Source organism: Lactuca sativa, chromosome 4 (genome assembly GCF_002870075.4).
Source record: "Lactuca sativa cultivar Salinas chromosome 4, Lsat_Salinas_v11, whole genome shotgun sequence".
In the NCBI taxonomy this organism is placed as follows: Eukaryota; Viridiplantae; Streptophyta; class Magnoliopsida; order Asterales; family Asteraceae; genus Lactuca; species Lactuca sativa.
The window spans coordinates 42,197,409-42,269,497 of record NC_056626.2 but is presented as its reverse complement, the minus strand read 5'-3'; the positions used below and the strand labels follow the sequence as shown (position 1 = coordinate 42,269,497).

General features: G+C 34.3%; 1 protein-coding gene, 2 long non-coding RNA genes and 1 pseudogene across 5 annotated transcripts; 1 reads left to right on the top strand and 3 right to left on the bottom strand.

The window, feature by feature from the left end:
- Positions 1–15,034: 15,034 nt before the first annotated feature.
- LOC128133414 (cellulose synthase A catalytic subunit 7 [UDP-forming]-like) lies at positions 15,035–35,274 on the bottom strand (annotated as a pseudogene).
- A 3,354-nt stretch (positions 35,275–38,628) lies between these two features.
- On the bottom strand, positions 38,629–39,102 carry LOC111914554 (uncharacterized). Its single transcript, XM_023910268.1, has one exon. The coding sequence runs from the start codon at positions 39,100–39,102 to the stop codon at positions 38,629–38,631; it is 474 nt and encodes a 157-aa protein (XP_023766036.1).
- Positions 39,103–40,415: 1,313 nt separating this feature from the next.
- On the bottom strand, positions 40,416–40,665 carry LOC128133813 (uncharacterized). Its single transcript, XR_008232108.1, has 2 exons — positions 40,562–40,665; positions 40,416–40,493 (listed from the first exon to the last, which is right to left on the bottom strand). It is a non-coding gene; the product is annotated as an uncharacterized LOC128133813 (long non-coding RNA).
- A 939-nt stretch (positions 40,666–41,604) lies between these two features.
- On the top strand, positions 41,605–45,073 carry LOC111914628 (uncharacterized). Of its 3 annotated transcripts, none has more exons than XR_008231457.1 (4): positions 41,605–41,740; positions 42,831–42,949; positions 43,054–43,330; positions 44,269–45,073. It is a non-coding gene; the product is annotated as an uncharacterized LOC111914628 (long non-coding RNA). The 3 variants fall into 3 exon arrangements; XR_002857870.3 differs by lacking the exon at positions 41,605–41,740 and having other exon boundaries at positions 41,750–42,949; positions 44,269–44,413; positions 44,602–45,073; XR_002857868.3 differs by lacking the exon at positions 41,605–41,740 and having other exon boundaries at positions 41,750–42,949.
- Positions 45,074–72,089: the final 27,016 nt, after the last annotated feature.

The following is a 72,089-nucleotide window of genomic DNA, read 5'->3' as shown; positions in this document are numbered from 1 at the left end:
CAGCAAGCTACATCCGTCGACCCCCAATTGAGAATCTGAGATAAGTCAAGTATCCAACAACGAACCCATTCGTCCAAATCGATCAAACACAACTCCAATTCCGAGCTGAACGTTCGCAGGTAACATAATTTTTACTTTCCCATTGACCCGTAAGAACATCTGTTCAATTTCCGATGACAGATGAAAGTTGCGCTTCTGATATCTATACTTCTAATCCGATTACATCGTTCACAGAACAATACTTCCAATTTTGACCTTTTTAGTTTGACTCACAAGAACACCCTTACAAACGCGATTTCATTCCATTGATTTCCTGTCATGATTTCATTCGCTCGTATGACACAACCTGTGAGTTAAATTAACCATTCAGAACCCAACACATCATAAACACCAAATCCCACTTCTTCAAATCGATTTTAAGATGAAATACCTCATCAGTCGAGTTTATTACCACAATTATCTGTATTTTCAAAACTTTAAAACATCGAATCTTCATATCATCATTAATTTCATCAAATGACATAAACAAGAAACTAAATTGATGTTGAAATGAGAATGAGTAGATAGACTTTTTTAAACAAATAATCAATTGATAAAGTCAAAATTGATGTCGATAATGCCCTTACTCAAAAAGATCGATTCCAGAACAGATGAGCAAAAGATTTAACAATCATGGATAAAAATCGTCAATTGTTGTTCATTGGCTCTGGCTTCTGCCCCCGGCCCTGGATGCCATTTCCACCATTTCGATGGCAAGAGTCAGGTCAAGGACTTCATCCATACGCTTCTGTGTCATCCAAAAATCCCTAATTCGATTTCATATTAAGATACAATGAGATGGCTGACAACCTGACATTTTGGTGAATCTCACAAATTTGGCAACGAAAATGGGTGATGAATTGGGTGACCACTGTACCCTTAGGGCCCAAGCAAGGCAACTCATTAGTGAGTCGTTGATGTGTCATCTAAGTTGGGTGAGTTGACTCTGTAACTGAGTTAGGTGATGACTAGGCAAACAAACCGGTTAAATTGGGGCAAAATCCCTAATTAGCCGGTAAAAAGAGAATTCATGCCCTTATAAAGCCAAAAAATAACAATAAGGACCTTTTAAACCAAAATGTGAAAGTTCGTGGGGCTACGGTGACATTTTCCCCTATTATATATAGGGCTAGGTTCAAATGTTCTTGACATCTATTGTGTGCCCGTAAGCACAAATCTGGACCAACGGATGGAATAGAATCAATGATCTTGATCTGAGGGTCTATGATATTAAAATAGGGTAACATGTACCATATAATCACATAAATTTCAACATAAGGGTATTTTGGTCAATTAACCTATACTAAAAAGGGAAATTTCCAGATTTTAAGGGATAATTAATACCCTTATTTTTAACAATCTGAATTTTTTAAATTTAATTCAAACATAATTTTTAATAATATCCGATTTCATTATGTTAGAATGACATAAAAATCTACCATAAACTAGTAAATATATTTTTGATTTTATTCTTGCATAATATGATTATATTCAATATTTATATATATTAACATGCTTAAAGAATTAAAGAACATATTATCAACACTAACATTTTATAAAGAATACATGTCTTCTTGCACTAATAATATATCAAATAATTACATTGTATGATTGTGATACAAAGAACATTCTTGAATAATAACAAAATTCTGAAAGAATAACAAGTGTAATTCTTTAAAACATAACAAGATTCTTAAAATGTGAGTGTGATCAATCTTTGATTCATTCTTCAAGCATTTCCTATCATGTCTTCAAACCATTCTTCAATCAATTCCTATAAAAATGCAACAAAAACTAAGAATGATTAAAAAAATATCGTATTCTTTAAGAATGACATTACTAAACCTGTTCATTCTATGGAAAAATATCAAAACAAATCTATTACAAAAAAGGCAAACACAAATTCTAAAAGAATCATTAACTTTAAAGTGCAATTACCATTACTGCACTACCATTATCCTGACAGAATATATATATGCCATTTTAAATTTTGGTAGAATGCATACAATATTTTAAATTGGCAATGTGGGTTGTAATTCTGATAGAATATAGCAGACATTAAAAAATTGTAACTTATTCTAATAGAATGTAATTTTCAAAGTATAAATTTTGATAGAATGTAGTAAACATTAAAAAAAATGTAATTTACTCTAATAGAATGTAATCTTCAAATCAATATATTCTAACAACATGCTATTTTACTTATCCTATCTTGCAATGTTTTTTTTATTTTTCCTGTCTTGACAAATAAACTAATTGACATATAAATAATTAACCAAAAACATAATTGGAAGACATGAATAAAAAAAATACCTAGATTTCACCGGAGAAGAAGAATCAGCGACCACCACCACATCCTCTCCACCTCCCGACCTGCTTCGATTGGAGCAACAACCCCACCCCGTTGCTTCTCCATTTGTTCTTCGGTCTAGTCACTCATCGGAGGTCGATACCTCCTCCCCTCGCTTTCTTTCTCTTTTGTTCCCATCGATCAAGGCCTATGAAGATTCGACTTCATCGTTGATTTCTTTGCCCCATCGGAACCCCTCCTGCCCTCTGATCGAACCTCTAGCACATCTCCCCCTTCTATGGTAGCCCAAAACCTCCAAAACCCCGCTGAATAGCAGGGACCAATGCTGGGAAAACGAGAGGGAGGATAAATCGTTGCATACGTGATCAGCTATGGTTTTTTTTTCAACAGATTTTGACTACATCCCATATTTAAAGGAATAATAAAGAACATATTAATTATCTACCATATTTAAATATGCCAAGATTACTATAATACCCTGAAATAATTTATTTAATAATTAATTATTTCCTGAATTCTTATTGGTGCACACATGAACATAATAGTTGTCAACTATCTCTCTCTCTCTCTCTCTCTCTATATATATATATATATATATATATATATATCACATAACTTTGTCATTTTTAATTTCAAAGCAAATCAATTAACTTCAAGCAAATACAGATGAAGGAAAAGCCAAGTGTCCCTCAGAGATCCTCTGAATACTTCATTGGGATGCTTTATTAATGATTTCCTACTGAAGTGTTTTGGGGAACTCCAAGGGCTACTTGACACCAACAAACTAGAGTATCACACATTGCTTGTAACGCTTTCGTCATTTGATCTTTTATGTACATTAGTATATAATGTTGTAGTTGCTTAGCAATCTTTCTCAATGATTTATATTTCATCGTGTAGACTGTTATTAGCTTTAACAACACCAGCTATTTCTTATTGACGTGACTGGGTTTAGTTAAGGCCTAAACTATGCATATCTAGACTTTATTTTATTTTATCAAACCAGATATTAAATTTGTAGTTGAAAATTTGTTGTTTTCATTTGTGTTTTAGTTGTGAAGGCCTAAACTATGCATATCAAGACTTTATTTACTCCCTTTTTTATTTATATTACCTAGGCAATTTGTAGTCGTTGAGAAGTATGGAAGAAAGTGTGAAATATATTTACGGTGGGAACATGACGAGAAAGTCTTCACCAACATGAATATATATAGGGGCGAAATTACTGTAAACGAAATTGGAATGAACATAAAAATATTTGAGTGTTTCTTAATTCACATTGATATAAGACTTTGTATTGATATTTGCACATTTATGTTTTTATTTTTTTTAAAATAAAAACAAATAAAAATATTATAATTAAGTAGATTGTATAATATCTTGTGTTGGTATTTGTGCATCTTTTGTTGTTTAATATTATATTTTTTGGATTTAAATGTAATTTTAATATATATTCTTTTAGAACGGTCTAACTTGTCGTTGAAATAGTGACATAATTATTTCTAAGTTAGACATAAATTTTGTGTGACTATCAGTAATGGCAGTCTACTAGAATCCGTCACAACTCATTTATGTGGCATTCGAAAAAGCTAATAAAAAGCTAACAGAAAAGTCATAATAAAGATTCATTGGAATTCTGTCAATAATTCAAGGTAATCGAGATTGTGTCGCACTTGATCAATTCTGTGGGAAAACTCAAAAAAGGTCAAAACAATATTCGATAGCAATTATGTCGTTATATACGGATTTCTTATTTTGTCTGAATTGTGTCATAATTTTTGTCAGATATGTTTTACAAATACCAACCACACTTTTCCGATCATGGAATATGCTTTATCGGAATTTCATAGTTGTTTACCTCTTACGAATGGTATTCCCAATGATTTGGACATTGGAAAAAAAAAATCCAATTCTCTAGTAGTGCTACCGAATACAATCTATTTCCGATCACAATTATATGTCTTCTTTAGCAACCATTTTTTTTACTTGTTGTTGAGTTCAATTTTCATTATTACTTGTTTTTCCCTCCCGCCCAAAGAGAAAAAGTTGCTTGTCTTTCTTGATGATTTTGTGCTTATGTACGTTGAGCTACATAACAACAACATGGAGACATACTTCCATCTAAGCATTGAATTAGAAATATGGGTTATTAGATACAATCTTGTCTTGTTATAAAGTATAATTTATTTGTATGTTTTTTTTGAACAATAGCAATTTATTAGTATGTAGATTTTTTGTGTAGGTTATTTGAAATCAAAGAGGAGGTTTAGTGACTATAATTATAGAAAAGATAATGGTTAATAGAGCCGGATAACAACAAAATTGACGCAGACTTCAATCTAAGCCTTGTTTAGAAATATGAGTTATTAGATTCAATATTGTCTTGTTATAAAGAATAATTTATTAATATGTACATTTGTTGTGTAGGTTATTTGGAATCACAGAGGAGTTGTAGTGGCTATAATTATAGAACAGATAATGGTTACTAGAGCAACTGGATAGAAGTTGAAGGGTTGCACTCTAAATGTCTTGAAAATGTACCTAACAGAGTTTGTTGGAAAATTAAAATATTGCATCATACATTCCATCGGATAGTTTAGTTAGTAATGGGAGAAAATCGCTTAACAATCGATTAGCATTTGTTTATTAGGAGTTTGCTTTGACAAAAACAAGTGATGTATGACCGGTTAGGCTTGGTTTCCCCAAATTTTTACAAACACACCATGAGTTAATATTTTTTTTTTTTTATGGATTTTGTACGATTTCTTTTTTTTCAAATATGTATCAATTTCTTTTTGAAAATTTAATTTTACATTTAAAATTTTGATTTTCAAAAAAATTTTGTTTTAGGAATTGTTTATTCTTTACAAATTCGTTTTCTAATTTTTTTTATATATTTGTTTGTTTTTTTGCATAGTTTTTAATACTCTTCACAATAAATATATGCTTTTATTTTGTTTTCATCAAAACATAATCTGCAATTTCATATTTTTCTTTATGATCTTATTTTCTATCTCTCAAAGGGTAATAATCGGTATGTTCTTGCCCTAATTTACGTTTTACACCATTTTTCTTTAACTATTATAAAAAATTGTTATTGGTCACGAAACTATATCTCAAGCTGTTATTGTAAATTGGATTTACTATAATGCACAAACAAACACGACTTGTTGAATATGAACGATTTTATAAAACAAAAGCTAGCAAAGCGCACAAATGTTACACATAATAACAATAGTTAGATAAAATGCATAAGCAAGAGTTAAGCACTAACTTTTATAAGCTACCCTATGTTGAGGATATATTAGAACACATTCCAAAAATACAACAAAACACCCGATAGTGGCGGAGCCATAAATTTTGATATGTGGTACAAATGTTGTAAAGATTCACACTAAAAAATGCAAATAGTTATTTGATATTTAAAGTTGTAAATCGATATATATATATATATATATATATATATATATATATATATATATATATATATATATATATATATATAATTTAAGCAAAAGTTACTATTTAATCATCTTAGTCCTCATGTCTTGAAATCTATCAACGATATCGTCATCAACATCTAATAGAAACTCATCCTTTTCAATAAAAGTGACTAAACAATTGTCGAAAATTTGATCATCCATGTTATTCCACAACTAATTTTTTCTACATTGGTTTTACCAACCAGAAAAGATATGTTTTATGTCGTAATCCTATCATAGGCATTAAAAACAAGGTACAATCCCTCTAGTTAGGGATACCTTATCATTGAACATGTTTACGAATAGTTTTTTTTTTTTTTTTTTTTTTCGTGTCTAAAATGATTTTCTTTAGGGATGTTGTAGTACCCCAACCACTGCTTGTAGCTTCGCCGGTGTGCATAATGAGCTCTTGGCATAACCTAAACTCCAATGGCATTGGGCCTAAACCGTAGATGCTAATATTATTGGAAATAATGTCTAATGTAGTTAACCGTTTGATAGTATTTCTAATAATAACATGGTCATTTTGGGTTGACCTCATAACATAATTAGGTAGAAGGAAATAAAGAAAAATAAGTTGTTAATGGTCCCTATGCTTTGCATTTTTTTGGGAATAAAGTCCACACCACTAAATAATTGGGTTGGTGGCATTTTGAGGTAGTTTCATTGCGTATTTGGTCCCATCAAAAATTTAAATTACTATAATTCCCTTGTATACTTATTTTCTATTTTTCTTTCATTATTATTATTAATATTTTTATAGTAAATTTTTTTTTATCTTTTTTAATAATTAAACATATTAGAGATCCCACCTCTCTCTCTTTCTCTCTTGCACACTTACACAATGGTCAAAATCGAGTTTCGATTATGAGACATTTATATTCCTTTCAACTCTCTTTTTCTATTTTTTTGAGATACAATATCATTCTAGCGATAGGATGTGTTCCCTATCTATATATAGTCGAAGAGATCCAAGAATGTAAAGTTCAATAATTGCACATCCATATGCATGACGGTTTTGACCAGGTCTTCACAAACCCTAACATCATCGGGGTCGTTTTCAGAGTTATGATATCCAAAGTGAAACATTAAGGTCTGTCGGTGGGTAGGGCTAATCTAACAGTAAAATTGACAAGGGTATAAGTGGAACAAGATAGCCAAATGTTTCTTTATTGAATGATTGAAAACTAGCAACTGTTACATCCTTTCAAAGCTTCAAATACAGAAACTTAAATAGGCTAAATTACAACTAAAAGCAGAAAAATAAGCAACATATCTTTTACTGGGCAGGTGACCACGTGCCCCTTTTATTCTCCTAATTACTGGGTCAATCATTGACTATCATTTCTCCCCTTCAATGTTGACCTTCATCTTCAGACATTCCGCACCTATGAGTATCCTCATTTCAGCGAACTTGATTCTTGGCATTGCCTTTGTCAGCACATCTGCCTTTTGTTGATCTCCACTCACATACTCCACTTTAATTTGTTTTTTTTCAACACACATACGGATGAAATGATACTTTGTATCTATGTGTTTACTCCTTCCATGGTGCACCGGGTTCTTTATGAGTGCAATAACAGATTGATTATCCACTAGTAGCTTCACCTTTTGAGCTTTTCTTCCAACAAGGCCACTCAACAACTTTCTCAACCACAGTCCCTGACAGGAAGCTGCAGTTGCAGCCATGTATTCTGCCTCACACGAGCTTAGAGCAACAGTTTATTGCTTTTGTGAGGCCCATGTTATTAAATTTCCTGAGAAGTAATATGTCACACCTGTGGTTCCTCTTCCATCCTCTCGATCATCACTGTAACCACTGTCACTGTACCCTACTAGCATGCCATCGCCTCCTCTGTGATACATTAGACCATACCTGGTTGTTCCCCTTACATATATCAGGATATGTTTTATGGCTGCATAGTGGCTTTGTTTTAGGTTCTGCATATATCTGCTTAGAACTCCAATACTAAAGTTTAGATAAGGTCTTGTGTGTACTAGATATCTCAAGCTGCCAACTAATTTCCTGTAATTTGTTGTATTTATAGATTCTCCTTGTTCATCCTTGGTCAGCTTTAGCTTAGCTTCCATTGGGTACTGAGAGCTGTTACACTCTTCCATTCCTGATAGCTTTAGGATTTTCTTTGCATACCCTTGCTGTGTGAGCATAATTCCATCCTTCCCTTGAAATACCTCTATTCCCAAGAAATAGGATAGAAGTCCCAAGTCACTCATGTCAAAAACTTGCTTCATTTTTCTCTTGAATTCTAGAATTCCCTTCTCACTTGATCCAGTAACTATAAGATCATCCACATATACTCCTATGATGAGGATTGAATTGGATTTGTGTACCTTATAGATTGCTTGTTCTTGAGCACATCTGGTGAATCCTAATCCTTTGAGTGACTGGTGCAGCTTCATATTCCAGGCTCTTGGATCCTGTCTTAACCCGAGCCTTTCTGAGACGATAGACCATATTTTCCTTTCCTTTGACTGAGAACCCAGTTGGCTGAGAGACATACACATCCTCCTTGAGATCACCGTGTAGAAATGTAGACTTGACATCTAAGTGATGTACAAGCCAGTTTTCTCTTGTCACTAATACCATGATTAACCTTATAGTTTCCAAACGAGCCACTGGTGTGAAGGCATCTTCAAAATCGACGCCCTTTTCTTGAACGTACCCCTTTGCGACTAATCGGGCCTTGTGCTTGATCACGTTTCCTACTGCATCTCTTTTTAACTTGAATACCCATTTTAACCCAATTGCCTTTCGGTTTGGTGGCAATTTGGTCAAAAACTAGGTATTGTTTTACTCGATCGATTTTAGCTCCACCTCCATAACTAGCTTCCAATTTCTTTCAATTGATGCTTCTTCAAATGTTGTGGATTCATCATCGGTTAACAACAATTCTTGATTTCTCTCATACAACCTCTGTACATCGTCATCATCTATCCTCTCTGTATTTTGGTAAATCTCGTTGATTGCGTGAAACCCTTTTGCTGGGGTATCATCGAACAAGGCTGCCTACCCACCATCTTCATAATTTATTGAGGATTAACTTTGAGGGTGTTTCTCGCGACCCATCTCCAGGTGAGATCGACATAGGTGATTCTATAACCGGGAAGTAATTCGTTCCAAAATTGGAGGCATGCGAGTGAATGTTAATCAGTGTCAAGGGACTTGCATTCACGTCTTCTGATGGTTGCAGTTCTTGGACCAAATGTGATTGATTTGTATCTTGGGCTAAAACATTAGTCCAATAAGGTGTGGTAAGTGACTCTCCAATTATTTCCTCATTCCAGGCCCACGACTTGGATTCCTCAAACACGACATCCCTCAGTGTTACAATTCGGCGATTCCTGGGATTATACAGCCAATACCCCTTTGTACCATCTTCTGTTCCTAAATAAACCATGGTCTCACTTCGATCACTTAGCTTGGATAGTCCTCATAATTTCTTGATGAAGCCCACACACCCAAAAACCTTAAAGTGTGCAACCGAATGCTTTGAACCCTTCCAAGCCTCGTATGTAGTCACTTCCTTGAGTGTCTTTGTTCCATTTCAGTTCAGCAAGTACACCGAGTGACGCACAGCTTCACCCCAAAACTGATCTGGTACTGTCATGGATTTGAGCAGGGACCTCGTCATCTCCAAGATTGTTCGATTGCGTCGTTCCACAATTCCATTTTGATGTGGCGTATGTGGTGTCGTCAATTGACGTCTTATCGCAGCTTCTTCATAGAAATTCAAGAATTGAATGGAGTTTATGAAGATTGGTCATGGCTACCCTGGGAAACCTAGGGTGTGCTCCAGATGGTGACCATGTTGCTAGAGTGGTTGGGCGTGTAAGGAATGGTAAGGAGTGATTTCGAGGATGAAATCTAATTTAAGTGGGGAGAGTTGTAACACCCCGTTTATTTATTTGATAAATAAATAAATTAACGAATGAATCGTAGCCCTAAATTCGATAATTATATAGCCAGGTGTTGGTTTTGGGAGCCAAAAGTTATTATTGGGATTATTCGTGGGTTAGAGTATAACCTCGAGACTTATTTCGTAATATTTATGAAGGTGGGGGCTCCATGGTAATTATTGGTACTTAATTTGGAAGAGAAAGAGAGTGGAAAACCGAATACGTCATATTTGAGAGTTGGGGGTTTAAAAAGGTAAATTATGGATTAGTTTTGTAAAGATTTTAGAAGATGGGGGCTGTTCAGTAAAAACCCGGACTCATTTTGTAAGGAATTCAAGGGGCTGGGGTTTAAATGGTAATTTATGGACTATGTTTGAAGAAATTGTGTATGGGAGGGACCGATTATGCCACTTCTGTTATAATTTTGTATGGAAGTGGGATTTAACCCGAGGACCTCTTACCCTCCTGTTGCATTGGAAAACCCTAGCCTCATTCATTCAAATCGGCGACCACTACCCTTGGAACACCGCCAGCCGTCGCTGCTTCGATGAGGAACTTCGCCATCACAGCCCCGCCATCGGAAACGTTAGGTACAACCGGGATGGCCGCCAAAGATCGATAATGGAGCAAAGCTTGCTGCTGTGTGGCCGTGTACAATCAGAAGCCAGTGGGTAAGTCATCTGCTGCATCCCTCTCTATTCTCCGTCGCTCTTCTTAGCGGATTGATGCAACGTTCGTCAGTGGTTGACGCCGGTGGCCCCATGGCCGCCGTTTTTGCTTTTTCCAGCCTCCTCAGCCGCCTATCCGGTGGTTGAGAGCTGTGGTTTCATTTCTGGAAGAGTTGTGTAAGGTTACTGGAATTGGGAAGTGCTTGTGGGTGCTTGATTGACTCGAAAACCTGAGGAAAAACCCACCATGGCTGCCAACCATGGTGGCTGTCGTCGTGTCACCTCTTTCTGCCGCCACCATCCACCTTGAAGAGGTGATTGTGTGCATGAATGGTGGTGTGTATGACCATATCTTGTAAGAATAATGTTGGGTAGATCTTTGCTTTCCAGGAATCGAATGGAAACTCATCCCCACCACCTGCTGCCGCTACCTCGCCGCGGTTAGCCACTATCTCGGGTGGCTGTGGGATTTTGGGTGTCGTTGGATCGATATTTTGAGTACCTTTTTGTTGTATGGGCTGAAGATCATAGTCACCACCACCGTGAGGTGGTGGCTACCACCACGTGCCACCGCGGACCGCCATTAGGTTGTTGTCTATGTGTGTTTGTATTAGTGTGTGTGTGTGTGATTATTTGGGGTTTTAGCATTGTAAAATGTATTTGGAAAGAAAAATAGTGAAAAGAAACTCAAACCACCACCGTGAGGTGGTGGCTGCCGCCTCCTGCCACCACCGGTCGCCGTGTCGGGGGGCGGTGTGCTTGCCTTTTTGTGTTTGATTCGTTTGAGGTGCTTAAATCCCTAATGGGCCTTCTAAGCCCTAATGAGCCCAATGAAACCTAATGGGCTTAGTGAAAACCCTAATGAGCTTAATGGACCCTAATTGATCCAATAAAACACTTATGGGCTTAATGATATTCTAGTGGGCCTAACAGGCCCAATAAAGCCCTAATTGATCTAAAAGCCCAACAAATTGATAAATGGGCTAGTATTTGGGTTGGAAACCCTAATTAGGGTTTGGAAAACCATAATGCCAATAAAACCATAATTTTTGGGAATTGTTTGGGACATACACACAAATTAATTATTAAACCTAAAATAATAATTAATTATCATTGGCAAACTAACTTAACGCATTTATGGACTTAATGGATTAAGTCCTTAATGGGTTAAGTAGGAAGCTTAACCCTAATCATCATTATATGTGAAACCCTAATTTCACTTGGGTTTATTGTTAGGCCTTCCTATTGGGCCTTGATGATTGAGTATCAATGGGCCATCCAAGATCAAGCAAATGGACTGGAATAATTAATGGGCTTTGAGGTAAGGCCCATATGAGGAGTTGGGCCTAATTTGAAAAATTGGGCCATAGTTTGGGCCTTTATGATTATGTGATATTGGACCATTAGAATGTTGAATGTTGGACTGGACTAAATGGTTTGGCCTTCTTGTAAGGGATTGGGCCCAATTTGGAAAATTGGGCCATATGATGGGCTTTGACTCATAGTTGACTTTTGGCCTATAGATTGGACCTTGGGCTTGAATAAAGCCAAGCATGTGGTAATGTAGTAATGACCCCAAGTACATACTTATGGTTATGTACTGGAACCCAATTATTAATTGGGTGTTATTTTGGTGTTGACAGTTCGGGAATCTGTCATCCAGCAGTTGGGGTTGAGTCTGCGGGACTTCAACGGCGTGGGATTGTATCTACGGGACTTCAGCGGTGTGAGGTGAGTTACCTTCTAGTAGCGGTGAGTCTAAGGCACCCGAACGTCTGCCTCTTCCACGAGTCAACCCCTGACCCCGTGAACAGCCCTTTCCACCTCTGTCACTACTTGCACCTCTCCCCCAACCCCCGGTCTTGCTTGGACTGTGATGGCTTAAGGAACCTTCCGACTTTGCAAGTAATAAGGCATTATCACCACTTGATTTTGACTTCTGGAGTCGAAGTCGATCTTCATAAGCCTTTAAGTGCCCAATTGCCTCCTCGAATGGCATAGACTCCATATCGGAGCTTTGCTCAATTGATGCCACAAGATTTATAAACTTCTCCGGGATAGTATCAAACAATTTCCTCACCAATTCTTCATCTTCCAATATTGCCCCTGCACTTCCAAACTTTGAGATCATGGCTAGGGGTACAAACGAGTCATGCTACTCGGGATCGGCTCATTAAAAGCTCGACTCGAAACCAGTTTTAAACGAGCCCGAGCCGAGCTCGAGGTTAATATTAAGCTTGTTTATTAAACGAGCTCGAGCTCGAGCCTATGTCACTAAGCTCGATTAGGCTCGTAAGCCTAAACGAGCCTTTATATAATATAATTTATTATTATTTTCTTATATTAAAATAAAAACATATCTGGGAAATTATGGATTTCGGGTATTAGTAACCGAGCTTCTTAACGAGCTTGAGCCGAGCTTAAGCTTATTTAGGCACATCAAACGACAAACGAGCCAAGCCCGAGCCCGAGCCAAGCTTGTATAATTGTTTATGAGTTCGAGCCGAGCTCAGTAAAAGAAAGCTCGAATCGAGCCGAGCTCGAGCTCAAGCCTCGTATAACTTAAACGAGCCCGAGCCGAGCCTGGCCAAGCTCGGGCTCGGCTCGACATACTCATCTATGGTCATGATTCATGGCTGATATGTTCCCTGCATACTCATCTATGGTCTCTGTCTCCTTCATTTGAAGTGCTTCGAATTCACTCTTTAGTACCCATAACCTTGCCTTTTGGACCCTCTCTGCACCCACGTACCGTGACTTTAGAGAATCCCAAACCTCCTTGGCTATTTTCTTTTTGGCAGTTTGTGCAAGCATCTCTTCTGGGATCGACCGGAAGATAAAGGCTCGAGCTTGCTTGCTCTTTTTCTCATCCACAACTACACCGGTAGGTGGCTCAATGGCATCCCACAACCCATGGGCATCCATAATAGCTTTCATCTTGATTGACCATGTATTGTAATTTGATGAGGTTAGCATCGGGCATTGAAGGGGGTATGGGCTATCTTTGGGTGGGTTGGATGTTGAAGCTACTATCATGGTATTGTATCTAATAATCTTGGGCATACAAAATGATCAGAACCTTAAAGCTCTGATACCACTTGTTGGAGGGCAGGGCTAATCTAACAGTAAAATTGACAGGGGTATAAGGGGAACAAGATAGCTGATTGTTTCTTTATTGAATGATCGAAAACTAGCAACTGTTACATCCTTTCAAAGCTTAAAATACAGAAACTAAAATAGGCTAAATTACAACTAAAAGCAGAAAAATAAGAAACGGATCTTTTAATGGGCAGGTGACTACGTGCCCCTTTTATTCTCCTAATTATTGGGTCAACCATTGACTATAAAGGTCACAACATCAGGTATGATTTGATTTTTAAATTTCGGTTTTGTTTTATTTCTCGATGGCAATATCTATCCATCCATGACCTTTCTGAAGGGAAATTTCTTGATGCCTTACTTAGAAACGGGTATATAAAGGATCTATACTTTTATACGTTTGTTAGAATAAGACATTGCTTTGCGTTATAAAAGTGTTGTTTTAATCAATTCAAGACATTTGTGAAAAAATCATATATAGATTATTAGAAATATCAGAATCTCCTCAAAATTTTCATTATTTGACGAAATTCAAAACCCAAGTTAGGAATCGAAGCTAAAAACGGGAACTGAAAAAGGGAATTGAAGTTTAGGAAAAGAGTCATTTCTTTGAAACTGACGTGGCTAAGCGGAACATGGTGAGCCAAATTTTAGAGAGAGAGAGTGATTAGTATGTTAGACATAGTTGTTTTTATACCTTATGATATAATGATTTGGTGTTTATGTAATTATGATTTCTTTGGAGGTTGCTTGATCTTCGGTTATATTGTGAAATACAGACCACTGAGTTTGATGATGATGATGACGATGAGAGAGAGAGAGAGAGAGAAAGACCATGGTAGATGAAATATAACTAGAGATCCAACGATGGCTGATGGAGGAGAGAACTTTGATGGTTCATAGCGTGTTTGACGTGAGTGACATGGGCGGTGAAAGGGGTGGCATTGCTTATTACGACTTTTAGAGAGAAAAGGAAAGGAACACTAATTTGGGTTAAGAAAAGAGAAAGAAGCACATAAACATGCCCTTTGAAGCACAATAAAAGAAAACATAGATCCCACGCTTATCATGAATTTAAACACAATTAACAATTCACAAATGAGAAGATAGTTCTATAAACAACATGAGTTATATGGAACAGAAGAGAAAACCTTGGTTTAGGTCTTGATTTCTAATTCAAGTTTGTTGATCAACATTGACGATATGCTGACCGATGCAAGAGTTGAAGAAATTGCCATGGTGATATTGAAGATATAGCGGTGGTTTGTAAATTGAAAGAAGTAGATGAGCATACGTGCATCGGTGATACATTTGGGTTAGGTAAGTACAAAGCAATCCAACGTTCAATCCCATAGTATAAACCCTATTTCTTTGATTTGACGCTAAGAACAGTGAAACTAACATTTTGTAAATGTTAGATAGTACAATGGTGTGTTTGTGCACACTTGAAGGGTGGGTTTGTATGTATATGTTCATGTGTGGTAGCTAAAATACAAATGCACAATAAATGAGTTAATACCAATATTTGTAACCAAATACTTTTAATATATTTGTTAAGTACTATTTCACCTATTTTATTATTTTGGGATGTAAGTGACAGTAAAATTGATCCTAATTGGTCACTTTGTGATCGGCTATAACATATTTGTAGGTTTGGGTTACCTCATTAATCATCATATATATATATTTTTTTTAATTTGGTATGGATTTGTTTAGTTTTGTTAGTTTTTTTTGTTTTTTGTGTTGTTATGATTGGTTTTTTTTAGTTTGCCCCAACTTTCATATTGCAAATTTGGTTTTATATTTTAATACGTTGATTTTTTAGAACTTTGTTCAATGAATTGTTTATTTTTACAAATTCATTTTAGAATGACAAAATTGCAAAATTGGTTCCTGTGGTTGGCAAATTTATATTTTTTTGGTCCAAAACGAAATGTTGGTGCACCACTGGTCTAATTTTAGATACCTTGTGTGGTTTTGGTCCATATGGTTGTATTTTCTTGTGCTTTTGGTCCACATCACATATAAAATGACTAATATGCCCCTTAATAATTATATTTTAATTTCTTTTATTTATTTTCTTATTCTTATAATAAAATGAAAAACGAAAACAATAAACCCACCACTCTCTCTCTCTCTCTCTCTCTCTCTCTAACTGAACCACCCTCTCTACCACCATACCACACAAACACAATTATTGGTGTTCTCCATCTTCTTCCATCAACCCTTTTATAGATGGGTAAAGTTGTGCCATAACCCAAATACTGAAGAACGCACATCCATTTCACAGTATACATATATGAAAACTCTTCATCTTCATCATATTTTAACGTCAATGTGAACGCAATTTAAATTCCGGCAACCATTTTCAGAAGTCCTTGAAGAACAACAACCAAATGAATACCATAAACTCCGATCAACCAAAGCTTTTCGTTTCTCCACCATTCTTTAAAATCAATCCCTAAACATAAAAATTATATGAAATACTGTCACACCCCCGAACCGAACGGTGGAAACGTCCAAGGGCTCTTGTGACTTAAATTAAATACCATCACAATGATTATACATGAATCATAACATCATTCATCACCATGCATTGAAATAATACACCTGATATTGTTTACATCCATTACATTGTTTTAGTCATTACAATTTCATAACATAAACTGTTCGATAGATAATCTAAGCAAAACACCATGACATAACTTGGTACTTATTCTTCGGCTTACCTGTTACCTGGGAATACAAGTTATTTTGAAAAACTTCAACATATGAAATGTTGGTGAGTTCATAAGTAATGTTGTAGTACAATTATTTGGTGTAGTTTGTAAACCCAGAAAATCCGATATTTTCTGAAAAGAGTATTTGTTTATAAAAAGTGTGAAGATCTGTAAATATGCTTGTTGATTTTCAAAACATGTATAGTTGTTGAACTTTGTATACATCACACAAGTGAAAATGTTGAACTTCCCAGGAAAAACCGATGTTTTCCCAATACATAAAATACATGACTTGTTTATTGTTATACCGATACGTCAAATGTTTTTGATTACCCGGGTGGCGTTGGATTAATTAGGGTTTGTGAGCTGTTATAATCACGCATTAAGAAAATGACTAGTTTATAACTACAAATTACGAACGATCCTTAAAGGCGTTGGCCGTTACTACTCACTTAATCCACCCACCCTGATTACTATTGTTTATCGTCCTGAATCTGTTTACTTTGATTTCTCATAAGCCCAACAACCGAGGAGAAAGGAGGGTACGAATCCCCCTTTATTTCCATGAGTTATTCAAGGCTATCGGGAATGCGAAAGACACTTGGCCCAACTCGCAATTGACTTCTCGACCTCACTAGCAGTACTAATGGGCCACTAGGGCCCAATAGCACGTTAGAGCTATTGAAAGTCCTTTTACATGGAATTGGGTCATAAAAGGCCCATTAACACATAAGCGTATTCCCTTCGGGCCCAAAGATCATGTTATTGGGCTAGCAAGGCCCAACAAGCATAATTTGAAACTTCCAAGCCCAAAGTTTGTAAGTTAACTCGTCATAATTATCGCGTGTTTATCGAAATGCTTTGGTTTTATGATTTTGTATTGTTATTGATTCGAGACCGAAACAATTCGTTTTGTAACGATATTTGTTGTTGTGAATGTATTTGTTTTTCCATTTCGTCGGTAGTCGTGGATCTTGTATTTTGTATTAATGACTTAATTTGTTTGAAAATGGAGTTTGATCATTTTCATTACCCTCCTTTTATAAAAAGTAACACTTTTGGTCCTTTTAAATAAAAGAGCTTCCTTTTTAGTCCTTAAAATACTTTTCTTGACACTTTTGTATAATTTATTTGATGAAAACACGATTTTTAACCCAAAGTCTACTTAGTTGACAGATTCAGCCCCTCTAGAATAGTGATACTCGGTTAAGGACTCATTTTTCACAACTTTTACAGTTCTAGCCCAAAATCTAAAAAGTTTGCATTTTTGGTCCTTTTTGATAATGAAAAGCATTTTTTGACCCTTATAAACATTTTTGTTATGCTAAATACCCCCTGTTTTACAGAAAGTTACATTTCCAGCCCCTCAACTTGTAAAATTTCGCATTTGGATGCTTATTGGGCCGAGAAGCCCATAATTAGCCCATTAGGTTAAAAATTTACATTTTAAGTCCTTAGAAGTTTCTAAAAATGAGAAAAATATTTATGAAAACTATTTTGGCCCCTTTTAACCTTAAAGAAACCGTGACTTGTTGATTTTTACCCCAAGTTTGTATTTTTGACAATTTAAGCCCAAAAATGGGTTTTATGTTCAAGTATGTTCATTCCAACCTTATAAACTATTTTTCTTGACTTGATTAGTGTAAATTAGCTTAAGTTATGTTTATTTCCTTTCTCATGTCTTAGATCTCGGTTTTACACACTTTTTGATAACATCTTCATCACAAAACACATGATATCACACACATACATGCATCAACTCACACATAGCATACATTTACACATAGATCTACACATTTTCTTGTATTCTCCCCCATAAAACTCATAAAAACCGAAAAGAAAGGGGTATGAAACTCACCTTGAGTGTGGTTTCGGTTTTGGAAAGAAAAGATGAAGAAGAATTCGATCCTAGCAACCTTTCTTGGAGGATCTCGAACTTAGTGTGCTCTAAGATGCAAGATCATGAGTTTGAATGGATTAACAGATTATTTTTGATGAAAAGAAGTGAGTTAAAGCATGGATCAAACAATCAACTTACCTAGGATGATGATTTTGTGGAAGAATCTCTTTGAAAGTCCCTTAGATCTCGAAAATTTAGAGAGAAATGGAGAGAGTTTCTTGAGAGAATTTTGAGTGAAGTGTGTGTGTGTTTCTTTGGATTCGGCCGAGAGGGAGAGAAGGAGAAGAATAGAGAGACCTTGATAAGTTATTTGCTTAGAAATATGAGTTGCATGCATGGAGACCCAACAAATAAAAATAAGGTGGCACAAAAGTCAACTCTTCCTTTTCCTTGGGCTTGGGCCAAGAATTAGAGAAAAGAGAAGGGAGTTTTGGGCCTTTAATGCTTAAGCACATATTATAATCCATTTAGGTGAATTTTTGGTCCAAATAAATCTAGGAATGATTTTTTTATGGCCCATTAGGGCTAATTAGGTTAGTTATGGCCCAATGAGGTTCATTAAGGTATTTTATTTCATTCTAGGCCCAATATGGCCCAAAATATTAAAATAAATGAAAGTGGGTCCAATTAGAGCCCATACAAGAGTTCTAAGCCCAAGATAGTCCAATTGGAAGCTTATTGGTCCATTGGGCCCAATAAGGAAATCCTAGTCCAAAATGGACTCACACAAGGATTTCTAGGGTTTCCAATTGTTTGTTGGCTATTTGCAGTGCATGTATGAAGTGTTTAATTGAAAATTTGTTGTTATTGAATAAGCATCTTACATGTTTTCACATTGTTGGTTCACATTTGTCGTCATTGTTCAATGTTTACAAGGCTTCAAATTCCTAGTTGTGACAAATACACATATAAAATTGAATTTTTAGATATTGATTGCTCTTGAAAACCCATTACCCATAAGCATTTTTAGATTCCAAAATCGATTTCCAGTTCTAGAAACAAATCCAGAAATTCGATTATTCTAGAAGAGACAACCCTGAAAAATGATTGTTCGTTTGTGTGTGTGTGTGTATGTGTCAAAGAGGACTTGTATACTCATCTGTAACCCCCACTGCAAATCATCGATGGGTTCAGACATGACTTTGACTCATTGGTCGACCATAAACCGTACACCACCACTCATCGATACATTTAACCGGGATTAGGGTTTAGAAGGAGATGCAGGTATAGATCAACAAAAGAGCCTACATCCAGATCTAAATTCGTCTTAACCCAGTTTGGGTTTAAATTCCATCATCGTCTTTGTTGATCCAGTTGGTCGCTACTTCCCCGGTATACAAACAGATCAGTGGCATCGTCTTTGTTGATCCAGTGGTCGCTACTTCCCTGGTGTACAAACAGATTGGTGGCATCTGAAGGTTATCGGGCGACATTTAGTGGCGGACGGTGTAGGTGAATGGTGGTGGCACTCGAGGTGTTCTTGAGAGAGTGAAAGAGATGTAAGAGGGGTAGAAGAGATGAGAGGTACCACCGGTGATGAGAGAGAGAGAGAGAGATAGAGAGAGAGAGAGAGAGTATGTGTGTGTGAGTAAGAGAGAGTGACAGAGGGATAATGAGATATTCTATAATTTTTAATTACTAAAAATCGTTAACATTAATAAAAAAACTAAAAAAAACAATAAGAGGGGCATAATCTTCTTTTTAAATGGCTAGGGACCAAAACCGATAAAAAGATCTAATTTTGGACCAGTAGTGCACCAACGTTTCATTTTGGACCAAAAACACATAAATTTGCCAACCACAGGGACCATTCTTGCAATTTTGTCTTTTATAATTATATTTCTAATTTTTCTATATAGTTGTATTCTTGCATATTTTTTACTACTCTACACAATAAATATATATTTTATACAACCTTAAATATTTTTTTTTTCATAAAAACTCAATCTGCATTTTCATATTCTTCTCGATTATGTGCTCTATCTCTCAAAGTATAATAATATATGTTTTCCCAAAATTAAAGTATAATATATATATATATATATATATATATATATATATATATATATATATATATATATATATATATATATATATATATATATATATATAGGTTCAGGTTCATTTGAGACCATTCTAATTTTGTGAGACCGTGAGACCAAATCTAAAAATAATTTTAAAATGCAAAATAAATGGAAAAATCCAAAAATTCTTTTTTTAAATGTTATTTTCGGAACTTGAATTAACTAAAAAAAATATAAAAAAAAATATAAAAAAAATAAAAAAAAATAAAAAAAAATCCGTTTTTTTTTTTGAAAAATACGTGAAATATTCTAAATAGAATATTTCACTGACATATTCTAAAAAATAATTTTAAAATGCAAAATAAATGGAAAAATCTAAAAATTCTTTTTTTAAATATTATTTTCGGAACTTGAATTAACTAAAAAAAATAAAAAAAAAATTCTATTTTTTTTGAAAAATACGTGAAATATTCTAAATAGAATATTACACTGTACATATTCTAAAAATAATTTTAAAATGCAAAATAAATGGAAAAATCAAAAAATTCTTTTTTTAAATATTATTTTCGGAACATGAATTAACTAAAAAAAAATAAAAAAAAATAAAAAAAAATAAAAAATAAATAAACAAATGCGTCTCACGGTCTCACAAAATATAAGTGGTCTCAAATGAACCTAACCCTATATATATATATATATATATATATATATATATATATATATATATATATATATATATATATATATATATATATATATATATATATATATATATATAGGTTCAGGTTCATTTGAGACCATTCTAATTTTGTGAGACCGTGAGACCAAATCTAAAAATAATTTTAAAATGCAAAATAAATGTAAAAATCCAAAAATTCTTTTTTTAAATGTTATTTTCGGAACTTGAATTAACTAAAAAAATAAAAAAAAAATAAAAAAAATTCCGTTTTTTTTTTGAAAAATACGTGAAATATTCTAAATAGAATATTTCACTGACATATTCTAAAAAATAATTTTAAAATGCAAAATAAATGGAAAAATCTAAAAATTCTTTTTTTAAATATTATTTTCGGAACTTGAATTAACTAAAAAAAATTAAAAAAAATTAAAAAAAAAATTCTATTTTTTTTGAAAAATACGTGAAATATTCTAAATATATAGAATATTACACTGTACATATTCTAAAAATAATTTTAAAATGCAAAATAAATGGAAAAATCAAAAAATTCTTTTTTTAAATATTATTTTCGGAACATGAATTAACTAAAAAAAAATAAAATAAAATAAACAAATGCGTCTCACGGTCTCACAAAATATAAGTGGTCTCAAATGAACCTAACCCTATATATATATATATATATATATATATATATATATATATATATATATATATATATATATATATATATATATATATATAAAAGCTAAGTTTGAGTCACATTGATACATTAAGTTTCATATTTGGGACAAATTTGAAAAAAAAGAGGGACCAAATTTGTAACAAGTAGTTGCGTTGCATAGTCAGACGCAGTCTTCCAAATATATGGTGATAGGTCTATACACATCTGAACAATATTGGAGGCGATGGAGGTTATGAGCGTAATAACAGTGTTAAACTGGTGGGCCTCTTGTAGCAATTGGCTTTCACAAAAAGTGCAATGAGGGCAGACTTTTGCATGCCCTGCCTCTTGCAGAATCTGTGTAACGTTATATATATTTCGACATCCATTATTTCTTTAGATGATATTGCAATCATGGTATATTCGATTCAATTCTAGTTTTGAATGTATAATCAATACATCTCTATCCTATTATGGAATCTTATGCTAATATGTGAGAGGTCAGATATTGAATGTGGTCATGTATATGGGATACATAATCAAATGAGAATACAAGACCAATGTTCACCTGGTCCTCCATAATAACTCGTCAATCTCATATATTTTTCCTTTATGTGAAAAATGAGATTATGGGAACATAATTCTCATGACAGAGACAAGATATTAACCATGTTCATGCTTCTGATGTATCCATGTTCATCAACTGGAAAATTGCCAAAACTCTTCTCTCTCTATATATATACCACATAACTTTGTCATTTTTAATTTCAAAGCAAATCAATTAACTTCAAGCAAATACAGATGAAGGAAAAGCCAAGTGTCCCTCAGAGATCCTCGGAACACTTCATTGGGATGCTTTATTAATGATTTCCTACTGAAGTGTTTGGGGGAACTCCAAGGGCTACTTGACACCAACAAACTAGAGTGTCACACATTGCTTGTAATGCTTTCGTCATTTGATCTTTTATGTACATTAGTTTATAATGTTGTAGTTGCTTAGCAATCTTTCTCAATGATTTATATTTCATCGTGTAGACTGTTATTAGCTTTAAAAACACCAGCTATTTCTTAGTGACATGACTGGGTTTAGTTAAGGCCTAAACTATGCATATCTAGACTTTATTTTATTTTATCAAACCAGATATTAAATTTGTAGTTGAAAATTTGTTGTTTTCATTTGTGTTTTAGTTGTGCAGGCCTAAACTATGCATATCTAGACTTTATTTACTCCCTTTTTTATTTATATTACCTAGGCAATTTGTAGTCGTTGAGAAGTATGGAAGAAAGTGTGAAATATATTGACGGTGGGAACATGACGAGAAGTTCTTCACCAACATGAATATATATAGGGGCGAAATTACTGTAAACGAAATTGGAATGAACATAAAAATATTTGAGTGTTTGTTAATTCACATTGATATAAGACTTTGTATTGATATTTGCACGTTTATGTTTTTATTTTTTTTAAAATAAAAACAAATAAAAATATTAAAAGTACGTAGATTGTATAATATCTTGTGTTGGTATTTGTGCATCTTTTGTTGTTTAATGTTAATTTTAATATAGGGAAAAACACACACACGCCCTATAAAGTTTCTAGGGTTGACCCTTTTAGTCATTTAAGTTTTTTCGTGGATTTATGAGGGAACCAAGTTGTGGGCAACTTGTCTTTTTAGTCCCCTTTACTTGTTTTAGCCGGTTTAAGGGACATATAGACAAAACTTGGGGCCTCTCTCTCTCTCTCCCCCCCCCCCCTCTCTCTCTCTCCTTAAACTCTTAAATCCCCAAATCCATTATGCATCTCATTATAACACATACACTATGAATCACATCCTCTATTCTTCTCAAAATCGATCGACAGTCTCCATATTTTCTTCACAGTCAACCGACACCCACCTGATGTCTCCATCTGAATCAATTATAGGTCTCTCTCCCCTTTCATCTTCTTTGTTCTGAATAATACAGACATCAGGTCGGCTTTCATCTTCTTTGTTTTGAATGTAGACATCGGTTCCTTTAGTTTTCAACACAAACGGGTCAATCCTGAACCAAAGCAATGAGAAGATCGAAGCAAGAAGTATAGACCATATAACCACAATAGTCGGGGTCCTATTCTGCTTTCGCATGAGACCTTTAAGAAACGGATAAAGATGAACAATCACCCAAAACGCAAAGAACAACTTCCCAAATAGTGGGCCCCACGATTGGTACCTGATCACCCAAAATTGCTCGTTCCTCCACCACTCCTCAATGCTGACACCGCTCCACCGGAGCTCGAGGATTCCGGTGGTGAAAATGTAGAGAAAAAGAGAAATGAAGAAGAGACTTGCTAAGGTGCCAATCTCCGGCATGATGAACTTTCCGGTGAGAAGGCAGACGACAGCAAGGGTGCAGTATGCGAGGAGGGGGAGGGAGGTGAAGGAGTAGACGGTGGTGTTGACATAGGATAACCGCTCGAGCCATTTTAGGTTACCGCCTTTGTAGCCATACCAAACGGGGCTGTGCCGACTGAAAAAGATCTCGACTAAGCCCAGGGCCCACCGGAGGACTTGGTTTAGACGATCCGAGAGATTGATTGGAGCTGATCCTTTGAAAGCAGGTCGTTTTGGCATACAGTATATCGACCTCCATCCACGGCAACAACAGTGATAATGGGTGGGTGTGGGTTGTGTTGGCAGCCCAAGAGAACACGATGGTGGGTGCTGGCGGCGACTCTTGGTGGTTCCCGGTGGCAGTGGGTGGTCGAGGGTGACAATCCTTGACCGCTCTTGTTCCCCCTTCGTTCCTTGGCAATAATTCAGTGGGAGGGAGGGAAAAGTTGACTTTCACAAAGTCCAAGAGAGAGAGAGAGAGAAAGTGGGGAAAATTCAAAGGCAATATAAGAAAATTGGTCAACAAATGTCAATGTGTCAAAGAAGTAACCGGGTGACTCCATTTTGGCCAAAATGATGTAATCGACCCGACAAACACAACTTCGTTCCCTTATAAGGCCATAAAAATTGTTTAGGGATTAAAAAGATAAACCCTATAAAGTTCGTAGGGCATTTATGTCATTTTCCCTTTTAATATATATTGTTTTAGAACGGTCTAACTTGTCGTCGAATTAGTGACATAGTTATACTAAGTTAGACATAAATTTAGTGAGACTATCACTAATGGTAGTCTACTAGAATCCGTCACAACTCATTTATGTGGCATTCGGAAAAGCTAACAGAAAAGTCATAATAAAGATTCATTGGAATTTCGTCAATAATTCAAGTTAATCGAGATTATGTCACTCCTGATCAATTCCGTGGGAAAACTCAAAAAAAGGTCAAAACCATATTCCGTAGCAATTATGTCGGTATATACCTATGTATTATTTTGACTGAATTGTATCACAATTTTTGTCGGATATGCTTCACAAATATCAACCACACTTTTCCGATCATGGAATTTGTTTTATCGGAATTTCATAGTTGTTTACCTCTTACGCATGGTATTCCCATTGATTTGGCATGGGAAAAAAAATCCAATTTTCTAATAGTGATACCAAATACAATCTATTTCTGATCACAATTATATGTCTTCTTTAGGAACCTTTTTTTTACTTATTATTGAGTTCAATTTTCATTATTACTTGTTGTTCCCTCCTGCCCAAAGAGAAAAATTTGCTTGTCATTCTTGATGATGTTGTGCTTATGTGCGTTGAGCTACATAACAACAACATGGAGACATACTTCCATCTAAGCATTGTTTTAGAAATATGGGTTATTAGATTCAATCTTGTCTTGTTATAAAGAATAATTTATTAGTATTTTTTTTTTGAACAATAAGAATTTATTAGTGTGTAGATTTGTTGTGTAGGTTGTTTGGAATAAAAGAGGAGATTTAATGGCTATAATTATAGAACAGATAATGGTTAATTGAGCCGGATAACAACAAAATTGATGCATACTTCAATGAAAGCATTATTTGGAAATATGGATTATTAGATTTAATATTGCCTTGTTATAAAGAATAATTTATTAATATGTAGATTTGTTGTGTAGGTTATTTGGAATCAAAGAGGAGTTGTAGTGGCTATAATTATAGAAAAGATAATGGTTACTAGAGCAACTGGGTAGAAGTTGAAGTGTTGAACTCTAAATGTCTTGAAAATCTTCCTAACCGAGTTTGTTGGAAAGTTAAAATATTTACATCATATATTCCATCGGATAGTTTAGCCAGTAATGGGAGAAAACCGCTTAACAATCGATTAGAATTTGTTTATTACGAGTTTTCTTTGACAAAAACAAATGATTTATAATTTTTCTTATATTTTAAAATATTTTAGATATTGATGTTTATGAGAAGTATGTTTGCACGCACGTGCATCGATAGGCACGTGCATTGATAGGCTCGTGAGTGTGTCTCCAAGTATGCCTTAATGTGTACTGGCTAAAATAAATGGTTTAATAACAATATGGATAACCAAATATTTTTAACATATTTGTAAAATAATGTTTTACATATCTTATCATTTTTAGATGATTATGAAAATTGATCCAAATTTGCGAAGAAGATGATTTTTTCAAATTTAGACCATTAAATTTAAAAAATATTTTGAATTAAATAATCAAAACAATATTGAAGAATAATTTTTAGAATCCACCGAAAAACTAAAAATATTCCTTAAATAAGATTTTCCTTTGCAATTAAGATAGTATTACTAGTTAGGTTTGGGTTTCCATATATTAGTTAATAGTGGTTTATGAATTTGGTACCATTTTTTTTTCTTTCAAATACGCACCTATTTCTTTTTGCAAATTTAGTTTTACATTTTAAAATTTTGATTTTGATTTTTTTTTCCTTTATGAATTGTTTATTCTTTGCATATTCGTTTTCTTATTTTCACATATATTTGTTTTGTTTTTCTTTGTTTTGTTTTTTGTTTTTGTTTTTTGCATATTTTTTAATTCTCTTCACAATAAATATATGCTTTATACATCCTTTTATTTTATTTATTTTTTCATAAAAATTCAATTCTCAATTTCATATTCTTCTCTACGATCATGTGTTCTATCTATCAAAGTATAATAATGGGTATATTCTTGCCCAAATTTACATTTTACACCGTTTTACTTTAATAGTTATAAAAAACTATTTGTGGTGGGGAAATTGTATCTTAAACTGTTAATGTCAATTGGATTTACTATAATTCATAAACAAACATGATTTGGTGAATATCAAAGATTTTATAAAACAAAAGCTAGCAAAGCACACGAATGTTACACTGAATAACAATAGTTAGATAAAATGCTTAAGCAAGATTTAAGCTAACTTTTATAAGCTACTCCATGCTGAGGATATATTAGAATGCATTCCGAAAATACAACAAACCCCATGACAATGGCGGAGCCATAAATTTTGATATGTGGTACAAATATTGTAAAAATTGACAATAAAAAATGTAAATAGTTATTTAATATTTAAAGTTATAAATCGATATATATATATATATATATATATATATATATATATATATATATATATATATATATATATATATATATATAAAGCTAAATTTACAATTGAATCCGTTTAGTCATCAGTTCTTGAAATCTATCAATGATATCTTCATCAAAAACTTATATAAAGACATCCTTTTCAATAAAAGTAACTAAACAATCGTCTAAAAGTTGATCATCTATGGTATTCCACAACTTATTTTTTCTACACCGGTTGTACCAACCAGAAAAGATATATTTTATGTTGTAATCCTATCATAGTCATTAAAAACATGGTACAATCACTTTAGTTGGGGATACATTATCATTGAACATGTTTACAAGTAGTTTTTTTTTTTTTTTTTTTTTTTTTTTTTTTTTTTTGTATATAAAACAATTTTTTAGGGATGTTTTAGTACCCCACCACTCCATGTAGCTTCGCCGGTATACATAATGAGCTCTTGGCATAACCTAAACTCAAATGGCCTTGGGCCTAAACCGTTGATGCTAACATTATTGGTAACAATGTCTAATGTCATTAACTGTTTGATAATATTTCTAACAATGAGTAACCTCACGCGTTGCATAAGAATGCATTTAACTGGTTAAAGTAATTAAGGGAAAAAATAGAAATATGTTGAAATTTACGTGTTTAGTCATGTTTTGGGCATTAACCGAATTATAAAATAACATAAAAGTTCATCAATTTATATTTTGATACTATCTAGTATAGTCCATACCTTATAAACTTTACTTTTACTTAATATCCAATATATATTATAAGTTTTTGTATAACATTAATATAATCTACTTTTCTTATGTACGATAATATTTTTTTTGGATAAAATAAGAAATAAATTTTTTTGAATGAGATATTAATAAATAATATTGAACTAATAAACATTGTAATACACTATTTATATTACACCAAAACATCCAATGTTACATATACGGATTTTCAAATATTAAACATTGAAATTAAAAATGAAGACATACAAAATATATCATTATACATAAATGTCATCAAGCGTTTTAAAATAAGTCAATTAGTAAATATGATATTTAATTTTAATTACATATTTTGCAAGACGTACGTTTGACTTTATGTTGGTGTGCCGGGAATCGTCTTCCTTAATTTGTACCTAAAAAATTAAGGTGAAAAGGAATATAAAATAGATATTACTAAGCACTAATATAAATAATTAAAAATGGTATGTAGATCTCCTACCACCGGTTAAAGACAACATACCTCTCTACTGGTATCGATTCCTTTGTGAAATTGAAGTAGTCATTTCTATGTACACATTGTTTTCTAATTACATAAACAAATATGAGTAAGTAAACATAAAAATGTTATCAATATGTAGGAAAAATAGTTTAGTTAACTAACAAATTAAATAATATAAGTTTAAGAGTTAAAAGTTTCAAAACATTAATATTTTTATTAATTAATCAATTAAGTAACACATGCTGAAATTTTTATAATCATTACTAAAAAGCATTTCAAATATTAGATTTTAAATGAATTTTGGTTTAAGTGTTTTAACCTCTATTATAATATATATATATATATATATATATATATATATATATATATATATATATATATATATATATATATATATATATATATATATATATATATAGATAGATAGATAGAAAGAGAGAGAGAGAGAGAGAGAGAGAGAGAGAGAGAGAGAGAGAGAGAGAGAGAGATGGAAAGTATAACATATCTATGAGTTTTAATTAATTATCTTTTTGAAACGGTACAATTACAAAACAAAAAAAACATATTTAAAATATTTAATTAAGTATTTTCGACATTACGGTATATAACATATAATCAATATATTAACGATTAAACCACAATATACAACGACTGTATTACAATAATCAAAAAATGAAGAAAATATAAAAACGAATTAGTATAACAAACTTACAAATTAAAAGCTCTAATACAAAAACATATCTCCAAAAGTGGTCATAAGACCTCAACCCAACACAAAAACCTTTAAGTTTGTCTGTTTGTTTGTTTTTTTTTTTTTTTTTTTTTTTTTTTTTTTTTTTTCCTGAAATTTGTTTATGATTTGTATGCATGTCTTCCCAAAAGATTGGCATTTTTATAATAAACTTTTCACTAAATGCTAATTAAACATATTACAAGTTATAAAATTTTGAGTGTTAAATCATAATTAAGAAAACTTTTGAGTTGCATTAGTTAAAAAAGGGGGTTTCAAATTAATGTGGTTTGAGGAAGTTAAATAAGGGGGTTTCAAATGCATGAGATTCAAAAACAAATGATACCTTTATAAGTATATATGATGTATGATAATAATAACATGGTCCTTTTGGGTTGGTCTCATAACACAATTAGGTAGAAGGAAATAAAGAAAAATAAGTTCTTAGTGGTCCCTATGGTTTACATTTTTTTTCATGATTAAAGTCCAAACCACTAAATATTTGGGTTGGTAGCCTTTTGAGCTAGTTTCCTTGCGTATTTGGTCCCCTCGAAAATTTAAATTACTGTAATACCCTTGTATACATATTTTTTATTTTCCTTTCATTATTTTTTTTATTTTTGTTTATATTTAACAATTATTTTTTTTATCTATTTTAATAATTAAAACATATTAGAGATCCCACCTATCTCTCTCTCTTTCTCTCTCGACACTTACACAACGGTCAAAACCGAGTTTCGAGTATGAGACATTTATCTTAACACAACGAAGTCTCTTAAACTTCTTCTTTGATGTTCATTCCTCTCTTATCTTTCTTTCAACTCTTTTTTTCTATTTTTTTTAGATCCAATATTGTTCTAGAGAAAGGAGGTGTTCCCTATCTATATATAGTCGAAGAGATCCAAGAATGTAAAGTTCAGTAATTTCACATCTATATGTATGACGGTTTTGAACCGGTCTTCACAAAACCTAACATCATCGGGGTCATTTTCGGAGTTATGATATCCAATCTGAACCATTAAGGTCACGACATCATGTATGATTTGAGTTTTAAATTTCGTTTTTATTTTTATTTCTCGATGGCAATATCTATGCATCCAGAAGGGAAATATCTTGAGGGCTCGATGCCTTAATTAGAAATGGGCATATAAAGGATCTATACTCTTATACGGTTGTTAGAATATGTCACACCTCGAAACCGAAGGAGGAAACGTTCCGGGGCGGAGGTGACTTCATGTTAAGTATCACAACCAATGTACATAGTAAGCGAAGTAAACAACCATTACATTACATAGGATAATTTTAAATTTGTTTGAAAGTAAAGTGATACAGTCTTATACGTATACATCATATAAACAAAAGCTAAGACGAATCTTCAATACACTCCATCTTCTCCAAAAGATTGCGGGTACCTGTCTAATGTAGACCTAAGAATACAAGCAGTTTGAAAATCAGCATAAAGCTGGTGAGTTCATAAGCTGTTTGTTTATGTTAAAAGAACATATTTCCATTGGTTTTCTGAAAAGTTGTTATCCAAGAAAATCCCATATTTTCTTATAAAGACAGTTTAGTTAGAACATCTAAATTTCCGTTTGTTACAACAGTAGATAGTTTAATACGTAAAACTCTAGATTGAAAACCCCTGGGAATACCATCCAGTACAACAGTAGGTAGTTTTAATACATAAAACTATAGATTAAAGGAAGATATAGAATCTATGAATAAACTTATATTTTAATACGTATTTTGAGTCGTATAACCATGCTAATGTGACTCGAGACCTCCTTGACATTCTTCTGGCGTCAGACGATATCCATAATTTGTCACCCTAGGCGTGCCCGCCTAACTGTAGCTAGCAGTTAAGGTGTGGGATTGTCAGTCCCGAATAGATCCATTCACAAATTCCACGCTCTTCCTCCAGGAGACTCTGGTTGTACCTTTGAGGAGGATTTGCTGATAACCCGAAGGGTTTAATGAAGACGAGTCTCACAAGCTAGTATTAAATTATTCACAGTGTACTCGGTCGTTATCAAACATAATAGAGTATACATAATTGAATACAAAGAAATTATCTGGCATGATACTCTACATTAACATAGATAAACTGAATTTAACATAGTTTATCTATTAACATTGCAAGAAATCCGTACTCATAAAACAAGAATTGAAGATCCCAAATTATTCCCATAATAATTTGATTGGTTTGGTTGTTTACTTTACTGTAACTGAAATCCATGTAGTTATATTCGATAAAACATCGCTTATGCTTTGCAACATACATAAGAGGTAAAGATATATAGAAGTTTGCCATATATTTATAGAAATATATCAGTTTTAAGTTTCGAAAAACATTTATAGTTTGCTTGTATTCCCCCCCCCCCCCCCCTGAAAACATTGAAAAACACTGAAAAAGGCGTAGGGGTATGAACTCACCAGTCAAGAAACGTGTCGGTTTGGATGCTAAACGTCAGTTCGAGACTTGATTACACGCGAGGTTCCTATGAAATATGAAGAGATACATAAATTGTATCTAATTAGACCTTGATTTACTAAATAACATGAATTAACACTTCGAGGGGCGAAAACACTTCAATTCAAGTGTTAGGAGTGACCCGGGTAGCATCTAAGGGTGTGTAAAGCTTGGATATGGAGTTTTCTATTCAAGAGTAAACTCCTAAAGGAGATCACAGCCCATAGACCATATCCCCATGAGTTTACGGCCGTAAACTCATGGGTGGTGGGTTCTTGGTTGCTAAATGGCCTTAAAACACTTGTGGTGTCATGCTAGGATCAATTCTAGGGCATAGGAAAGGATTGAACCACCAAAGGGACCATCTAATGGAGTTTACGGCTGTAAACTAGGAGTTTATGGCCGTAAGCTCCTATATACCCTTTTCTTTCATGTTTTGGTGGTCCTAAATTAATCACATGTGATTCTAACTCATTTTACAAGTCAAAGGATGAAGTTAAGGCACCATTTGACTAAATTATAGGAGTTTACGGCTCAGGAACCTTTCCTTGGGGGGTTTACGGCCGTAAACTCCTAAGGGAGTGGTTTTTATCAAGTTTAAGGTCCCTAACACATTTGTGGTTGCTTCTAGACATTAATCCAAGGCTTAGGAGGTGTTTAAGAGGCATCTTAACACCTTAGAAGGTGTTTACGGCCTAAGAAAAGGGGTTTACGGTCCAAGCATATTCTTGGGCCGTAAAATCATGTTTACCCCTTAAATGATGAGTTTTTGGTGTTCTAAGTCCGGTCTTGTAAGCCCCTAAGTCATATCTAAGCTCCAATGGTGGTTTGGAAGGGTTTTGGGGCTCCAAAACCCCATCTATGTGTGTTTGTAGCCTAAGGCTGTTCCAGGGCCGTAAACACATGTTTATGGTCCTATTTCATAATTTAAACAAGAATTTGAAGGCTAAAGATGTTAATCTATGAGCTAGGATAGTTATCTTACCGATTTGGAGCTTGAAAGGGGGTGATTTTGGATCAAAAGCTTGGAATTATAGAGAGAGAGAGTCGAGAGAGGTTGAAAAAGCTTCAAATGAAGTTCTTTTAACTTTAAATATGGATTAAGTTTGAGACACGGTGGAATTCTACCCGATACTGACGTTAAACGCGACTTTTAGTCGTACCCGATTAATTGTTTGTAACCCGAAGAGGCCGTAATTAAAATTTATTTAATTAAATATCGAAAGCGTTTTCACATGCTTCTAACGTGTTTGGACACCCATTAAGTCATAATAAATGTTTCAAATTTAATGACTTAATTCAAAATATAAACGAAACAATTTGATAAAGACGAGTTTTATTGACGAACGGGTTACAGTAATAGAATAAACTTCGGGTTGTCACAGAATAAGACATTGCTTTGCATTATAAAAGTATTGTTTTAATCAATTCAAGACATTTGTGAAAGAATCATATATAGATTATTAGGAATATCAGTATCTCCTCAAAATTTCTTCATTATTTAACGAAATTCAAAACCCAATTTAGGAATCGAAGTTAAAAACGGGAACCGAAAAAAGGGAATTGAAGTTTAGGAAAAGGGCCATTGGTTTAAAAGTGACATGGCTAAGCAAAATATGGTGAGCCAAATTTTAGTGAGTGAGTGATTGGTATTTTTGACATAGTTGTTTTTATACCTTTATGATATAATGGTTTGGTGTTTATGTAATTATGATTTCTTTGGAGGTTGCTTGATCTACGGTTATATTGTGAAATACAGACCACTGAGTTTGATGATGATGTGTGTGTGAGAGAGAGAGAGAGGGATGGATGGATGGATGGAGGGAGAGAGAGAGAGAGAAAGAGACCATGGTAGAGGAAATATAACTAGAGTTCCAGCGGTGGCTGATGGAGGAGAGAACTATAATGGTTCATAACATGTTTGATGGGAATGACACAGACGGTGAAAGGGGTGGCGTTACTTGTTAGGAAATTTTAAGAGATAAGGAAAGCAACACTAATTTGGGTTGAGAAAGGAGAAAGAAGCACATAAACATGCCCTTTGAAACACAATAAAAGAAAACACAGATCCCACGATTATCATGGATTGAAACACAGTTAACAATCCATAAATGAGAAGAAAGTTATATAAACAATGTGAGTTATAAGGAACATAAGAGAAAACCTTTGTTTTGGTCTCAATTTTTTATTCAAGAGTGTTGATCAACATTGACGATACGCTGAACGACGCAAGGGTTGAAAAAATTGTCATCGTGATGTTGAAGATATAATGGTGGTATGTAAAATGAAAGAAGTAGATGAGCATACGTGCAGCGGTGATATATTTGGGTTATGTAAGAACAAAGCAATCAAATGTTCAACCCCACAATATAAACCCTATTTCTTTGATTTGACGCTAAGAACAGTGAAACTAACATTTTGTAAATGTTAGATAGTACAATGGTGTGTTTGTCCACACTTTCATCAGCGGGTGGGTTTGCACGTATATGTTCATGTGTGGTAGCTAAAATACAAGTATACAATAAATGAGTTAATACCAATATTTGTAACCAAATATTTTTAATATATTCGTAAAATACTGTTTCACCTATTTTATTATTTTGGGATGTAAGTGACAGTGAAAATTGATCCTCATTGGTTAATTTGTGTTCAGCTAAAACATGTTTGTAGGTTTGGGTTACCTCCTTAATCTTCATGTTTTAATTTTTTTTTTAATTTGGTTGGGATTAATTTTGTTTTATTTGTTTTGTTTTGTTTTTTTATTTATTTATTTTTAACTTTTTTAATTTGCACCAACTTATTATTTCAAATTTAGCTTACATTTTAATACATTGATTTTTGTAGAACTTTGTTCAATGAATTGATTATTTTTACAAATTCATTTTATAATTATATTTCTATTTTTTCTATATAGTTGTTTTCTTGCATATTTTTTAATACTCTACACAATAAATATATATTTTATACAACCTAAATTTTTTTTTTCATAAAAACTCAATCTGCATTTTCATATTGTTCCCTATGATTATGTGTTCTATCTCTCAAAGTATAATAATATATGTTTGTCCAAAATTACATTTTACACCATTGTGTTTTATTAGGTGTAATAAATTGTTTGTACTAGAGAAATCGTATTTTAAACTGTTAATTTTAAACGGATTACTATCATGCATAACCAAAAGTGATTTATTGAACATCTAAGATTTTATAAACAAACACTAGCAAGGTGCACAAATGTTACACAGAAAAATAACAGAATATGGATAGTTAGACTAAATGCATAAGCAAACTCTATGAAACGATGATATAGAGTTTGGAATAATGTTCAGCTGCACATTCAATAAGCCAAAAGAGGCTTAATATAGGTTACAAAGATCCAATGATAGCAAACTAATCTAGAATACGGGAATAGATAAACTAGTAATAGATAAAGTAATGACAACTAATAAACTATATCCAATACTCCCCCTCAACATGGAGCGTGAAAGTCAATAACCCCCATCTTGCCAAGTAAAAAATTGAATTGAGCCGAACCAAGGCCTTTAGTGAGTAAATCAGCAACTTGTAACTTGCTATCAATCCTTAATGGTGGTATTTCTTTAGAAAGAACACGCTCACGGAAAAAGAAACAATCCATCTCGACATGTTTCGTCCTTTCATGAAACACAGGATTGTTGGCAATGTGTCGGCCTGCCTGATTGTCACAGAACAAATCTGTAGGAGATGTGATGTGAACTTGTAAATCCTTTAAACGCCAACGAATCCAAAGAATTTCACTAACTGTAGATGTCATAGCTCGATATTCTGCCTCCGCAGATGAACGTGAAACCACTGACTGCTTCTTCGTCTTCCATGAAATAGGAGCCCCACCAAGCATAATGAGATACCCGGTACGGGAGCGCCTTGTGTATGGACAACCGAGCCAATCAGAGTCACAAAAGGCCGTCAACTGTGGGTGTCCATCTTTAGGTAAGAGCACTCACTGTCCAGCAGTACCCTTTAAGTAGCGTAGGACTCGATGTAAAGCATCCAAGTGATTGCGTCTTGGATCGGCGACAAATTGACTCAAAATATTCACCGAATAAATGACATCTGGTCTTGTAGCTTGAAGATATAACAACCTACCTACAATCCGTCGATATTGACTTGGATCAACTTTTTCTTCATTCTCACCTCGATCAAGCTTCACATTCTATTCAATAGGAAAGTTGCTTGGTTTGAAACCAAGCATGCCACTATCTTGAAGAATATTGAGCACATACTTCCTTTGGCTCAAAACGAGCCCATTTTCAGTTTTAGCAACTTCTATGCCAAGGAAGTACTTTAACTAGCCCAAATCTTTGATACTAAAAGCTTTATCTAACCGAGTCTTGATTTGTTGTATTTGTTCAATATTGTTTCCGGTAATGATAACATCATCCACATAAGTGAGGATAGCAATGTAACTTCCATTTTTGTCCCAAATGAACAAAGAATGGTCGGCTCTTGACTGAGAGAATCCAATACTTAACAAAAAAACCGTGAATTTGTGATACCAATTTCGTGAAGCTTGTTTTATTCCGTGAAGTGACCTTTTGAGACGGCATACACGAGTGTCATTTTCTGTGGCAAACCCTTGAGGAAGCTTCATATAGACCTCCTCATCCAAATCGCCATGCAAGAAAGCATTGTTCACATCAAGCTGGTGAATGAACCAATCCTTCTTAGTCGCAACAGCCAAGAGAGTACGAACAGTAACAAGTTTTGTTACTGGAGCAAAGGTGTCATGGTAGTCAACTCCCTCCATTTGTGTGAACCCCTTTGCAACTAGCCACGCTTTGTACCATTCCACGGTCCCGTCTCGGTTGAATTTGATCTTGTAAACCCACTTGCAATTAATAGCTCTTTTTCCTTTTGGTAGTTCCACCAATTCCCAAGTATCATTGGACGTAAGTGCTTTTATTTCATTCTTCATAGCATTACGCCATCGGGGATCTTTCGCAGCTTGAGAAAAAGAAACAGACTCATTGTTTGAAGTAATGGCCGCAAGGAAACATTTATGTTTGTTAGAGAATTTTTTATAAGAAACAAAATTTTATATAGGATGTACCGTGGAGGATCCTTGATTGGTGTCGGGTTGTTGATGACTAACCGAAGGGGAAGGTTCATAAGAATATCCTTAAATTTTTGAGGCTGCACCCGAGTTTGTGTGAATCTAGCTGGGGTCTCAATCTCGTTTTGCAAATTTTCAATAATTGGGCTCATATTACCTGTTGTGCTTTCGTGTTGTTCTGGGCTTTTGGACGAGTTCTGATTGGTTACTACAGCTGGACTCGAGGAGATTGGGCTAGTTGGCACTGATGGGTCTGCCACATTTGGACTCCTATAATCTATCTAATCTATCTGATGCATGCTGATCTTGGGTTGTCGAGTCTATATCAACCTCCCTTTCTTGGTTCCAATTTAATTCAGCTTCATCAGTGTGGATATGCTCACAAGAATCATTCAATATTTTAGTTGGCTCGCCAACTTCTAATAGAGATCTTGAATGAATGGTTTGAAAGGGGAATTTGTTTTCATCAAAAATCACATCCCGACTAACTATTATTTTCTTGGAGTGTATATCATAAATTTTATACCCTTTAGTACCTTGTGGATATCCCACAAACACCCCTGGTTTTCCTCTTTGCTCAAATTTATCCCCCTTTGTATTTGTATTTTTATGATATGCAAGACAGCCAAACACCTTCATGTGGTCATATAAGGGTTTTATGTTCCAAATAATTTCGTAAGGTGTCTTATTTTTGATAGTTTTTGAAGGTAACCTATTAATTATATAGGCAGCTGTAAGAATGCACTCACCCCAAAATTTCTTTGAAACATTTGCTTGGAACCGAATTGCTCGAGCTGTTTCCAACAAGTGTCGGTGTTTTCTTTCTACAACACCATTTTGTTGTGGTGTGTGTGGGCAAGTGGTTTCAAGCAGAATACCTTCTTTATTGTAAAATGCACGCATAAAATTGGAAGTGAACTCACCTCCATTGTCACAATGAAACCTTTTAATGTTTTTATCAAACTGGACTTTCACCAGTTTATGAAAATTAATTAGGCATGCATTAGCATCATTCTTGTGCTTAATGAGAAAAACCCAAACGGCCCGACTATAATCATCTACTAAAGTAAGAAAATAATTTGGATTCGTGTATGAAGGTATTCAGTAACCTCCCCAAATGTCACAATGAACTAGCTCAAAAATATGATTGGTCTTATTATGACTAATAGGAAAAGGAGTTCTGACTAATTTAGCCTTAGCACAAGAATCACAAACTTTTTCACTCAAGCTAACTGAATCGTTCTTAAGAAAATCAATTCTTGAAATCTTTTCTTTTGAGGCATGACCTAACCTTCTGTGCCAAATGTCCGTCAGGGTTGCCATGGCTCTTCTGTCTTGAGTCATCCCCATCCGGTAAAGTCCCCCTTGGCGTCTAACCGCACCAATCAAGTTCCTAGTGTTGAGCTTCTGCATGACACAAAAATCAGGGAAAAAAGTTATAGCACATTGTAAATCATTGCTAATACGACTGACAGAGAGAAGATCGCACTTGAAATCTGGAACACATAAAACCCCGCTAATTTTAACTCCCCCTGGGAGGATACAGTCTCCCTTTTCTTTAACATGTATAGAGTCCCCATTAGGTATAAAAACAGGTGGTTCAAAAGGAGCAGCAATTTTATTTGTTAGTAATTGAGGGGTATGAGTAATATGTTCTGTACAACCTGAATCAACGATCCAGTCAGCCTTACCAGCCATGTTGGCACTTCGAATTGTCCCATCATCAACCTTTGAGGAACTGAAATGTTTCACGAACATTTGGCACTGTTCTTTGGTTAATTCAGGTATTGGGCTTTCTTCTATTTCTGTATGAGCAACCATGGTTTCGGGCATGTCTGTTGTTTTCTTACTGGGCCACCAATATGGGTATCCCACCAATCTAAAACAACCTTCTCGCTTGTGACCACTTTTGTTGTAGAAGGTACAATACTCATCCCTTTTATCTTTCACTTCCTTGTTCGCCCATTTGGAATTCGCTTCTTTATTCATCGGTTTAGAGCCACCTCCCTTGTGGAAGGTCTTGAAGGCAGCGAGTTCAGGTGGAGTTTCTTGTCATCAGATAGGGCCCTCTGTCTTTCGTCTTCAACAACCAAGTGATACACCACCCCCCATCGAAGGGATAGGTTTCGTTGCCAGAATCTATGTTTTAATTACCGAAAATTGAAAATCCAAACCCATCAGAAACTGGTATAAACGTTCCTTTTCTTGGAATTCAACTAATCGTTTACCAATTTCACAGGTGCAATGGTTACAAGAACATTTTGGAAAAGGAAGAATTGAGGACATCTCATCCCACAGTGTATGCAATTTTGTGTAATAAACTGAAACAGAGTTACCATCTTGACGCGTGGCTGCAATCTTCTGTTTCAACTCATATGCCCTTGGCAAACTCTCCTTTCCAAAGCGTTCATGAAGATCATCCCAGATTTCTGCAGCCGTGTTCGCATATTTCACACTATCGCGTATGCTCTTCTCCGTTGCAGTGGTAAGCCAGCCTTTTATCATAGCGTCACATCGCATCCAAGGCATGTATTCTTTCGTTCCCTTTTCTGGTTTCTGAATTGTACCATCGACGAATTCAAAATTATTTTTGGCAAACAGAAAATTCTCCATCTCCTGCCTCCGATCAGAATAGTTTGCGTCGGTAAGTGCTTCATTGACATGAAGTTGTTTCGGTATGTCGGATGGATGAAGATAATAGGGTGAGTTGTGATCGAACCCACTACTGGATCCTTCTCCATTCTTGTCTTTGTTGATTCTCCCGTCATGTTATAGCGGAAGCAGATACGGTTTAAGGTTGTAAACGCCGCTGTGATACCATCTAAGAAACCATGATATAGAGTTTGGAATAATGTTCAGCTGCACATTCAATACGCACTACTGGAAAACAGGCTATATAGTACACCCACATATAATACGGTTGTAAATAAAAACGTATTAGAAAGGGCTAAATAAATATAATACGCCCAATTACAACATCTAATACGGTTAATGAGTTGTACTAGAAACAAGATCAAATATCTAAATAAAATACGCCCCATTTTGAAATAAAATACGGCTCAATACCTAAATTGAATACGCTGAATAAGTACTCAGCTTCCTCAGCTTACAACATCTAGTACTCAGCTTCCTCCTCCTACACTTCTCCCAACCGAACACCTTAACACCACCCTTCCTCCATCTCTACACCACTAATTATCTCCCCTGTCGCAACACCATCATCACCGGCCAGCCTCGCCTCGCACCTCCAATAATTCAACCAACCCACCACCGGACCATCATCATCATACGGCAAGAGCTTTGATTTCTATTTTTGCAACAGACAAACACAGGCAGAAATACCTTGGAATCTTAAAATTCAAACGCCCTCTATTAAAATCAATTGTAATTATCATCAAAATCATGTGTTTTTTGATCCAACTCCTTTGATAGATGATCCACCACCCCACCACCACCACCACCACCATTGTATTCCACAAGAGTTTAAGATCCTAAAGAAATGCTGCCAAGGCCACCCCCCCTTGAATCCCCTTCCCCAAGACTCTTCTTGGCTGCAACCAAACTCTTCTGCACCATTCCACAACAAACCATATGGTAAGTAAACTCATTTACTTGTAAAAGGGTAAAAAGGTAAAATTACTTGTAAAAAAAAGGATAATAATGTAAATTCATTGGTAAAAGGGTAAGAAATTAAACTCAATTGTAGAAGGGTAAAGTCACTAGCCCAAACCAATTAAGGTTAATCACAAAAAAAAAATCCAAATAGTAAAAGGGTAAAATGGTAAAGTGACCTGTAAAGAAGCAATCTGTTTTTGCCAAGTTTCCTCCACAGACTTCATTTTAATTTCATGTTCAGACCAGCATGTTTCAAATTGTTTAATTGGGTCCCTCAAAGCTGTATTTTCTTGCTCCTTTTGACTCAGGGACATGTCTCCTTTGATGATCAGCTTCAGCAGCTCTATAACATCCGAGGGCATAATCGGAAGATTATCTTGCAACATACCCTATATACAGAAAAACAACCATTTTGTTATTATAATTATATTTAGTTTTTAAAATAAAATAACATTACCTTTGTAGACATCTTCCAGCTGCAGACATGGCTGAAATATCTTCTAGCCAACCACCCACGACAAATTGACTGTATATATACAATTGAATTCATATTCGCATTCATTGATTTTCATTATTACACTTCCTTCTTGAATTTTCACCACGGATAACTGCAAACAGGTGTAACAAAAATTCAAATTTGGACAAAATAAAAAAAATAAAAACGCATTTTTTACATGATTGCAATGTGGCAACTCCCGCCATTAGTTCACGGAAATCACAAGCAATTCCAATTCCGATTCCAATTCCAAAAAAGCCCTTCTCCACCTTATTTTCCGTAACTTGTTTTCTTAATTTCTCCAAAACCATAAACTATTATTGTCGGAAATATATTTTGATGTACCAAAAACTGCATTAAGGCTGCTTTTATGATACTTGGAAATGATATCTTCCACTCTGAAATTATGCTAAAATAATCTTAAAAAATAAAAATAAAAAAAAATAAAAAAAAAAGTAGTTAATCAGAAAAAGGAAAAGGAAAATGAAAACAAAATAAATAAAAGTGTTAGATATCAGTATCAAACCTAGCTGAATTAATTTAGAAGTAAGTATTACTCCCTCCCCAAAATTATTGTCCACAAACAAAATTATTGGAAATTCAAACACCCTCTTGATAAAATCAATTGTAATTAATGTAATTAACATGAACATTGGAATGAAAAACACTGCTTGACAGTCCTTGAGTATTGCATGCTCTTTTATTAAACAAGAAACAAAAGCAAAAAAAAATTGATTTTTTTTTGTCTTTTTTACATATATATATATATATATATATATATATATATATATATATATATATATATATATATATATATATATATATATATATATATATATATATGGACGTGAATCCCATTTTTCTTTTATATGGATGTGCATATAGAAGGGGCCCATCAGTGTAGCCCAACACATTTTCAATTCGGTCAAAATTTGCAAACTAAACAAAATTAACCCAAAAGTCAAAATTGCAATTACGTTTCCTTTTGCGTGTACTTTTTTGCTTATCACGAGAACGATGAAGCCTTCGCCTTCAGCCGACGACGCCTCCGCCTCTGGTCTTCAGTCGACGACACAGACGAAGTCTCCTACTCCGGCCAACAGCCGCTTCTGCCTCCTCCTTCTTTCACGTTGTTTACAGGTACGATCGGCCTTCTTTGATTAATGTTCTGTTTATGACAATGTCTTCTTTGATTAATGTTGTGTTTATGCAATGCTGCTAGTTGGCTAGGAGTTGATAATCGTTATACTGTGTAAAAGTATAAATGCTACTCAGTTGTTGGTTTATTAGACCATAATCAGTAAAATTTCTAGTAATCGACAATTTCAACTGGTCTATGATATCATAATCATATTAATTTCTAGTAACCTACGTTTGGAGGGTAGATTTAAACTACTGTATGATTTAGTAAGCACACGAGTATTTACACATGATTCCATTGGGTCACTAGCAGTAAAGTCTCCACTTTGTTTCTTTACATTTACTCCCTCGGTCTGTATTTCAGCTATACTGTTAAACAAGTTAAAATTACATAAATTTCCCTCCATTTTATCTACATTCTTGCCTTCACATGGTTCCAACTTCACGTTAGTTTTCACATCAGAAACATGTTCCAAACCAGAATCATTACCGGAATGTGGTGATTCTTTAGGGAGGTAATCTGGTCTTTTTGTTCTGGACTGGTGATTGAAGTAGAACTTTCACTCTCCTGTGATAACTTGTCAGCTATGGATACCAACAAGTCAAAGGCGCATATTTTGCTACCCTCTGATGATTTCCTATGTGAACTCCTCTAAAGAAACAAAAAAATGTGTCAATATGAGTTTCAATAGGAAGAAAAACTCAGTAGCAGTTAAACCGCTATAGAAAGAATTTGCTACAAACCCCTTTGCCTGCATTTGATAAAAGAAAAAGAGAAATAAGAATGAAAATGAATAATTAAGAAACCATGGACAAAGATAAATAGATATAAAGCAAGTGATATTTATACTAAAGAAGGAATATGAGAGAAGAAAACATACAGCAGGGGTCTTAGAGTTTGTGGGGAAATAGGAGAACCTTTCGACCCACATTGAGACATAATCAAGGGGCTGTTTCTCCAATGTAGTTTTTCCATACACACCTGTCCAAAAATCAAAAATGTATTTGTTTTCCATCAGTGAAACAAAACTTTTGCATAGTTTTATCCCAATTTATTTTATACGGTTTACAATCTTGATTACATCAATAGTTGATAGAAAACAAACAAATGGATGGAGGTATTTAATATTACCTTTCCAGTTTCATCTCTGATCTTATTCAAGACACCTGTGATCTAAGCTTCGAGGGTCTGAGCAGCATTGCAACCAGGTTGGCACTTAAGGTTTCCTTTATTAAAATCGAGTATGAAATTATCACATTTTTATTCCCTTGTGAAATGATTTTGTTTGTGTTGTGATTCAAATTATCCCCAGGTTGAACATCATCAATTCCAATTGAGAATCCATGATCTCCTATCCACCGAGCACTGCATCAAAATAATCTCATCATACACTTTCACCAAACATCTATGCAGAGCTCAAAACTTCTCCAATAGCAGCAGCCTCACTTGGGCAGGTGTATAAGGGTAGATTAAAAGAAAATGGGGATTTGGTTGATGTTAAGGTACAAAGGCCTTATGTACTTGAAACGGTAACTGTTGATTTATTCATCATAAGGAACTTGGGATTGGCTCTTAGACGTTTTCCTCAGGTAATATTTGTCAAAATTCAGTTCCACATAACATGCATTGTTTTTCTTGATTATATGAGGCTAGAAAACAAGTGGTTAATGTTATTTGTAAATTAGTAAATTCTTTCTACCTGTTTTTCATATCTTCTTTGCATGACATGATTTCTCCTCAATGTCTCTTCAGATATCATTCTTTCAGAAAAATATTCAAGTAACTGATTCACAAATACAAGATATAATCATATAATATCAACTTTCTTAATGTGAGTAAATGAGTAAATGACCATTTTACCCTTCTGTAAGTAAAAAAGAAAAGTGAATAGGAGAAAAGATTTCTACATCTTTGCACAAAGGTTCCAAATTCAATTCATCTTCTGTGAGTTCCTTAATTTTTTTCACTTTAGGGAGTGCATTCATCCTTTTGTAACTTGATTTAACATCTGCAAAAGCTTGAAATTAAAGAATAAAAGAAATATTAGGTCAATATAACAGTTAAATGAGTACATTTGGCTCGAAAACAAGTCAACATAGCTGAATTACTAAAATGTTTTATAAAATTCCATGTCACAATTTTAATAAATAAAGTCGATTTTAAGAATATGAGGCAATTTATATACCAATCATCAGAAATGAAGAGAGAGTTTCTTCTCCCCTGAGTCGCCACCTTTGTACTATTGAGTAGAAAGATGCATTTAGAATGGAATGAAAACTACAAAGTAACCGATTTTTTATTTGTGTAATCTTCAATCACATTGATCCTTTTGAAATTTTCTGTACATGACCAAAAGATTCAGAGACTATTCCAATCTCCTTCAAATTCACTTCAAGTGCCTTTAGCTGTGGGGTATCGATTATTATTTCATCATCTTCTCATTAGTTGGATTAAGTCATAATCTTTAACATATCTTTACCCTCATCATTTTCTATGATCATTTTTATGCTCATTTTCTTATCAATAGGTCTGAGGTTATCCATTGGAAATTTACCATTACATATGGATGGGGTACTAGTGCAAACAACCAAGAGCAGGAGGATCCGTATGGTAGAAAGAAAAACCAGAAAAAGAAGTGCTGATAAACACAAAACGAAACATCTTGAAGCAAGGTATACATATTAACAAACATTATTTGAGTTAATATATGAATCAAGAGTACATAAAGCATTGAATTTGTTTTGAAAAGAGCAGAAACTTACCTTGGGCATCTTCAATTTTATATAAAATGAAAACATGATCAGTGATGCCCACTTCTTATGGTTGGAATGGAATCATATAGTAGGTTTGTATTTTGTAGAGATTGATCATTCGGTTACAATTCACATGGTAAAAGCTTTGTAGAAATTAAAGAGTTTGTTTCAGTTGGAATAGTTGGAATGGTGATCCATGTGTTCCGCAGCATCCATGGAGTGGAATTGGCTGATTAATAAGGCTGGAATGCAAAGTCAGAATGGGCTGGAAGGAATGGGATACTTGAGACATCAAGCACGGTTGTTTATTGGTGCATTAGGTTGTTTATTGGTGTATTAGATGTGTATATATGGCGTATTAGATGATACTTGAGACATCAAGTACGGTTGTTTTGGTGTATTAGATGTCTATATATGGCGTACTAGATGATTGTATGGGATGGTATTGGATACATATAATACGGTTAAATAGCCGTACTTTATTATGCATGTAATCTAATACACCCCTCTACTAATACGCCTGCAATGTACGTACTATATTCATAATTTCAACCGTACTCTATTAACCTTTTTCTAGTAGTGACGCCGAAAGAGGCTTAATATAGGTTACAAAGATCCAATGATAACAAACTAATATAAAATACAGGAATAGATAAACTAGTAATAGATAAAGTAATGACAGCTAATATACTATATCCAATACAAACCTACCCAACTTTAGTTACTAGGAATTTTTTGAGAATCTTTACAGAAAATATATATATATATATATATATATATATATATATATATATATATATATATATATATATATATATATATATATATATATATAAAAGCTAAGTTTGAGTCACATTGATACATTAAGTTTCATATTTGGGACAAATTTGAAAAAAAAGAGGGACCAAATTTGTAACAAGTAGTTGCGTTGCATAGTCAGACGCAGTCTTCCAAATATATGGTGATAGGTCTATACACATCTGAACAATATTGGAGGCGATGGAGGTTATGAGCGTAATAACAATGTTAAACTGGTGGGCCTCTTGTAGGAATTGGCTTTCACAAAAAGTTCAATGAGGGCAGACTTTTGCATGTCCTGCCTCTTGCAGAATCTGTAACGTTATATATATTTCCACATGCATCATTTCTTTAGATGATATTGCAATCATGGTATATTCGATTCAATTCTAGTTTTGAATGTATAATCAATACATCTCTATCCTATTATGTAATCTTATGCTAATATGTGAGAGGTCAGATATTGAATGTGGTCATGTATATGGGATATATAATCAAATGAGAATATAACACCAATGTTCACCTGGTCCTCCATAATAACTCGTCAATCTCATATATTTTTCCTTTATGTGAAAAATGAGATTATGGGAACATAATTCTCATAACAGAGACAAGATATCAACCATGTTCATGCTTCTGATGTATCCATGTTCATCAACTGGAAAATTCCCAAAACTCTTCTCTCTCTATATATATACCACATAACTTTGTCATTTTTAATTTCAAAGCAAATCAATTAACTTGAAGCAAATACAGATGAAGGAAAAGCCAAGTGTCCCTCAGAGATCCTCCGAACACTTCATTGGGATGCTTTATTAATGAATTTCCTACTGAAGTGTTTGGGGGAACTCCAAGGGCTACTTGACACCAACAAACTAGAGTGTCAGACATTGCTTGTAACGCTTTCGTCATTTGATCTTTTATGTACATTAGTATATGATGTTGTAGTTGCTTAGCAATCTTTCTAAATGATTTATATTTCATCGTGTAGAATGTTATTAGCTTTAACAACACCTGCTATTTCTTATAGTGACGTGACTGGGTTTAGTGAAGGCCTAAACTATGCATATCTAGACTTTATTATATTTTATCAAACCAGATATTAAATCTGTAGTTGAAAGTTTGTTGTTTTCATTTGTGTTTTAGTTGTGAAGGCCTAAACTATGCATATCTAGACTTTCTTTACTCCCTTTTTTATTTATATTACCAAGGCATTTGTGCTTTAGTTGTGAAGGCCTAAACTATGGGTTGGCCTCATTGATTTGGACATGGAAAAAAAAAATCCAATTTTCTAACATTGATACCGAATACAATCTATTTCCGATCACAATTATATGTCTTCTTTAGGAACCTTTTTTTTTTTTTTTTTACTTATTATTGAGTTCAGTTTTCATTATTACTTGTTGTTCCCTCCCGTCCAAAGAGAAAAATTTGCTTGTCTTTCTTGATGATGTTTATGTACGTTGAGCTACATAACAACAACATGGAGACATACTTCCATCTGAGCATTGTTTTAGAAATATGGGTTATTAGATTCAATCTTGTCTTGTTATAAAGAATAATTTATTAGTATGTTTTTTTTTTGAACAATACGAATTTATTAGTATGTAGATTTGTTGTGTAGGTTTTTTGGAATCAAAGAGGAGGTTTAATGGCTATAACTATAGAAAAGATAATGGTTAATCGAGCCGGATAACAAAATAATTGACACATACTTCAATCTAAGCATTATTTAGAAATATGGGTTATTAGATTCAATCTTGCCTTGTTATAAAGAATAATTTATTAATATGTAGATTAGTTGTGTAGGTTATTTGGAATCAAAGAGGAGTTGTAGTGACTATAATTATAGAAAAGATAATGGTTACTAGAGCAACTGGATAGAAGTTGAAGGGTTGAACTCTAAATGTCTTGAAAATGTACCTAACCGAGTTTGTTGGAAAATTAAAATATTTACATCATATATTCCATCGGACAGTTTAGCTAGTAATGGGAGAAAACCGCTTAACAATCGATTAGCATTTGTTTATTAGGAGTTTGCTTTGACAAAAAACAAGTGATTTATAATTTTTCTTATATTTTAAAATATTTTAGATGTTGATGTTTATGAGAAGTGTGTTTGCAGGCACGTTCATCGATGGGTGGGTGAGTGTGTCTCCAAGTATGCCTTAATGTATATTAGCTAAAATAAATGGTTTAATAACAAGATGGATAACCAAATATTTTTGACATATTTGTAAAATATTGTTTTACATATCTTATCATTTTTACATATAAGTGACGATAAAAATTGTTTCAAATTTGTCATTGTATGACTAGTTAGGTTTGGGTTTCCATATATTAGTTAATATTTTTTTTATTAATTTGGTACCATTTTTTTTCAAATGTGCACCTATTTCTTTTTGCAAATTTAGTTTTACATTTCCAATATATTTGTTTTGTTTTGTTTTTGTTTTTTTATCGTATTCTTCACGATAAATATATGTTTTATACATCCTTTTATTTCTTTTAATAAAAATTCAATTCACAATTTCATATTCTTCTCTACGATCATGTGTTCTATCTATTAACGTATAATAATGGGTATATTCTTGCCCAAATTTACATTTTACACCGTTTTGCTTTACTAGTTATAAAAAACTGTTTGTGGTGGGTAAATTGTATCTTAAACTGTTACTGTCAATTGGATTTACTATAATGCATAAATAAACATGATTTGGTGAATATCAAAGATTTTATAAAACAAAAGCTAGCAAAGCGCACGGATGTTACACATAATAACAATAGTTAGATAAAACGCATAAACAAGAGTTAAGCACTAACTTTTATAAGCTACCCCTTGTTGAGGATATATTAGAATGCATTCCAAAAATACAACAAACCACACGACAGTGGCGGAGCCATAAATTTTGATATGTGGTACAAACATTGTCAAGATTCACAATAAAAATGCAAAGAGTTTCTCAATATTTAAAGTTGTAAATTGAAAAAATAAATATAATTTAAGCGAAAGTTACAATTGACTCCACGTAGGCGTCATGTCTTGAAATCTATCAATGATATCACCACCAACAACTTAGAGAAACACATGATTTTCAATAAGAGTGACTAAACAATCATGTAAAACTTGATCATCCATGCTATTCCACAACTTATTCTTTGTACACTTGTTGTACCGACCAGAAAATATATATTTTATGTACTAATCCTATCATAGGCATTAAAAACATGGTAGAATCTCTTTAGTTGGGGGTACATTAACATTGAAGATGTTTACAAGTATTTATTTTGTATATATAAAGCATTTTTTTTGGGGATGGTGTAGTACCCCTACCACCCCATGTAGCTTCACGACTATACATACTGAGCCCTCGGCCTAACCTACGTTCTAATGGCCTAATCGCCTTGGGCCTAATAGATGCTAACATTATTGGAGTAAAATTAGCTATTAGTGGTCCATATAACACAATTAGCTATATGAAAATGGAGAAAAAATAGGATTTTTGTGGGTTGGCTTTATAACACAATTGGCTATAAGGAAATGGAGAAAAGTAAGTTATTAGTGGTCCATATGGTTTGCATTTTTACAGGAAAAAGGTCCAAAACACTAAAGATTTGGATTGATGGCCCTTTGAGCTAGTTTCAGTGCGTATTTGATCCCTTCGAAAATTATAATTAATACCCTTGTATACATATTTTCAATTTTCCGTTCATTGTTTTTTTTTATTCTTGAATTTAACACTTTTTTTTTAATGTATAATAGAGGTCCTACACCCCTCTCTCTCTCTCTCTCTCTCTCTCTCTCTCCCACATACACAGACAATGGCCCACACCAAGTTTCTAGTATGGGACATTTACCTTAACAGGACGAAGTCGCCCATGTTGTGATGTTTATTCCTCTCTCGTCTTCCTCTCAACTATCTTTTTCTAATTTTTTTGGGATGCATTAGTGTTCTATTGCATGGAGTTTTGCCCTCTCTTTATATATAGTTTAGGAGATCCATGAATGTATAGTTAAGTAATTCCACATCCATATGAATGACGGTTTTGATCGGGTCTTTACAAACCGTAACATCATCGTGGTCATTTTCGAAGTTATGATATCCATCTGAACCATTAAGGTCATGACATCTGGTATTATTTGAGTTTTAAATTTCATGTTTATTCCAATTTCTTGAGGGCAATATATATGCATCCATGACCATTCTCAAGGGAAATTTCTCGATGCCTCGATGCCTTCATTACAAACGAGTATATAAAAGATCTATACTCCTATACAGTTACTAGAATAAGACATTGCTTTGAGTCATAAAAGTGTTTTTTTAGTAATTTCAATCAATTCAAGACATTTGTGAGAGAATCATATATGGATTATTCAACACATCTGTATCCTCTTGCAATTTCTTCATTGTTTGACGAAATTCAAAACCCAAGTTAGGAATCGAAATTAAAAACAGAACTAGAATAAAGAAATTGAAGTTTAGGAAAATGGCCATGGATTTGCAAGTGACATGGCTAAGCAAAACAGTGTGAGCCAAATTCAGAGAGAGTGGTGGGTATGTTTGACATAGTTGTTTTCATACCTTATGATATAATGATTTAGTGTTTCTATACTGATGATTTCTTTAGGGGTTGTTTGATCTATGGCTATATTGTGAAATACAGACCACTGTATTTGATGATAATGATGATGATGATGATGTGTGTGAGAGAGAGAGAGAGATGAAATATAACCAGAGTTCTAGAGGTGGCTGATGGAGGAGATAACTTTGACGGTTTAGAGGGTTTGATGGGAGTGACATAGGTGATGAAAGGGGTGGCGTTGCTTGTTAGGATTTTTATAGAGAAAAGGAAAGCAACACTGATTTAGGTTGAGAAAGGAGAAAGAAACACATAAACATGTGATTTGAAGCACAATAGAAGAAAAAAAGATCCTATGATTATCATGTATTTAAACACAGTTAACAATCCATACATGAGAAGGTAATTCTATAAACAATGTGAGTTACAAGAGAACAGAAGAGAAAACCTTGGTTTAGGTCACGATTTTGACTTCAAGCGTGTTGATCAACTGAAGTTATGCTGACCGACATAAGGGTTGAAGAAATTGCCATGGTGATATTGAAGATATAGCGATGGTTTGTGGGTTTGGATTACCTCATTAATCACCAGTTTTGTAATTCTTTTTATTTTTTTATGAATTAGGTATGGATTTGTTTTTTTTTTTCAAATTTGCACCTACTTGTTTTTGAAAGTTTGGTTTTGCATTTTAATAAGTTGAGTTTTTTAGAAATTTGTTAAAAGAACTGTTTATTTTTTTACAAATTTTGTTTTATTATTATATCTTTAATTTTTTATGTAGTTGTTGTTGTTGTTTTTTTTTTTTCTTTAAGTGTTGTACACAACAAATATATATTTTACACTGTAAACTAAAAAATGAAAGACATATAACGGCTAGGGTTTCATATTATTATCAAAGAGAAGTACAAATACAATAAAAGGAAAAGACATAATATATAGACTACCCAATTAGGGTTTCCTAGCTAAAAGGACCAATCATAAAATCAAATACAAGATAAAGTCCAAAATCTTATTAGGCTAACATTACCCCTCACACTCACAATGCAATAGCAATAAGCATTGAGAGTTTGTCAGATAGGAAATGGAATCGAGCAGCAGTCAACGACTTCGTAAGAATATTAGCACTCTGCAAAGAGGAAGGAACATAAGGAAGGGATATAGTGTTCTTATGGAGATGATGACGTGTGAAATGACAGTGAATCACAATGTGCGTTGTAGGCTCATGAAACACTGAATTCTTGGCAATCATTATCGCACTATCGTTGTCACAATACAAAAGGGAAAGCTGAGAGATGTGAACACCCATATCCGCAAGAAGCTATCTTAACCAAACAACCTCACAAGTGGCAATAGCCATGGCTCAATACTCAGATTCTATAAAGTATCGAGAAACAACATTTTGTTTCTTGATTTTCCATGATATCAATAAATCTCCAAGAAAAACACAATACCCAGTAGTTGACTTACGATCATAAATATCACTTTCCCAATTTGCATCACTATAGGCACGCAGCTCAAGTGATGATGTAAATGGAAACATAAGAGTGCGGAACTGGGTACCACGTAAATATCTCAAAATACGAAGAACAATTCCCAATGAACAGTAGTAGGAGTAGTAAAAAACTGGCTAACCACATGAACTGCATGAGCAATATTCGGTCTAGTGATAGTCAGGTAAACCAAACACCCAACAATGGTACGAAGAAGGCGTGGATTTGATAATCGGACACCATCATTTGGGGAGTACTTTGCATTACTCTCTATAGGCATATCAACTGTTGGATTATTCGTGAGTCGTGCACGTGCAAACGAAACTCAAATATACTCCGTTTGAGATAAAAGATAACCCTTTGTAGATTGAGCAACTTCAGTCCCTAAGAAATAACGTAGCAAACCCAAGTCTTTCATAACAAAACAGCGAGACAAATCACGCTTTAAAGAATCTATACCATCATGATCATCGCTAGTAATAATATTATCATCGACATATAAGGAAAGAATAATCCGACATGCATTCGTACATTGAATAAATAGAGCCGAATCATGGTTACTTGGTTGAAAACCAAGTGAATTAATCACCATATACAATTTCTCAAACCAAGCACAAGGGGCTTGTTTGAGGCCATATAGTGCCTTCAGAAGTCGACAAACTTCACCTGGTTGGTGATCAATACCAGGGGGAGGAGAAATGTATACTTCCTCATGAAGATCACCATTCAAGAAAGCATTATTGACATCCATCTGATAAATATTCCATTGGCGAATTGAAGAAACTGCAATCAAGGTGCGGACAATCATCATTTTTGCAACAGGAGCAAACGTCTCCTCATAATCCATACCATAATTTTGCGCATACCTTTTCACAACAAGTCTGTATTTATAACACTCAACGGATCCATTAGACTCTGTTTTGATTTTATATACCAAACGGCAACCAATCATGTGTTTTTTGAACGGAAGACGAACCAGATCACATGTTTGAGTCTGATAAAGAGCTGCATGTTCCTCAACCATAGCGGTCTGCCAAAGGAGATCAAAAACGGCCTCTTTGTAGGATGTTGGCTTAGAGAGACGATGCACATTAGAAATAAAGGAGTCAAACACCAATGAGTAAGAGGAATAGACAAAGTTAAGAAGCTTTGTAGACTTTTTATTATGATAAGGCCTCGATGGAGGGAGGTCATTATGACATGTAGGTAGAGGATCAACAACAAGTGGTGGATCAGCAACATGTAGTGAATCAGCAACAAGTGATGGATCAGTGACATATGGTAGGTCATTAATGTCAATGCTAAACGTATCAGTAGTACGAAGCTCCTCTCAGGTTGCATCATGTGACTGACTAGAAATTCTTTAGAATGGAATATGATCCAAAAAAGTGACATTATGAGAGACATACAGTTTCTGATTTGAAGGATCATAGCACTGATAACCTTTCTAACCAACACCATATCCCAGAAAAACACAAACAACTGATTTAGAAGACAACTTATCTCTCTCTACATGAGGCTTCAAGACAAAACATGTACACCTAAACAGTTGTAATGAAGAATAATTTGGACGTTTTCCAAACAACATTTCATAAGGAGACTTCTCCGAAGTGTACGCAATAGGAATGTGATTAATAACATAACTGGCGGTATGAACAGCTTCTCCCCAAAACATATTGGGAACAAGAGCAGAAAGTAATAAGGATCTAGCAGTTTCTAGGAGATATTGATGTTTTCTTTCTACAACACCATTCAACTGAGGAGTGTCTATACAAGATGATTGAAGTATAGTGCCATTAGATGCCAATAACTTTATAAAATCATTAGAGGTAAACTCTGCTCCCAAATGACACCAAAAACATTTTATGACAATAGAGTGTTGAGTCTTGACAAGATCTCTAAATTCACTATATATGGTGAAAAAGTCAGACATGCTCTTCATAAAATAAACCCACGTATAACGAGAGTAATCATCAATGGACGAAACATAATAGTTAGCTCCCGATTTAGAAGTTATCGGAGAAGGACCCCACACATCAGAATGCACAATATTAAAGGGAGTAACAGAACGAGTGTCACATTTATTAAATGGTAAAGCAGAAAATTTTCCCACTTTCCAACCATAACAATCAGAAATATCATCAAATTTCAAAGAGCCTAACACAACAGTGGAAACCAAAAACTGTAAACGAGATGCTGACACATGTCCCAAACAAGAATGCCAAAGATAAAAAATAGACAATGAAGGGTTTAAACGAAAAGAAGACAAATCGACACTAGATGCAGCAACATCAACAACATGTAGCTGATCCAAAACATAGAGCTCCCTAAGTATACGACCTATCCCAATCACCCCCCGAGACCGAATGTCCTGTACACAGCAAAATGAATCAGAAAAGAAAACCCAACAACCAGATTTACACAACTGACTGACTCTTGAAAGATTCAAAACAAGTGTGGGAATGTAATACACATCTATTAAAGAGACATAAGGAGTGACAATAGAACCAACACCCTCTACTGACATGGGTGTAGCATTTGAAGACATAACAAAGACAGGTGTACGAGAAGATAACGAAGCAAAAGATGACAAATGTGGTGACATGTGATGAGATACACCAGAATCCAATATCTACAAGGATGAATAAATACCTAACATGCTGGATGAAGAGAGACCTGAATGAGACATGGAAGCTGACATGGTAGTTGGGTTGGCAGCTAAGAACTGTCAGAACTACTCAACAATCTGTGGATCCAAGGCTGATGGTGGTGTGAAATTTGTTTTATTCTCAACGGAAGGTGTATTAGCTACATACTATGGTGGCCTAAAAGATAGAAACGAGGGACGTGACTTTACAGAAGACCTGTTCTATTGTGAAGACTGAGACTGTGCTAGTGATCTTGTTTGTTGTTGCTGTTGATTTCCCTTGCTTGTTAGCAAAGCACAATTTGCCTTCCAATGGTTCTTCTTCTTAATGAAAGCACACTCATCGAATGCAACTCTTGGATGATTTTGGTTTGAAGACTGAGGTCGTTGTGGAATAGCAAAGACAGCAGGAGTGCTTTTCTTGGGAGCTTTGTCAGCATGGGACTTAATACGAGTTTCTTCGGCAATCAACTCGTGAACAATCAACAGTGGGAAGAGGTGTGTATGCAAGATTGATCCACACATACCTTAAAAATATGAACATAATGCCATCAAGATTTGAACCAAACGTTCTCTTCCCTTCTATCAATATAAGATTAAAAGCATTCAACACATGAGGTTTTGTAAGAGCTAACTGATCCCACAAATCCAACATAACTGCATAAAATTCATGAACACTAAGATTGTTCTGTTGGAGGGCTCGAATATCAAACTCTAACTGATACTTCTTTGCAAAGTTAGACAGGGTATACAGCCTAGCCAAGTGATCCCAAACCTCCTTTGCTGTGTAATACTTCGCCAACTGAGTACCGATATACTGGATAACAGAAATATTAATCCAAGTAATGATCATGGATTTATCAGTCTCCCATGAATCTAGCAGGGTTGCATAATTAGCAACCTTCTCGTCTGTTGGTTTCTTCCTGTCACCTTGTCACCTGTAACAATCCCCCACATAGTCTTGCCTATAGCTCACAAGAAATTCTACATAACATAACTCCAATAGGCATAGTCCTTGCCATCGAGTTGGATACTAATCGACTGAAGATAATCATTTCTTGGGGCCATATTTTAATATCAGTCAAACGAGAATAACCAAAACAACAACAAATACGAATAGCAGCAACAATCAAGATCTAAAAAAAAACAACAGACAAAACAAAACACTCGAAGTCATAGAAACGAACAAATCAAATCAAACTGAATACAGAAACGAGCAAGAAAACCATACCAAAAATTGCAAAAAATATATATACGTGAATAATGTTGATGAATAGGAATTCGCGAATGTTGATTTGTTTTCTATGAATAGTGACTTCAATGAATATTAACTTCGATGAATATTGTCGTGCTTGCTACAACTCGCCCCCAAAACTAAAATACAGATGATCAACCGAGCTCTGATACCTTGTAACTAACAAGTGAAAAACATAAAATAGATAGGATTTCTTATTATTATCAAAGAGAAGTATAAATACAATGAAAGGAAAATACATAATATATAGACCGGCTAATTACTGTTTCCTAACTAAAAGGCTCAATCATAAAACCTAAAACAAGATAAAGCCCAAAATCTTATTAGGCTAAAATACACAACCATTTTATTTTATTTTTTTCATAAAAACTCATCTGCATTTTCATATTCTTCTCTAGGATCATGTGTTCTATCTCTCAAAGTATAATAATGGGTATATGCTTGCCCAAAATTACGTTTTACACCATTGTGCTTTAGTAGGTGTAAAAAATTGTTTGTACTAGAGAAATTGTATTTTAAACTGTTAATTTTAAGTGGAATACTATCATGCATAACCAAAAGTGATTTATTGAACATCAAGGATTTTATAAATAAACACTAGCAAGGCGCATAAATGTTACACAGAAAAATAACACAATATGGATAGTTAGACCAAATGCATTAGCAAACCTACCCAACTTTGAGGATATATTAGAAAGCATTCCAAATAGACAACAAACCACTAGACACTTTAGCGACTGTGAATTTTTTGAGAATCTTCATAGAAAAAAAAAACATTACATGAAAATATAAGCTATGTTTGAGTCAAATTGATACATCAAGTTTCATATTTGGGACAAATTTGAAAAAAAGAAAGAGGGACCAAATTTGTAACAGTGGTTGCGTTGTATAGTCAGATGCAGTCTTCCACATATATAGTGATAGGTCTATACACATCTGATATCATAATTGGATGTGATGGAGGTTATGAGCGTAATAAAAGTGTTAAACTGGTGGGCCTCTTGTAGGAATTGGCTTTCACAAAAAGTTCAATGGGAGCAGAATTTTGCATGCCCTGCCTCTTGCAGTATCTGTAACGTTATAATTCTACATGCATAATCTCTTTAGATGATATTGCAATCATGGTACATTCGATTCAATTCTAGTTTTGAATGTATAATCAATACATCTCTATCCTATTAGGGAATCTTATGCTAATATGTGAGAGGTCAGATATTTAATGTAGTCATGTATATGGGATATATAATCAAATGAGAATATAACTCCAATGTTCACCTGATCCTCCACAATAAGTCGTCAATCTCACATCTTTTTCCTTTATGTGAGAAATGAGATTATGGGAACATAATTCTGATAATCGAGACAAGATAGCAACCATGGAGACAAGATAGCAACCATGCATGTGCATGCTTATGATGTATCCATGTTCATCAACTGGAAAATTCCCGCAACTCTTCTCAGTCTATATATACCACATAACTCTCTCATTTTTAGTTTCAAAGCATATCAATTGACTGCAAGCGAATACAAATGAAGGAAAAGCCAAGTGCAAAAACTTCATTGGGATGCCTTATTTACGATTTCCTACTGAAGTGTTTGGGGGAACTCCATGGGCTACTTGACACCAACAAATTAGAGTGTCACACATTGCTTGTAACGTTCGTCATGTGATCTTTTATGTACATTAGTATATAAAGTTGCAGTTGGTTAGCAATCTTTCTCAATGATTTATTTTTCATCGAGTATATTGTTATTAGCTTCAACACCTGGTGTTTCTTAGTGAGGTGATGGGGTTTAATGATATTTTTAAATGCATTATCAGACCAATAGAGAAATATGTAAAAGCTCACTTGTATATGGTATTCTTCAAGTTAATCAAATTAATTCATATCAGTTTCTTATATTGTCCCACACCAGATATTAAATTTGTAGTTGAAAGTTTGTTGTTTTCATTTGCGTTTTAGTTGGGAAGGCCTAAAGTATGCATATCTTGACTTTACTCACTCACTTTTTATTTATATTACCAAGGTAATTTGTATTCGTTGAGAAGTATGGAAGAAAGTTTGACAATATTGACGATGAGAAACATGGCGAGAAGTGCTTCACCAACATGAATTAGAGGTGAAATTACTGTAAACGGACTCTATATTGGAATATATGAACATAAAAATATTTGAATGTTTGTTTATTCACATTGATATGGGTTGGAATTTGTACATTTATGTTTTTATTTTTGTTAAAATTAGAACAAATAAAAATGTTAAAAGTAGACTGTTTAATATCTTGTGTTGGTATTTGTGCATCTTTTGCTGTTCAATGATGATTTTTTTATTTAAATGTATGTTAAATTTACTTTTATAGAACGGTCTAACTTTTCGACGAATTAGTGACATAATTATTTCTAAGTTAGACATAAATTTAGTGAGACTACCATTAATGGCAGTCCGCTAGAATCCATCGCAACTCATTTATGCGGCATTCGAAAAGGGATTTTCTTTCTATACACCACTCTATTAAACACCAATCTAGTTTACCTAGCCTAATCATTACTATTAAAAGTTATTATATTGTTAGGTACTTTGTTTTCTGAAAAAATAATTTTATTTCTTTTCTTTTCTCTATTTCTCTCTCTCTCATATATATATATATATATATATATATATATATATATATATATATATATATATATATATATATATATATATAAACATTTTTTTTTTGTTTTAAATTTCAATCAAAGTAACGTTGCAATTATAATATAATATGTATTGAAACCTTTGGGCTTTTTTTTTATCTGAATTCTTTTTCTTTTGTCTTTTGTGTGTTTACAATTTACACATTTTTTAGTAGCATAACATGATATATCTACCGTTTTTTAATATCCACACCTTTTATTTATCTCGTTTTTTTTCTTTTGTGTTCATCATCTACCCATCTTTTTTTAATTATAGCGGTCATATATTTTTAATAACTGCTATAGATATATATATATATATATATATATATATATATATATATATATATATATATATATATATATATATATATATATATATATATATATATTTTGAGACAATACTTTTATCAACACAAATGTGACAAAAATACAAAAATACATGTTATACGCAACTTTAAGGCCTTTTACCAACACATGCCATATCGTTTGTTAGCTTTTTTTCTTCTTCCTTTTTTAATATATATATATATATATATATATATATATATATATATATATATATATATATATATAAAGTTAATAAAAATAACTAGATGGAATAATAAATAATAATTATATCGTTCATGTAAAATTTTGTAATAATATTTTTAATATCTAATATTTTAATAAATGATAAGAAAAAAGAGAATTTTGTAAATGTATTTTATTAATAGTGTTTATTTTTTTAAAAATATCAAAACAAACTTTAGAAATATATTTTTTTTTGAATTCAGGTATGTGAGACACATAAGTTAAAAAAAAACAAAAAAAAATTGTAAAAAAAAAAAGAAGACGACGTAGATAAGATTTTAAAAAAAAATGTAATTGTTAATATTTTTTTATAAAGTATCATTTAAAATAAAAAGTTAATAAAAATAATTAGTTGGAATAATAAATAATAATTATATAGCTATATAATAAACAGATTATAAATTAAAAATAAAAGGTCAATATATATATATATATATATATATATATATATATATATATATATATATATATATATATATATATATATATATAAAAGAAATAGAAAGAAAGAAAATTACTTTTTTAAAAAACAATGCAATGATTAGTATTAATGTCAATATAATAATTATATCATAATAATTATCATCATTCACCTAAAAAGTAACCTAATAATATAGGTTGGTGTTATAGATTGGTGTGTCCAAAGTAGGACCCTTCGAAAAAGCTAACAAAAAAGTCATAATAAAGATTCATTGGAATTCCGTCAATAATTCAAGTAATCGAGATTGCGTCACTCCTTATCAATTCTGTCGGAAAAGTTAAAAAAAGGTCAAAAAATACCCCATAGCAATTAAGTCGGTATATATGGATGTATTTTTGCATTGTGTCACAATTTTCGTCAAATATCATCACAAATATCAACCACATTTTTCCAATCATGAAAATGTGTATTGGAATTTGTCACACCCCGAATCAGACGGCGGAAACGTCTGGGGCTTGGAGCGTGAGTCCATTGTTGTAGTATCATCACAAAGTATATAACTGAAACACAACATCATCATCATCACACATGTAATATAACAACATTCATTGTTTACATCGAGTATTGTATTTAAATATTATATGCCCAAAATAATTAAAATTTGATGAAATAGAAATATAACAAAACATCCATTAGTTTGTTCGTCCCAACTTGCTTCAACGGTTTCCTAAGAATACAAGTTAATTTAAAAAGGTCAACATAAAAATGTTGGTGAGTTAATAAGCATGTTTGATAAAATGATTTGTATAGCTTTGTAATCACAAGAAAATCCTGTATTTTCTTAAAATAGTTTGGTATGTTTGTGTCCGATCTGGTACCAATGCATGTGTGTTATTGATTAATAGAATGCCAAAAGTGAATGAAGAGAATGTAAATAGAATGCCCCCAGACAACCCGATGTTGCCTGTAAAAGGAGAAAAGAGAAAGTTGTCGTACCAACCTCGAGGTTGAGTACTCATGTAAGTAAGTTTCCGAGTAATACAAGAGATAAGAGAATGGTCTTCCGCAAACTTTATAATGTTAGTTCCTCTAAGTTAGTCGTTATAACCATACTAAATAATGACAATTTCGCCTGTCTTGGCGTTTGTGAATGCCAATGGAAAAATAGAATAAGGTCTTCGTCACCCTAGACTGATTTAGTCTAACTATAGCGAATAGGTCTGGTGTGGGGTGTCATCCCCGTATAGATCTATACACAAATCTCCGCTCTCCTTCTAAGAGACTCTGGTTATAACTACACGCTACGATCGTACACTCAATATGTGTCAACCGACACGTATCACTAGATCCTTAATCGAATTTACGCGAAGAAAAAACATATAAAACTCATTCCCAGGCCCAATGAACCATGTAAGTGAACCACTAAGGCATCGCTAAAAATGTAAGTCATTTCAAGACCCGATAGGAATGAGATTATATAACATGGGCTCAAAATATATGTAAAAGTACAACTAAGGCCCATTTCACATTAAAGGTATTTACAGGCCAAATAGCACGCAAATAGTATCCAAGGTCTGTGGTGCATGTTAATGGGTCAATAAGGTCCAATAAACATATAAATAGTATTAGGACCTATCAAACTTATTAATGGGCCACTAAGGGCATCTTCAACCCACCCCCAAACTCCATTTCTTCTCCCATTTCTTCCCTCATTCTCAACCCTACCCCATTTTCACCTCCATTTATGGAGATATGAATACTATTCCCCCATATATGGGGGAATACTATTCATATCTCCAAAAATGGAGGTGAAGTTTGGTTGTCAATTTTAGTGTCTCTCATTTTTATTTTATACATTTCTAGTTTATTTTATCTACTAATAATAATTTAAATACAGTATTTAATATTTATAATATAATGTTATATACTAATTTATATTAATTAATCATAAATATAGAGTTTAATTAGTAGATGGGTGTATTTGACAATATATATAAGTTATAAAAATAGAATATTCCAAGAATATATTTTTTGGGGTAAAAAATGGGGTAGAAAATGGAGTAGGGTTGGAGATGAAACACTGTTTACTCAATTTTTTACTCCCTTGGGGGAAAAATGGAGATGGGTTGGAGATGGTCTAAGGCCTAATAAACATGAAATTGCCCTAAAAGCCCACTTTTTGTAAAAATGACATTCTTGACCCACTTTTTGTAAAAATGACATTCTTGGCCCAATAAGCCAAAAATTTACAATTAAGGCCCAATCTTAATAAAAATAACACATTAGTCCCCATTTTGTTCAAAACTTGTATTTATGTCTAGTTTTTGGTAAAAATAACATTTTTAACCCATTTTTGTCAAAAATATCATTTTTGGCTTGATTTTTGTGAAAATACATATTTTTCTGGTTTTTGACTTTTCTGACCCGGTTCTTGGAAAATTTGTAGAAAAATCATCGTAAGTCGAAATTTAGATCCGTAAACTCTTGAAGTTTGGAAATTTTGTCTACTTTGTTAACAATGTTTCTCATAATTTTTAATGGCATCAAACCAGTGTGAAATTTCTCACCTTCACAGGCTGGTCCGAGATTGTTTCAAACATGACAGACATTTTTGTAAAATTCGCCTAAAATTGTAGAAAAATTTTATGAAAGCGTGAGGGTAGTCATTTTAAAGGTATAAACCTGAAATTTTTGCATGTAAAATATTTTTGAAAAATATTACCATTAAGGTGGTCAAAACAGTTCGAGATTGGACCAAAACGTTTCTGTCAAATGCTGATTTTTTAGTTTAAGTTATCCATGTTTGTACATAACACTTGTTTTTGCTATTTTAAGTGTATAAATCCCAGATTTACAAGTTTACATGTATTATATGTGATAACATATATTTTTCTCAAGGTTTTTATAAAGATCCAAGTGATAAACTTCGTATTCTTAACATATTTTTAGATTTATGAAGTAAACAACACATAATCACCAAATAATTCATGAAAACACACATAGTCATGCATATACACATAGATCTACAGAAAAAACTTGTATTCTCCCCCAAAACAAAGTAAAAATTGAAAATAGGGGATATGAACTCACATTGAGGTTTGGATTCAGTTTTTGGATGGAGAAATGAGAAGATCTCGACTTTAGCAAGCCTCTTTAGGAGGTTTTTGAACTTGGATGGTTCTAAGAAACATGATCCACAAAACATGGGTGTAAGAGGAGTGATTTAAGCGTAAAGATGTAGTAAATCAACTTAGGTTGGTAAGATCTTACCTAGGATTATGATCTTGATGAAGAATCCTCTTGAAGACACACACAAATATCAAAAACTAAGAGGAGGAAGGAGGTGTTCTTGAGAGATTTCTTGAGTGGTTTTTGAAGGAAAAAGAGGTGGTGAAGAAAGAGGCTTTTGGCGGAGATTTAGAGAGGGAAGAGAGAGATGAAAATCGGTGTAACACTCGTGTTTCTAGCCTAGGCATTTATATTGAGGTGATAGTCTAGGTTTTGTAACTCATTTTGAAGAAATGAAAAGGAATTATGTGAATATTATGTGCTTTATGTGTTTTATGCTTAATTACTAGGAGTTAATTACTTAAGAATAAAAATGAGCATCGAAAATAAATATTAGATAAAGCCGATATCTATTAAGAAAGTTGTAGTGGTCGTGACAAGGATTACAGATATATAAAGAATACCGAAATCCGAGTTATAAAGAAGAAATTATGACCTGTCGAAGTTTCACGAAAAAAATGGCACGATGCCGAATGTCGTAAAAAGTGAGTTTTTGATAAACTACTTTTTAGCCTTAGTGATCTAAACGAAACTCGTAGTGTTCGTTAAACCGAGAGCAGGTATAAAAAGAACACTCAAACATGAGTTCGTATGAGGAAGTTGTGATTTTTCGAAGTTTCAGCTTAATAGTAGATAGCTAAAATCTCGAATTTTAGATCGAGTGATTTTTAGCCGACATGACCTAAACGAGAATCGAAGGTCTCGTCAATAGTAGTACAACGGTAAAAAGACAGACAAAAACGGACGTCGGATGAAGAAGTTATGAATTTTTAACGGATTTCCTGTCCCGGCCTGTTAAAAATAATAATATAAAAATTAAAGTCAAAATTAGTCGACGAAGTCTAAACAGAAGTTATAGAGCATAATTTTACCCACACGTGCATATAAAGAACATCAAAAACGGAGCTCGTATGCGAAAGTTATGGATTTTAGAAGTTTTGGTGCGAAAATCAAGAAATATTGTCAAAACCGAGAAATCTCGCATATGTGGACTTCGGCCACGTGCCCTCGCCTCGCATCCGAATCGTGTCCAAAATATTGCTGAGTCAACCAAGCTACAGAGTCATCCGAAGTGGTCCAGTGAGAAAGCGACGCATGCCCCCTTCCCTCGTGCATCCGAGCCTCGCAGAAGCCACCAGCCCCCCTTCTTCGGACCCGGACTTCGGTCCAATCAGAGGCTGCCAATGAGGCCCTCGCATGCGCAGCCCATGTGACCTCCTCTCGCATCTGCTGCCACGTGGGAGCTTCTCAGCCGTTCGATCAGAAGCCCCCCATATAAGTTGAAGGCTGCGAGCCTCCTCGGATAATTTTAAGAAATTGTCACTTTTAACCCCTTTCTTCATATTTCTTTCATTTTAATATTCCCCAAAGCCCCGATATCAATTATAACCCCCGGAATACGCCACGAAGTGCCCGAGAAGCCCGGAAAATTTATCTTTTCGGTTTTGAAGCCCAACCTTCGCAAAGCCCGATTTCTCAAAAAAACTCCCAGTTTTATTAGAAACGATCGCTTTAAGCAATGAATTGCTGCCCGATTATCATCAAATCATGTGAGTGTGTAGTCACTTTCATCTTACACCTAGATATGTAGTATTTTCTATAAAATACGTGCTATGTGTAATTATATTAAGTGTTTATTTGAGGTGTCTATTGAACACATGTTTTATACAAGTTTTAAACTGTATATGTATTTAATCTACAAATATGTTAGGTAGAACATGGGTAGACGAAATAGTTTATGTGTGTTAAAATAGTGAGAGGCCTCGATGTTGTTGTTGTAGTCATCTAGCGGAGTATAGATGACGACCACAGACCTTTCTAGACAATCCAGTTGAACACTAATAGGTTCACAACTTGTAGGTGTTGGTGAACTATTTGTTCATTGGTGTACTCCATCCCCCTCATGGTTGCCTTTAGGACATGTATGGCTGAGGAGACCCCTTAGTAGTAGTGTCCATCTCGATGGTATTCCTTAGGCTAGGTCCCTTGTGATAGGTGTTTAGGGACGTAAAGTGAAGACAACAGGAATGGGTAATCATAGTTATTGTTGATTGGTGAACTTAATAAGTTTATTATTATTGTGGGTTGAAAAACCTATATGCTCACCAGGCTCCCAAGCGTGATCCAATCAGCTTTTTATTATTACAGGTAGTGGACCCCGAGCATAGTCGTAGGATGATGAGAGATTTTTTGGATTATAGGCCAGTAGTTGTAAATAACTGCTATAAGGCTTATAATGTCTTGTTTATGCTTTTGATCTGTATCAGAACATGACATCCCGAGGTTTTGATATGAAATGAAACTATACATTTCTTAAAGAAAGGTTTTGATAAACTTTTATCAATTTTTGTTTTGGGGACCAATTCCGGAACATCTTTTAAAAGGATTTCTCTTATTATATTTAAAAAGCATAAATTAAATCGGTCTTTTCTGACCGAGAAATTAGGGGATGTCACAATTGGTTAATGCATGGAAGATTAAGATGTAAGTGTTTAGATACATGGGATGTAAGTAGCATGGAGATTCTATGAGTAAAGATGAGGTGTCACCTCTTATTTTCATAAAATTTTCTCTTCTTTTGTATGGGCCGAGAATAGGCTAAAAGAATGGGAAATAAATTGTTTTGGGCCCATTCTTGGCTTGTTCGAATTTATGAAGCCCAATTAAAAGGGCTTACGACCCATTAGGGCAAAAGGAATCATTTATGGCCCAACAAGGCCTATTAGAGATAAAATGGATTATTTCAGGCCCACATGGCCCAAAATGCTAAAGTTTTATGAATGTGGTCTATTTAGAGCCCAATTAGGGTTCCTAGGCCCAAAGTGATCAAGTTGAAAGTTTATTGGTCCATTAGGCCCAATAAGAGAATCCTAGTTCATAATGAACTTGAACCGGGATTTCTAGGGTTTTCAACCCATAGTTGAACATATGAGGTGTACTGTATTAGGTCTTGAACCTCTTGAGTGAGTTTTGATGTATGATTTTGATTAAGCATAGAGTGTGATATACACTTAGAGTACAAGGTTTACATAGATGATGTTTACATGAGAGTAGAATTTCCTAGCAAAATGCTAGTTATGACAGAATTTCATTGTTGTTTACCTCTTACCCAAAGTGTTCCCACTGATTTGGACGTGGGAAAACAAGCAATTTTTTAGTGGTGATACTGAATCGATCACAATTATATGTCTTCTTTAGGAACTTTTTTTACTTATCATTGTTGTTTACCTCTTACCCATGTTTACCTCTTGATGATGTTGTGCTTATGTACGTTGAGTTAGATAACAACATGGAGACATACTTTGATCTAAGCATTGTTTTAGAAATATGGGTTATTAGATTGAATATTGCCTTGTTATAAAGAATCATTTATTATTATGTTTCTTTTGAACAATTGTAAATTTTTTGTATATAGATTGTTTTACGTGTTATTTGGAATTAAAGAGGAGGTGCAGTGGCTATAACTATACAAAGGATAATGGTGAGCTTGATAACATTGAATTTAATGCATACATATATCTAAGCATTATTTAGAAACAAGGGTTGTTAGATTCAATATTGTCTTATTATAAAGATTAATTTATTAGTATGTAGATTTGCTGCGTAGGGTATTTGGAATCAAAGAGGAGTTGTAGTGGCTATAATTATAGAAAAGATAATGGTTAGTAGAACAAGTGGGTAGAAGTTGAAGGGTTAAACTCAAAATGTCTTGAAAGTATACTTAACCGAGTTTATTGAAAAATTAAAATATTTACATCGGATAGTTTAACAAGTAATGAGAGAAAACCGCTTAACAATAGATTAGCATTTGTTTATTACTAGTTTACTTTGATATTCCTTAGGCTAGGTCCCTTGTGATAGGTGTTTAGGGACGTAAAGTGAGGACAACGAGAATGGGTAATCAGGGTTATTTTTGATTGGTGAAAATAATAAGTTTATTATTATTGTGGGTTGAAAACCCTATATGCTCACCAGGATCCCAAGCCTGACCCACTCAGCTTTTATTATTATAGGTAGTGGACCCCGAGCATAGTCGGAGGATGATGAGAGATTTTTTGGATTATAGGCCAGTAGTTGTAAATAACTGATGTAAGGCTTATAATGTCTTGTTTATGCTTTTGATCTGTATCGGAACATGACATCCTGAGGTTTTGATATGAAATGAAACTATACATTTATTAAAGACAGGTTTTGATAAACTTTTATCAAGTTTTGTTTTGGGGATCAATTCTGAAACATCTTTTAAAAGGATTTCTCTGATTTTATTTAAAATGCATAAATTAGTTTAAGCGAACTAATTAGGGGATGTCACAGTGTATTAGTTTAAGCGAACTAAGAAACTGTAGGATTTCTAGACTTAAACTTAGAATGCTAAGTGATGATTATGAGGTGAGTGTCTACCATATTTTAGACATGAGCACTGGTTTATTTTAGGAAAGATGGCTAAAATGTTTTTATGTGCTAAATGTTATATGTTTTCCATATATGCCATTATATGTTCGGATCTATGGTCTGTTGCCGACCGGATCTGGAAACCTTATGTGTGTAGGATTCTAAGTGTATGATTACGACATTAAAAATAACATGTAAACATTTCAGAGTGATAAGGGAATTGAAATATCTATCAAGGATAAAGACCTAAATTCTCCTTATTTGGTATATAGATTATAATGGCAAGAACTCGTAGTGGAGCTGGAAATCCAAACAGAAACCAACAACCTCAACCTCAAGTGGTGGAACAGGTGCCTATAGTAGGAGCTACACCCGAACCAATCACCATGGCTGGAGTACGAACTATGATTCAGACCATGATGGTTGAATAGAGGGAGGAATTGAGGCAAATGTTGTTGAACAATCGGGATGAACCTTCAGTTCCTGTTGAACAACATGAATTGAATGATGATCAATCTGAAGAAGGAAACAACAATAGATCTGTTGGTCAAACTGATCTGCTTGTGGTTGGGAGAAATAACCACGAGGATAGGGTGGAGAGAAATGGGTGCATGTATAAGGACTTTATGACTTTCAAGCCATCGACCTTCACTGGAAAAGAAGATCCTGTCGGAGTATTGGATTGGATCTCAGAAATGGAATTGGTTTTCATGACTCGTGGTTGCCAAGGCAAGTTACAAACCACATTTTGCAGTGCGGCAGTTCAGAGGTAGCGCTGCTCGATGGTGGATGGGAAAACCCTAAGCCCTAATGAGCCATTGCCATTAACTTGGGCAGAGTTCTTGGTGCACTTCAAGCGCAAGTACTGCTTGGCCCAGAACGTACTCGAGTTAGAAAACCAATTTCTAACGTTGAAGAAGGGGAGTATGACCGTTGACGAAAACACAAATAGCTTCACAGACAAAATGGAGTTTGCTTTGCGTATTGTTCCAGATGAGCTGACAGAAATTGACAGGTACACAAAGGGAATTCCATGGTAGTATGCGGTGCCAGTACGTTAGGCACTTAGTTTGGAGGCAACTATCTGGGCTGCCAAGTCTGTTGAAGATATGATTAAGGGGAGAGCTACCAGCAAGGTTGAAGTTGGAGAAAATATAAAGTTTGAAGGAACTTCAGGTTCCAATAAAAAGAACAAGTTCTCGAAGACTGATACGAGAAAATTGGGAGGAGGAGCTGAAGCCAAGTGGTGTGAAATGTGTAAGAAGAAACATGCTGGGAAATGCAGCGTGGAAGTCACTTATTACGAATGTGGAAAGCCAGGGCATTATGCCAATGAATGCACCTTCAATAAGAACGTCTGTTTTGGGTGCAATGAAGAAGGGCATATTTTGAGGGATTGCCCGAAGAAGAAGGACGCATCAAAACCCAATATTCCACCAAAGCTGAAGGCGAGAGCCTTTCAGATGACACTCAAAGCTACAAAAGAAGAAGCCAATGTCGCTTCAGGTACCTTTCTCGTAAACGAATTGCCTGCCCAAATTTTGTTTGATTCTGGAGCCAGTTACTCCTTTATTTCGCATGAATTTGGTAGAAAACTAGCTTTGCCTGTAGATAGACTAGTTAATGCTATAATAGTCGAGATTGCTAGTGGCAAGTTTGTACCTGTTAGCCATCGTATGAAAAACATCCTCATTGACTTGGATGGGAATAAGTTCCACGAGGAATTATTGCCTATCGAGTTAAATGGTTTTGACATAGTTCTAGGAATGGATTGACTTAGCACCAATGATGTTGAAATATTGTGTAGAAAGAAGATAGTAAAAGTAAACCTGCTAGGGAAAGAGTCGTTTATGGTGTATGGAGACAAACGCAGAGTAAACTTTGGAATCATTTCCCTAATAAAAGCCAGAAAGTGTTTGGCCAAGGGATGTAGATCATATCTAGCATTCTTGATCGATGCTAAGAAGAAAAAGAAGGAGGTGCAGAATATTCTGGTGGTGTGTGATTATCCAGAAGTCTTTCCCGAAGATCTTCCCGGATTGCCCCCTGGTCGACAAGTAGAATTCTGTATTGACTTGTTACCAGGAATGGCACCGATAGCAAAAGAACCGTATCGATTAGCACCAACAGAGATGAAAGAACTTATGACACAACTTCATGAGTTATTGGACAAAGGTTTCATTCGACCTAGTTCATCACCTTGGGGAGCCCTGTGTTATTTTTAAAGAAGAAAGACAGGAGCATGAGAATGTGCATCGATTACAGAGAGCTGAATAAAGCAACAATAAAGAACAAGTACCCGTTGCCGAGGATCGATGACCTGTTCGACCAGTTGCAAGGTTCGAGCTATTTCTTGAAGATCGATCTTAGGTCAGGGTACCATCAACTAAAGGTGAGAGAGCAGGATATCGAAAAGACTGCATGTAGAACAAGATATGGACACTATGAATTTTTGGTTATGTCGTTGGGCTAACTGATGCCCCAGCAGCTTTCATGGATTTGATGAATAGGGTTTGTAAACCATTCCTAGATAAATCTGTAATAGTGTTCATAGATGACATTCTGATTTACTCGAAAAGCCAGGAGGAGCATGGAAAACACTTGAGAGAAGTGTTAGAGGTATTAAAGAAGGTGAAGTTGTATGCATAGTTCTCCAAATGTGATTTTTGGATTCAAGAAGTCCAATTTTTGGGTCATGCAGTTAACCAAGAAGGGATATGGTTGAACCAGCGAAGAGATGAAGTGGGAACAACCAAAAAGTCCTACGGAGATTCGAAGCTTTTTAGGATTACCTGGATATTATCGAAGATTTATCCAAGGCTTTTCTTCGATTGCGACTCCATTAACAGCTTTGACCCATAAAAGGAGCTACTTTTACTTGGAATGAGATGCATAAGGAAGCTTTTGAGAAGTTAAAGAAGAAATTGTGTGAAGCACCGATTCTTTCCTTGCCTAAAGGAGTTGATGACTTCGCAGTTTGTAGCGATACATATGGAGTTGGGCTAGGTTGTGTTCTGACCCAAAGGGATAAAGTGATCATGTATGCATCGAGGCAATTAAAAGAGCATGAAAAGAACTACCCCAGTCATGATCTGGAGTTGGCAGCGGTAGTATTCACCTTAAAGATATGGAGGCACTATCTTTATGGTAGTAAATGTAAATTTTTCACTGATCATAAGAATCTCCAATATCTCTTTAATCAGAAGGAATTGAACATGAGGCAACGGTGCTGGCTAGAGTTACTCAAGGACTACGACTGTGACATACTTTACCAGCCTGGTAAAGCAAATGTTGTTGCTGATGCTCTTAGTCGGAAGGTAACCCTTGAAAAGAAAAGGCCAAGAGTGTTGAGAATTGAAGTTGTCTCGACAATTGTGGAAAGTATAAAGAAAGCTCAAGAGGAAGCTTTAGAGAAAAATGATCGAAAGGAAGAACGTTTGGGCAAAACGTTAGTATTCGGTACAAACAACCAAGGGTTGAAGGTATTCCAAGATAGAATTTGGGTACCTAAGATGGGAGGAGTAAGAGATGTTCTGATGGAAGAAGCTCACAAGACCATATACTCGATTCATCCTGGCAGTACGAAAATGTGTAGGGGTCTAAAACCCTATTACTGGTGGCTGACGATGAAGCTCGATATTGCTAAGTATGTTGCCGAGTGTGTAACTTGTGCTAGGGTTAAGGCACAACATCAGAAACCGTATGGGAGTTTAGAACCTTTACCTGTACCCATGGGTAAATGGGAAGATATTACCATGAATTTAGTGACTAAATTGCCCAGAACAAGGAACGGTCACGACATGATTTAGGTGGTCGTTGATCGCTTCACTAAGAGTGCTCATTTCATAGCAGCCAAAGAGAAATGGTCTATAGATAAACTTGCGAATTCTTACGTGAAGGAAATTGTGAGGCTTTATGGTCTTCCATTAACGATTGTATCCGATCATGACAACCATTTTACCTCATGGTTTTAGAGGAGTCTACAAGAGGAATTGGGTACGAAGTTGTGTTTAAGTACAGCTTACCATCCGCAAATTGATGGTCAAAGCGAACGAACAATTCAAACATTGGAGGATATGCTGAGAGCATGTACCCTGGAATTCCAAGGTAACTGGGATGAACACTTACCTCTAGCAGAATTTTCCTATAATAATAGTTTCCACTCAAGCATCAAGATGGAACCTTATCACGCTTTGTATGGAGAAAAGGGTCGAACGCCGTCATGTTGGCTGGAAGCTGGGGAAAAGCAGTTTATGGGAACTGAAATAGTCCATCAGATTGCTGAAAAGTTGAAAGTAATAAGGGAAAGGATGTTAGCTGCTCAAGATTGTCAAAGGAGCTATGCTGACAAGAAAAGACAACTGATATCATTCGAAGTTGGAGATTCGGTTTTACTTAAAGTCTCGCTGTGGAAGGGACTTATAAGATTTGGTAAAAGAGGAAAGTTGAGTCCAAGGTTTATTGGACCATTTAAAGTTCTTCAGAGGATCGGGAATCAAGCTTACAAGCTAGAATTGCCGGAGGAACTGGAGGGTATTCATAACACCTTTCATATGTGTTATTTGAGAAAGTTCACGGGAGATGTGCCCGACATAATTTCGATTTTTGAGTTAAGTTTGGATGAAAACAAGAGGTTGATTGAAGAACCAGAGGCAATCGTTGACCGTAAGACTAAGAAGTTGCGACGCAAGATGGTTGATTTAGTGCTTGTGCACTGGAAACATACGAATGGACCAAATCTCACCTGGGAAATGGAGAGTGACATGATGAGTCCCTACCTGTAGTTGTTTGTTGAGGTGCGATTCCGGGGACGGAATCATCCTAAGGGGGAGAGAATTGTAACACTCGTGTTTCATTCCTAGGCATTTATATTGAGGTGATAGTCTAGGTTAACCTTTGTAACTCATTTTGAAGAAGTGAAAAGGAATTACGTGAATATTATGTGTTTTATGTGTTTTATGCTTAATTACTAGGAGTTAATTAATTAAGAATAAAAATGAGTGTCAAAAATAAATATTAGATAAAGCCGATATCTATTAAGAAATTTGTAGTGGTCGTGACAAGGATTACAGATATATAAAGAATACCGAAATCCGAGTTATAACGAAGAAGTTATGACCTGTCAAAGTTTCACGACAAAACCGACACGGTGCCGAATGTCGTAAAAAGTGAGTTTTTGATAAACTACTTTTTAGCCTTAGTGATCTAAACGAAACTCATAGTGTTCGTTAAACCGAGAGTAGGTATAAAAAGAACACCCAAATCTGACTTCGTATGAGGAAGTTATGATTTTTTGAAGTTTAAGTTTAGCAGTAGACAGCTAAAAACTCGAATTTTAGATAGATTGATTTTTAGCCAACACGACCTAAACAAGAATCAAAGGTCTCATCAATAGTAGCACAACGGTAAAAAGACAGACGAAAATGGACGTTGGATGAAGAAGTTATGAATTTTTAACGGATTTCCTGTTCGGGTC

Excerpts from the sequence above, each read along its gene's own strand:
- LOC111914554 (XM_023910268.1), bottom strand. The coding sequence starts at position 39,102 with ATGGAGAATTTTCTGTTTGCCAAAAATAATTTTGAATTCGTCGATGGT.